The 72089-nt window shown below is 38.7% G+C and overlaps 1 protein-coding gene, 1 long non-coding RNA gene and 1 pseudogene across 2 annotated transcripts; all 3 read right to left on the bottom strand.

Annotated features, from left to right (window-relative positions):
• Positions 1–21354: 21354 nt before the first annotated feature.
• On the bottom strand, positions 21355–53412 carry LOC140598715 (rho GTPase-activating protein 20-like). The gene is made up of 15 exons (XM_072757241.1): positions 53332–53412; positions 52227–52394; positions 45114–45263; positions 43314–43355; positions 42596–42680; positions 38862–38939; positions 36630–36690; positions 33899–34087; positions 32119–32291; positions 30645–30806; positions 28763–28872; positions 28057–28246; positions 26732–26843; positions 24693–24868; positions 21355–23364 (listed from the first exon to the last, which is right to left on the bottom strand). The coding sequence occupies exons 1-15, from the start codon at positions 53394–53396 to the stop codon at positions 23167–23169; spliced, it is 1959 nt and encodes a 652-aa protein (XP_072613342.1). The 5' UTR covers positions 53397–53412; the 3' UTR covers positions 21355–23166.
• A 10808-nt stretch (positions 53413–64220) lies between these two features.
• Positions 64221–64771, bottom strand: LOC140598530 (uncharacterized). Its single transcript, XR_012000967.1, has 2 exons — positions 64487–64771; positions 64221–64406 (listed from the first exon to the last, which is right to left on the bottom strand). It is a non-coding gene; the product is annotated as an uncharacterized lncRNA (long non-coding RNA).
• A 3789-nt stretch (positions 64772–68560) lies between these two features.
• LOC140598527 (mitotic spindle assembly checkpoint protein MAD2A-like) overlaps positions 68561–72089 on the bottom strand; it is a 13628-nt pseudogene continuing 10099 nt past the window's right edge.

The raw sequence follows: 72089 nt of genomic DNA, 5'->3' as shown, positions 1-72089 counted from the left end.
CTTTTTGCTCAGATCCAAAAATGAAGTAATAAAGCAAAAAGTATAAAAAAAGAGTTGAGCTGCTTGTTCAAGGCTGTGGAGTGACCAGAGCAAGGCTCCACTGGTTTGCTTAAATTTCCCACTGCTCTAGCCCTGCTCTTGTACGTGCCATGTAGAACCACCTGAGAACCATTCAGCAGTCACATTTTCTATTTCCTCATATTCTAGGACCCGTGGATTACATATGTGTTATCCATAAAAAGCATTTGATGGGTAAACAGAGAATTGCTGAAAAAGATATAGATATATACACAGACAAGAGAGTAAAATTGAAATTTCAATTTCAGAAAATGTAAAATTACAAAATGAAACGTGCCTTAAAGACTACATGTCACAAAAATCACAGGAAAATGATTATAAGGCTACAGAAATTCACAAGAGAAAATGCCAACATGACTGAACAAATCAAGACAGACTTTGTTGGGAAGCTGACTCTATAGGTCAGACATGGATGGGAAGAGGACAAGAAGGGAACTGTCTAGGGATAGCAAGAGCATGAGCACAAGTGCTAGAGCAGAAATGACAAACTGAGAAATTCGGAAACTTGAGAATTTTCCACATCTTTGAGTCCTGACTTCTTTTTGCTTAATACCTTCTTCAACTCATTTCTCTCTTCTTGCATTTTAGTATAAGCAGTCAGGAAGAAACAAGCTCCTTTAAAACTTTCCTGAGCAATCTACTCAGATAAATCTCTGATTTTATTGCTTCCAAGTTCAAACTTCCACAAAATACTAGAACACTCGTTAAGCCAAGTTTCTGCCATTTCATGACAAGGTTCTCCTTGTTTATGGTTTCCAATAACACGTTCCTTATTTCCATCTGAGATCTCACAGAAAGATCTTCAACATCCATGTTTCGAACAATCTGTTTCTGATTAGTTATGTATTCTCTAAAAGATACAGTCTATCTCTGAAGCTCTTGCTTTTATTTCTGAACTCTTACCGGAATCGCCTTCAACATCTATTATTTCTACCAATAGTTCCTTCACAGCAATGGGGCTTTTCCCAGTGTGGCCCTCCAAACTTCTACAGCCTTCCCCCTTACCCAGTTCTAAAGCTGCTTTGGCATTTTTAGGTATTTGTCACAGTAAGACCTACTTCTTGGTACCAAAATCAGAGGGGAAAATGAATGAAATGAACTTTTTAAAGATTTTCATTTAATTAAGAGAGAGCACATGAGCAAGAGAGAGCAGGGAAGGAGAGAAGAAGAGAAGGTATCTCAAGCAGACTCCCCGCCCAGTGAGGAGCCCCATGTGGGGGCTCCATCTCATGACCTGAGCCAAAATCAAGAATTGTATACTCAACCGACTGAGCTACTCACATGCCCCTGAAATGATCTTTACTGAAAAAATATAAAATTGTATGAATAGGAAAAAGATCTGATTAGTAATCCCAGAAAACATATAGGTGTGGAGAAAAGAAAAAATAGGAAAGTAAAAGAATAAACTCTAGAATGACCAAGGTTAAGGAATTAATAAACTGGAAAAAAGAACTGAGAATTCTACCCAGAATGCAGTACAAAGAGAAAAAGTGAAAAGGTTGTTCGTATCGAGTGTTCTTTGAGAATCATTGTTTCAGAAAATTTTAATGGATTCTTGTAAAAGATAATAGAGGAATATTGGAACAAATTGGTCAAAGACATAATAGCTGAGAAATTCTAATATAAATAAAAATTGACACAGAGGATACAAAAATATGATTTATGAATCTAACAAAACTTAGGAAAGAAGAAAAAAGGAACCAGGAGGAATCTTCAATGAAAAAGAAACACAAAATACGGTTTGTCAGTATAACTCGAAATATACTATAATGACAATAAATGTAATAGATTAAATCGCTTTAATAAACATCAGAAATTATCAGTGTGGGGATCCCTGGGTGGCGAAGTGGCTTGGCGCCTGCCTTTGGCCCAGGGCGCGGTCCTGGAGACCTGGGATCGAATCCCACATCGGATTCCCGGGGCTTCTCTCTCTGCCTGTGTCTCTGCCTCTCTCTCTCTCTCTGTGACTATCATAAATAAAAAAAAATAAATTATCAGTGTGGATATAAAAAAATCAGTTATATGCTGCTTACAGGGGACACTGCTACACACACAACCTAAAACAGAAAATATAAAAAGGGAAAAAAAGAAATAGACTAAGCATATATGAACCAAAAAAAAAAAAAAAACGCTAGTGCAACAATATCTGTCAAAGTCGAATATGAAGTTGAAGCATTAATGTGAATAAACCAAATAAGCTATAATATATAATTCATGAAAAGGCTACAGAAATTATAAATTTGTATGTGCCTAATAATATAGACTTAAACCATAAAACACCAAAAGCCAGCAACTACGAAAACTCAGAATTACAAAATAAAAGTGAAAAGCTCAGAGAAGCATAGTGGCAAAATTTAACACCTCTCTCAGAAACTGCACATTCGGAGAATATATAGAGAATTTGAGTAACACGTATGACATAATTGTGAGTTTACATATCCCTGCACTCAAAAGAGGATACAACAGAGAATAGACATTCTCCTAAAGCATGCATGCAACATTGTAAATATTTATAAAATCAACTGTACACTCTCAGTCACAAAGAGTCATAGTTATTCAAACCATATTATCTGATTACAGTGCAGTTTAATTAGAAATGAACTATTACAACTAGTAATTAAAATCCTACAGGTTAGAAAATCTGAAAAAAAAAAACCCAAATGCTTAAATAATGACTAGGTTAAAAAAGACTTCACAAGGAAAATCATAAACTGTAATGGCTTTATCAACAAACTAAAATATGAAAAATAAATTTGTGAGGTATAGCTAAAGCAATACTTAGAAGTTCTGAATAGTCTTAACTATATTTACTACAATCAGCTAGCATTTAATCCAAGAAGCTAGATGAAGAAATCAAAAGAGTAAGAAAGTTGAAGCAACAGAATTATAAAAACAAAACACAAATTAATAAGCCTAGGAAAAACATTTATGGAGATGATTTAAAAAATCAATTTCTTTGAAAGCTAATAAACTAGGTAAGCCTCTAGAAAGTTTGACTAGATGTGCCCACACATACATATATCATCATATAATGGAATACTACTGTTCAGCCACTTGGACTGAGTGAACCAGATCATCAATACAGAGGAATCACAGATAAAATTGCTGAATGCTAAGAATTTCTGTAGTTTAGGGACCTCTGGGTGACTCAGCGATTGAGCATCTGCCTGCCTTTGGCTCAGGGTGTGATCCTGGTCTGGGGATCGAGTCCCGCATCTGGCTGCCTGTGAGGAGCCTGCTTCTCCCTCTGTCTGTGTCTCTGCCTCTCTATCGGTCTCTTATGAATAAATACAAAATCCTAAAATTTCTGTCGTTTATTTACTTATTCATTGAACAGTGTTTTGTATGTTTACATATACAATTCAATGTGTGCGTTTGTGTGTGCATGGGTATGTGGTAGATATTTATATGATCAAGTTACCTACAACATGTTCTTCATTAGTATGAAGCACATGGTGAAGTGTAAGCATTTTGAAATCTTCCAAGAATTTAAATTGATGTATGTGTGCTTGGAGTTTCTTTCTTTCCCCTTTCTCCTAATCCTGGTCTTTCCTTGCCCAGAGATAATTATTATCCTGAGGATGATGTTGCTTTGTTATGTTTTTTTTTTCCCCCAACTAGTTTTACACTTTTACATTTTGGAAAACCTCCCATTCTTATAAAGCAGTTTCTCTTTATCCACTTTAAGAAATTACAATTTTCCTTTGGCAATTTGGTTTTTCTACTTGTTTCTTTTATTTGACAAAGGAATGACTTCATTCTTTAAAAGAGCAAGCCAACTAAATTAATACTGACATTGAGGCCCAAGACTACGAAGAAACCAATTTGTTCGTAGCACCAGTTATGCTATGGGTAAGTAAAACAAAACAAAACTGGAAAAGACTCACCATCCACTATAAATCTTCAGAGTATTTATTGGCCCATTTGACTAGCATAGAAAGAATTACAGAAAAATAAAAAAGGCATTGTTCAGTGCTCTCTGAAAAAAAAAGCTGGTTTCTTGTACTGATATATATTCCATTCACCAAATTCTTACATGTTCCTCGTATGAATAAAAACTGAGTCTTATTAGAGAGAGAGAGAGAGAGAGAGAGAGAGAGAGATTCATCATGGTAATTGATCCACCAATTATGAGAATTAGCTTTCTTATACTGGTAGCCTGTGAGTAACTTTCTTTCTGGAATAAAGTCAGATAGTCATTCTAAGTACCTTTGTTTTACTTTTAGACATGTTAAACCTTAACTGTATCACTAAGTGCATATTAACTAATGATTACACACACCTTACTCCCAGGTATGGTAAAGGCCAATGGGGAACACCTAATTGCCTGTCATTCATTCTAGATTATGCAATTATCCTTTTACAGTTTATCAGTATTCTCAGGATCTTCTCTTCAAAATTAAGAAATGAATTGCTCAGTCCAAGTTAACTCTGTCCCCAGAATTTAGTTTCTGCTTTAGGATTCTGCATGATTTTATATTGGCTGATTTTTTGAAGATGCCTCTGTGACTGTCATTTAACATATTCTGTTAGGATTCATGGATTCATATTTGGCACAGGATGTGTCTTTAGTCTTAGGTAAGATGTTTTCAGTTGTTAGATTAGGTAGACTCAGTTGAAAGAGACTGGAGACTACTGTGAGTTCAGAAGGCAATGGGAAAATGTGAAGATGATTCATGCACAGAGTCCATTTTGACTGATCTGAACAGGCCTACGTGGGTCTCTGGAAAAAAGTGGAATGGACAAAAAGTTGTCCTGCTGTATTGGCCTCATGACTCTGCAATAGATAAATCAAATGACACTACCAAAGCTTCTCAGCCACAGCCAGGGGCTGTCTATAGATTTCCCCATTTGGGGTAAGTTTGCATGAGAACACTTGGCCTCTCCGAGGTCCCCCTCCTCAGGAAGGCAATAAAAGACCAAACTGAGACCTACCAGAATTGAGAAGGGCAAGTTGTCATTACTACAGATATCCACGAGAGGGAACTCCAAAGCGCTGTCTGGGATCTGCAGAAGGCTCAGGTGTGCACTTGTTGCAGCAAGTAGCACCGTAGCACCAAGAGGCTAAACTTCTGAAAAGACTTCTTTTAATGGTCTTCTGGCCTGAATCTAAGGAAGAAGGGAGGTTAGTGTATTTTCATTCACTTAGCCTTATTTTCACCATTGTCATTCTAGAGCGTGTTCATTGTAGTGGCTAGAGGAGGGAAACGGAGTCATTTGTTGGGTACAACTCTCCACGTTGTGCTGTTGGCTAATACCATCGTTATGGTGTTGAAGAGTTCTTCCTCATATCCTTCAGACTGATGGTTAAACCTAGAGACTCGATCAGATTGAAGGTCAGTATTTCCTGTGCCATCAGTTACTGTCTTTGCAATGCAACAGGAGACACTGAACCTGGAGATGTTTGTTTTCTACTGGAGTGATCAGTGGGTTCAGGTGTCAGATCTGATTTTAAAGGCTAGAAGGATTTGGTACGCAAGTCAAACTGAGTGTGGTGATCCTCTGCTTTCACAGCCAGTCTCCCCTCAGCCTCAAATTTCCTCTTTGGCTTTCTGACTGCTCAAGTTCTACCATCCAAAGGATCTGCCTCTTTGGAAACAACTTGCTGACCCTACTTCTCTGTTCCTCTGCTCTGGGCCACCTTCAAGGACGACTTTCTGCAGTCAGGGTCCTTGGGAAGTAGTCATTCCATGCTGGCTATGTGGTGGCTGTGTTCCCTTGTGATACCACTCCAACCCACCCAGAAATGATGTTTTCAGTTAAATAGGTTTAACATTTACTGAAAAGAGCCTAAACCAGAATGAAGTGTGGAAACACTTCCTCACACACACACTCAAACATACATGTATATATACACCTACACACAAGCACAAGGCTTGAAAGAAAACATAGAAAATGCAAAACAATAAGAGGTTAGGAATGCATTTATAGACCACCAGTTTCCAGAGATGATTTTTAACTACTCAACATTCCCTATTGAAGGAAGAACTTTCCAAAGAAAAGGAGATCAGCAGTGAAAAGCTGAGTTCAAATTTCTACTGCTCAGCAGTGAATGTTTCCCTTTGAAGATACCTTAACATTGCTTAAATAACCGATTGCTTTAAGAGTCAACAGATGAGCCAAGCTGTCAAAGGATAAAAAGATGAGGAACATTTCGCCAAATAACCTTAAACACCGGGCAACTTGGCTTTTCTGGGATGTAGTACGTGCATCAGCACCTCCACTCATGTAGGGCCAGCACTGCACCAGAAGCATCCATGTTCTGCCACTTAGGAAGCTCAGCATTTTAAAGCTTTGGTTTGCTCAACTTTAACGTAAATGATGCTGTCTACACCAAGTTAAACTAAATGTATAAGATACTATTCGGCACAAGGCAATAAATGTTCCCAGGATCATTAATGAATGGGGTCGCTTCAAAAGGGTCGAATAATGTGAAATATATGGGGAAGAAAACTGGGGCATTTGACTTCCAAAAGGAAAGTAAGAATTTCCTAGACCTATTTAACAAGGGAACCGTTCCTGGGAAAGGGAAAACAATGCATGGATCATATATTCTATATGCACTGATAGCAATCTCCGCCTACACGCTGGCATAACTCAGAAATGTACAGTTCTGTAGTTCTAAATAGCTCACTTGATGCCTAGTTTGATTCTCTGTTCTGAGACTGGTAGTGATTTAGGTTTTCTTAATTGCCCCATGAGTGTGTCTATGTTCTGGAGTCTTCTGGTGCAGGACAAGTTGTAAAATGGTGAAGTGCCACTTATCTAATTGCTCTGTGTCATTGATGTATATAAATAGCTGCTGAGGTGTCCAAACTGCTCTCTGGTCCTGGGAAATTGGCCTGTACTCCTATTGCTGAGGCATGTCTTTCACACCCAGTGGCTTTTTATTTCTTCCATACTATTCTGGGACTGATGGAGATACATGTTCCATGTTGAGGTATAAGAAACTTACATGGACATAGAGGGCCCCATAGTTCTTAGACATGTCAGCTCACTATTCTGTGAGGATTTTCTGCTTCCATTTGGTTTCCATGCAGGAAATGGTGCAGATATCCTATGTACCTACCAAAGGTTTTGGGCTTTTTTCCCGTGAGATTGCCACCCAAATCTTCTACTCTATGCCATGAATCATTTCTGTTTCCTAGAAAGCCAACACTGTAAAACTCATAAGCAACATGGAGATCCCTTTTCCTCATATTCTCCTCTTGCTTCTATGCCCGGAGGAGGTGATTTAATTGTCTCTAAAGGCAGCTTAAGGTAGGAAGAATGTTGAGGGAAGGAATATCTCAGGTAAAAAAAAATTAGTATTTCAAAGATTCTACCTACCCTACTTGGAATACCCCTTAGGAAATGCTGGTGTACAGAAATGAGGATGAAAAGCCAGTGAAGGAAAGGATATGTGTGGTAGTGGTGCTGCTGTGAGTTTTATGATGTGTGGTCTCAAGAAATAATGCCTCCTCGTCTTGAAAACCACCACCTTTGGCGTGGTCCTTTGCACAGTCCTCTCCCACATTAACTCTTGAAAAGTCCCTCTTGCCTCTGGGTACTCTTCCTCCACCATATGAAAGGAGGAGAAGCTACCTTATGGAAGACATGGGGACCAATTGAGAGCCAGCGCCAATACACAGACACCTAGGTTAGCTCGACAGGAGCTGCAGGCTAACTGCAAGTGCACATGTGACCTCAGCTGAAACCAGAACTGCTCAAATGAGCTTCCACTGAAGGGTTATGTGAATCATGAACAAAGAAATGGTTGTCTAACCTACTGAGCTATGGAATGATTTTTATTATCCATATAAAAGTATACAACACAACACAGTACAATACAATTCAAAAAGTAGGTAATAGGATATGGTCGGCATTGAAGATAGAGGAGATAATTTGTGGGACGATATCCTCAATATGAATATATGGGACCATGGAAAATCTTTTGAATGCAAATAGCTGGGTCTTGGAAGGGGTTCATTTCTCATTCATTGGAAAAATAAAGAGGAGGTGTCAAGTGTCATTATGGAGATTCCAGTCTTCAGTGACTTCATAAACTGTAGATATGTAGGTGGATGGACGCATGCCAGATGGGAACTTGGTAACATTCTGCAGTTGTGCCTTTTGGGAAATCAGTAGCACTCTCAGTGGCTTGGATTCAACAGTTTGTTTTTCTGTCACTGACGACATGAAAAACAAACACTTGTCTTGCACCAGCACATTCTCTGACATGGCACTAGACTCATCTTAATTCCTGATGACACGGATTATCCAAAAGCTTCCCTCAACACAATGAGGTATATGTCGTAAAACGAAGACATGTCAAAAGTATGGAGGGATTGATGATATGTATCTCCAGGTTCTGAATCTAAACGCCATTTTACAAAAAATGGGGTGTTGCCAGTGAGCTGTGATTTGTTAGGCTCCAATAATACTCACACTAGTCTCAGGGGAACTTTTCCTAGTTCTATTAATTACGTTTTAGAAATGTGTTTTACACCCTTTATCTTATTGAATCTTGACAACATTTCTAAGATTTAGACATTATTTTTATCCACATTTTAGGCATGAATAAAGTGATACGGAGCTAGAGTAATTGGCCAAAGGTCCTATAGCTGATAAATGGGGGCACTGGAATTTGTACCCTGGAGAGGTTGTTTGACATCAAGTCAAGTCCTTTTCTCTCAATGATGCTGGTTCTTTTCAACTTCTTTTAAAGAGCACTGGAATCCTGTGGTGCCTCAAGAGCCACTGATCATAAAGAGGATGGAGCAGGAATAAAAGTCCCGTGCTATGGTTTCAACCAGAGCACATTTATATATTATTACTAGAAATAAATAATTATGCATTATATGCTTACCTACATATATAATACAATATAGATGTGGGATCCATTTAACATTGTGTTTTAAAAAATCCCCAAACACTGTATCATACCATGCTATCTCCTAATACTGCCAAAACGTCTTGAAGTTTCTATGCTTTCGTGGGTCTCCAACAGTGTGAAACCTCCCTTGACCTGCTAGCCAGCCTTCAGAAGAAGGAGCAGCTGGGAATCATTGCCCTGGGGATGCTCTGGGCTCCAGAACAGGGCTAAGTATCTGCCATGACCCCTGGCAACCTTGCTGTCTGTGTCTCCCTAAAGCTTATTAAATTATCCACAGTACCTGCAGCCTTCTCATTGTAATGACAACTCTTTGAATTATCTCCCATGAGAGAAGTGATGTCTTCGCCAAATATCTTCAGACAATTTTCATACAAAAATTGTATAAGAGAAGCCTGTAATGCAAAAAGAACACAATGGGGTGCTCTTTTTCATATGGAAGAGTTATAAGTCACATTTTGTTTATAAACCTTGGATCTAACCAAAACTGTGAAAGACTTCTATGAAAAATTCAGAGTTGATAAAAATATATAGAAACCCAATTTCTCTAATAAAATAACATAGAGTGATACTTTCCATTGTACTTTGAGTACAGATTTTAAAATACTACTAGTCAGTGGGCTAAAGTCCTAATTTGTGGCATAATTTAATAGCTAATATTGTGATACCAATGGTTACACCTTAAAACTAGGATAGCTTTCAAAGTAATCTACCTTCTGAAAGTTTACTTATTCTGTAAATATTTGCTTCCAGAAAATATTGGGATGTAACTTAGTATAATATATGATTAAAAAGTATAAAGCAGAGACAAATTCCTATGAAATCAATTTCTTAAATAGGGCAGAATATTTTTTGGAAAGTGCATATTCCTGTGGATTTTTTTTCTATGTTTTCTTTTGTTTTGTTTTTGAGTAAAACCTCACAGGGATGGGGAGAAAACATGTCTGTCTCTCTAACCGAAGTCCCTTCTCATGTCTCGCTTTGCCTAAAGCTGGCTCTTGGCATGAGCTTGGGGAAAAGCTGTCATCTTATTAGGCATGTGTGGCTTCATTAGGATGTTCTGGAATATCTCTCTAGTTTCTGTCTGATGTAGCGGAGGCAAAACAGTAGCCAAGTATTTTTCTAAATGAGACAAGACTTGCAGAGCAAAGCCAATGTGTTTGGAGCCATGGGTGCTCATAGTGCCCGAGGCACCTAGGACGTGCCAGTAAGGACCACAGAAGCCGGGGGTTGTTATCATTGTGTCATGAAGAAACCATGGCTTTGCCCAAGGTTACAAGCTCCCGCCTCAAGGATAAGGCTGAGAAGGATAAGGCTGAGATCTGACCTTGGCTTGTCAAACTCTGGAGCCCAGGTCTTTTCTACCATATTACATCATTCTTCTCTCTCTTTTGTTTAGTCAGTCTAGTATTGAATCTCCTGGATGGGAAAGAAGCAACTCAACTGCCCTGCGTTTCCCACTTTAACAACACCCCTTCCCAGATTCCACCAGAGAAGGATAACAAACTCTGCAATTCCAAGGAAGCCTATGAAGATGTGCACTTTTCAGAACTGATCCATCCAATTGACTACTACACATTTCAGGTTCAAAGCATGGATTCTAAACCTCAGGGGACACATATGAGAGCTCTCCCTACCTTTTTTATGAAGTTCTCTTCCAATTCCAAGCTGCCACAATTAGGTGGACAAAGAATGCTTGGGGCTATACACACTGATAAATCATAAGCTGATATCTGGTTGGGTGAGGATTCTTGCTCAATGTTGTGTAGCACTCCGAAAAGGTATCGCAAGACAACCACATTCACATTTGGCAGCTGAGCTAGAAGCCTAAAGTCAGAAGGATGTACTTTTGAATAAGGCAAGTCATTGCACTTAGCAGCTGGAAGTATAGAGATGGAGAGCAGAGAACATCTTTCTAGATCTAGTACACAGCCTGCTGTAGCAGAGTTCCAGGCATGAACGTATACAAAAATGTTTTACCGAATTCAATTTCTGAGATAACCCACTCTGTTTAAATCATTGACAAACTGAAGGTTATACCACAGACTGTTGATGCTCTGGCATCTCTTTTAGGCCACTGACTTTTGTTTACCAGTTTCATATATACAGAAGTTGTATAATGGCTAAGGAGTCCACATTAATAAGGTCTGGAGAAGAGCAATAATAGCCATAAGGCATGCCTGTATTCTGAAACTGGCCTCCATGGGTGTGAAGAATTGAAACTATTTGGCATTGAATATTGTTTTAGTGGTCAAAGAGGCAAGAAGGAAGCCAGTATTTTCCTAATAGTATATTGGCTGTATTTCTGAGCCATGACCAGAGTAGAGTACTTATTGCATCATTACCTCCGGGCTGCATTTATTTTCTCCTCCTCGGTCATTTCGTCAAGAACACCAAGCCATTTTTCGTAGAGTTCCGATGAAAGTAAACTTCCTTCGATATTTTCAAGAAAATCCTTATGTGGATAGAAAAATAAATCAATACATGCAAACAGACACATTCACACAGACGCAGACACACACACACACACAAATATATAGGTATATATGATACAAAATATATATTGGAAATATCACAGAGAAAACACTTAGTTCAAAACTTCAGTTCAGTCCCTAATTTCTTCCTAGATACCCGAACTGTGACCCACACGGAGTTCACCTCATACTCTCCATTGACTTGCACGTGCAAAAGCAGGTTGTGGATTTTCTCCAACAAAAATGAAAGCATCAAAGCAGAGCCTACGCTTCAGTGGAAAGGAAGACAAAGCTCCCTTCTATCATATGGCACTTACTCTCTTGTGTGCTTTTTTGCAAACTACTACAAAAGCTACTCTCATAATTGCTTCATTCTTCCTTTCCTTAACTATACAAAAGTAGATGGTCTAATGGCAAACTCATGATGTTCCTGTGGATGTATTCATTTCTAGTGTAGACCAATTCTCCAGATAGTTTGACATGATACTATTCAGGCCAAGGTTGCAGAGTCTGTTCCTCCACAAAGATTAGTCAACTTTAAGTAGGGAAAGCTTCAGAAATGTCTAAGAACTCTATGCACACGTGGTCACCATCCTCCTAGGCTGTGCCTATAACACGGAAATAGAAAAGACCCTACTAAACCTTGCTAGAAACATCAATTGCAGGTGTGCACCTTCAAGAGGGCAACACTTATCATGCTATTCGAGTACCTAATGTATCATCATTCTTTCTCCTGTGTCTTGATGCCTATATATATATATATATATATATTTACTGGTGTGTTTTACTGTAGCCCGGTGTAGTAGTGGTCAGGGAGTATTGCTATTTATCATATAGTTGGACAGTAATGGGGGAAAAGGAAAGACCACTTGTGACAAGGAAGGACCAAATATGACCTTGGTTCTAAGAGTGCCATCATTACTGCCTTCACATACTTTTGTTCAGAGCTGTTAGCAAAGTGCCAAGGTAGATGGATTAAATTCTTTGTTCTAGTTCTCACTTCTTTCTCCATTACCATTTTAGCAATAGAATGGGATATCTGTGATGTAGCTGTATAATTTCCAAATTAATCTAGTTCTTAAGTCATTCTATTGAATTTTCAGAATACCAAAGTACTTTTGTCTCTTGCACCTACTCCAAAAGTTAGATTTATCAAAAGAGGCATGTAGCTAGAGCTGGTTACCGTGTCATTATAACCTTGGATTTTGGGCTAGACATCACAAATATTAACAAAAGGATACCTAAGATCTGGTGAAAGGAGACACAAATGGCGAAATCCTTCCTCCATGACTTAAAAGTAAAAGGCACTAAGAAACAGGAGACAATGATGGTTAAGAATGATTTGGTCGCCTCACTGAGCCTTTTTGTATCCCTCATAAAGTAAACATTTGCTTACTATTGTGAACTTCTAGATCTATTCTCAAATTTTTCATGTGATTTTTCTTTTGGAAACTGCCTTCATTAGGAGTGTGGTGAGGTAATCATCAGGAACAGGATGTTTTCTTTGGTAAACGTTATGAAAGTGTCAATGTATATTTTGAAATTTCTTATTATTATAGTAGTCACATTAGTACTAGTATTTTGCATGGAGTCTTCAGGTGGGAGGTGTGTGGTGAAAACAGAAAGTATCTCTAATGTAAGGGGCTTTTTCCTTCTACAGTATCTTCCTTAAATTTTTATTTCATGAAGTGTTTTCCATCTGACCAGTTCTTAAACAGTTATGCCTATGTTGGTTCTTGGGCAATCATAATGAAAGACACCATCACAGCTTGAGTAACTCACATGTGGATAAAGCTAGAACTTTCCCCACCTTTAAAACAGATGGTACCAGAAGAACAGATTCACTGTCCAAGTTCACTCTGTGCCTAGAATTTAGTTTCTCTTTTAGGATTCTGCATGATTTTATACTGGCTGATTGTCTGAAGATGCCTTCCATGAGTGGTCCTTTTTGATTGATAAAGGAAAGCATATAATGTAGGAAAAAAAGAAGAGTATATGGCATTTCATATCTCAAGCCCAGAGCAAAAGCTTGCTTCCTTTTTGAAAGAGCTAGGCTATCGGATGGTATACAGTTTTAGAGCTGCAGAAGTAAAGTCAATTTAGATTCTTTAGTCAATGTGTCTCTATCGTTTCTACCCAAAATCCACGTTACAGTCATACACTGAAACTTTGTAATCACTTATTTAAATCAGATTTTTTCATTGAATTTACTTTTAAATCAAGCTTCCGTGTTTCAAGGTCTTGTGGAATCCTCGCCGGGTCTCCTACTTTATCAGTCTTTTTTCATTATTCCCTTCCATAGATGCACTTCCCCATATATGGAAATCTTTTGTATACTCATTTCCCATTAGTTGATTCCTCTTTAAGTGATTGTATCCTCCAATCCTACTATCTCTATTTCCCTTCCTCTTTAAAAGAATAGCTCAAATGCTCTCTTATTCTCTGATTACATTCCCTTCATGAGTCTTTCAACCGTCCTTTGCTCTATCTTCATGCCCTCTCCCTGCAGTGTAGAAAGATAATAAGGGCTGGAGTCAGATGGACCAAGGGTTCAGAAACCTACTCTGCTTCTGATATATTGTGTGACCTGGGGCACATGCGAACTGTACTGAAAACTTTCTAATCCATTTATAATGTGTGGAGGATGACAGTTATAGCTACCCCCTAAAATTGCTGTGATGCAAGGACTGGGGTAGTAGCAAGCATGGAACTAACGTGGTTAATTTCTTCACACCTAGGATAACATTCCCAAATCTAGTGCAGGGTTGCAGAGGTCCTGGATACTCCGCAGTTTCCATACTGACAATTCAGTATACCGATTTCAGATAACACAGGCCAAACTCTGTGGCTGTCATTTAACATGCTCTTTTAGAATTAGCAGATTCATATATGCCTCAGGATGAGTCTTTATGCTTAGGTAAGATGTTTTCAGTTGTTAGATTAAGTAGACTCCATTGAAGGAGACCTGAGACTACTGTGAGTTCAGGAAGACAACAGCAGAATGTGAAGATGATTCATGCACACAGAGTCCATTTTGACTGATCTGAACAGGCCTACATGGGTCTCTGTGGAAAGAAGTGGAATGGACAAAACGTCGTTCTGTGTATTGGTCTCATGACTCTGTAGGAGGTAAATCAAATGACACTAGCAAAGGTTCTCAGCCAAAGCCAGGTGCTGTCTAATGATTTCTCCATTTGTGGGTAGGTTTGCATGAGGACACTTGGCCTCTCCGAGGTCCCTCTCCTCAGGAAGGCAATAAAAGACCATACTGAGACCTACCAGTATTGGGAAGGGGAAGTTGTCCTTATGAAAGATATCCGTGAGGGAAACTCCAAAGAGCTGTCCTGGTTTTTCAGACAGTGCAGCTCTGCACTGGTTGTTCTGGCAAGTGCCAGCACAGTGGCAAAATGCCGAGTTCGTGAAAGCACTGCTTTCCTTGGTGTTCTGGTCTGAATCTAAGGAAGAAGGGAGATTAGTGTTTCTTTAATTCACTTAGACATATTTTCACCATTGCCATTATACAGCATGTTCATTGTATAGGCTAGAAGAGGGAAACTGAGTCATTTCTTGTGCAGAGCTCTCCACGTTCTGATATTGGCTAACAGCATCCTCATGGCATTGGTGAGTTCTTGCCAATAACATTCAGACTGATGGGTAAACCTGGGACTTGATCAGACTCAGGGTGATTATTTCCTTGGCCATCAGTTACTGCCATTACACTGATGTGGAGGCACTGAAACTGTAGATGTTTGCTTTCTACTGGTGTGATCAGTGGGTTCAGGTATCAGACCTGATTTTATTTTTTTATTTTTTATTTTTTTCTGATTTTAAAAGCTATAAGTTTTTGGTATGCAAATCAAGCTGAGTTTGGTAATCCTGTGCTTTCACAGCCAGGCTCCCCTCAGCCTCAGATTCTCTCCTTGGCTTTCTGAGTGCTCAAGTTTCTACCAACCAAAGGAATTGCCTCTCAGGACACAATCTGCCTGACCCCTACTTCTCTGGTTCCTCTGCTCTGGGCCATCTTCAAGGACGACTTTCTGCAGTCAGGGTCCTTGGGAAGTAGTCATCACATGCTGGCTATGTGGTGGCTGTGTTCTCTTGTCATACCCCACCAACCCACCCATAGATGATGTTTTTGGTTAAATAGGTTTAACATTTACTGAAAAGAGCCTAAGCCACAATGAAGTGTGGAAACACACTTCCTCACACACACACTCAAACATACATGTATATATACACCTACACACAAGTACAAGGCTTGAAAGAAAACATAGAAAATGCAAAACAATAAGAGGTTAGGAATGCATTTATAGACCACCAGTTTCCAGAGATGATTTTCAACTACTCAACATTCCCTATTGAAGGAAGAACTTTCCAAAGAAAAGGAGATCAGCAGTGAAAAGCTGAGTTCAAATTTCTACTGCTCAGCAGTGAATGCTTCCCTTTGAAGATACCTTAACATTGCTTAAATAACCGATTGCTTTAAGAGTCAACAGATGAGCCAAGCTGTCGAAGGATAAAAAGATGAGGAACATTTCAACAAATAACCTTAAACGCTGGGCAACTTGGCTTTTCTGGGATGTACTACGTGCATCAGCACCTCCACTCATGTGGGGCCAGCACTGCACCAGAAGCATCTTGGTTCTGCGACTTAGCAAGCTCAGCATTTTAAAGCTTTGGTTTGCTCAACTTTAACGTAAATGATGCTGTCTACACCAAGTTAAACTAAATATATAAGATACTATTCAGCACAAGGCAATAAATGTTCCCAGGATCATTAATGAATGGGGTCGCTTCAAAAGGGTCGAATAATGTGAAATATATGTGGAAGAAAACTGGGAAAGTAAGAATTTCCTAGACCTATTTCACAAGGGAACCCTTCCTGGGAAAGGGAAAACAATGCATGGATCATATATTCTATATGCACTGATAGCAATCCCCGTCTACACGCTGGCATCATTCAGAAATGTACAGTTCTGTAGTTCTAAATAGCTCACTTGATGCCTAGTTTGATTCTCTGTTCTGAGACTGGTAGTGATTTAGGTTTTCTTAATTGCCCCCATGAGTGTGTCTATGTTCCGGAGTCTTCTGGTGCAGCACAAGTTGTAAAATGGTGAAGTGCCACTTATCTAATTGCTCTGTGTCATTGATGTATATAAATAGTTGCTGAGGTGTCCAAACTGCTCTCTGGTCCTGGGAAATTGGCCTGTACTCTTATTGCTGAGGCATGTCTTTCACACCCAGTGGCTTTTTATTTCTTCCATACTATTCTGGGACTGATGGAGATACATGTTCCATGTTGAGGTATTAGAAACTCTGCATGGACATAGAGGGCCCCATAGTTCTTAGACATGTCAGCTCACTATTCTGTGAGGATTTTCTGCTTCCATTTGGTTTCCATGCAGGAAATGGTGCAGATATCCCATGTACCTACCAAGGTTTTGGGCTTTTTTCCCGTGAGATTGCCACCGAAATCTTCTACTCTATGCCATGAATCATTTCTGTTTCCTTTAAAGCTAACACTGTAAAACTCATAAGCAACATGGAGATCCCTTTTCCTCATATTCTCCTCTTGCTTCTATGCCCTGAGGAGGTGATTTAATTGTCTCTGATGGCAGCTTAATGTAGGAAGCAGGATGAGGGAAGGAATATCTCAGGTAAAAAAAAAAATTAGTATTTCAAAGATACTTCCTACCCTACTTGGAATACCCCTTAGGAAATGCTGGTGTACAGAACTGAGGATGAAAAGCCAGTGAAGGAAAGGATATGTGTGGTAGTGGTGCTGCTGTGAGTTTTATGATGTGTGGTCTCAAGAAATAATGCCTCCTTGTCTTGAAAACCACCACCTTTGGCGTGGTCCTTTGCACAGTCCTCTCCCACATTAACTCTTGAAAAGTCCCTCTTGCCTCTGGGTAATCTTCCTCCACCATATGAAAGGAGGAGAAGCTATCTTATGGAAGACATGGGGACCAATTGAAAGCCAGCGCCAATACACAGAAACCTAGGTTAGCTCGACAGGAGCTGCAGGCTAACTGTAAGTGCACAGGTGACCTCAGCTGAAACCAGAACTGATCAAATGAGCTTCCACTGAAGGGTTATGTGAATCATGAACAAAGAAATGGTTGTCTAACCTACTGAGCTATGGAATTATTTTTATTATCCATAAAAAGGAAACAACACAACACAGTACAATACAATTCAAAAAGTATGTCATAGGATATGGTCGGCATTGAAGATAGAGGAGATAATTTGTGGGAAGATATCCTCAATATGAATATATGGGACCAAGGAAAATCTTTTGAATGCAAATAGCTGGGTCTTGGAAGGGGTTCATTTCTCATTCATTGGAAAAATAAAGAGGAGGTGTCAAGTGTCATTATGGAGATTCCAGTCTTCAGTGCCTTACTAAACTGTAGACATGTAGGTGGATGGACCACATGGGGACTTGGTAGCATTCTGCAGTTGTGCTCTTCTGGAAATCACTATCACTCTCAGTGGCTTGGATTCAACAGTTTGTTTTTCTGTCACTGACGACATGAAAAACAAACACTTGTCTTGCACCAGCATATTCTCTGACTTGGCACTAGACTCATCTTAATTCCTGATGACATGGATTACCCTAAAGATTTCCTGAACACAATGAGGTATATGTTGTAAAACGAAGACATCAAAAGTATGGAGGGATTGATGATATGTGTCTCCAGGTTCTGAATCTAAACTTTATTTACAAAATGGGGTGTTGCCAGTGAGCTGTGATTAGCTAGGCTCCAATAATACTCACACTAGTCTCAGGGGAACTTCTCCTAGTTTTATTATTTGCATTTTAGAAATGTTTTTACATCCTTTATGTTATTGAATCTTGACAACACTTCTAAGATTTAGGCATTATTTTTATCCACATTTTAGGCATGAATAAAGTGATACCGAGCTAGAGTAATTGGTCAAAGGTCATGTAGATGATCAACGGGGGGCACTGGAGTTTGTACTCTGGAGAAGTTGTTTGACATCAAGTCAAGTCCTTTTCTCTCAATGATGCTGGTTATTTTCAACTCATTTTAAAGAGCACTGGAATCCTGTGGTGCCTCAAGAGCCATTGATCAAAAAGAGAATGGAGCAGGAATTAAAGCCCCGTGCTATGGTTTCAACCAGAGCAGATTTATATATTATAAGTAGAAATAAATAATTATGCATTATATGCTTACCCACATACAAAATATAATATAGATGCGGGATCCATTTAAAATTGTGTTTAAAAATATCCCCAAACACTGTATCATACCATGCTATCTCCTAATACTGCCAAAACGTCTTGAAGTTTCTAAGCTTTCGTGGGTCTCCAACAGTGTGAAACCTCCCTTGACCTGCTAGCCAGCCTTCAGAAGAAGGAGCAGCTGGGAATCATTGCCCTGGGCATGCTCTGGGCTCCAGAACAGGGCTAAGTATCTGCCATGACCCCTGGCAACCTTGCTGCCTGTGTCTCCCTAAAGCCTATTAAATTATCCACAGTACCTGCAGCCTTCTCATTGTAATGACAATTCTTTGAATTCTCTCCCAAGAGAGAAGTGATGTCTTCGCCAAATATCTTCAAGCAATTTTCAATCATAAACTGTATGAGAGAAGCCTGTAATGCAAAAAGAACACAGTGGGGTGCTCGTTTTCATATGGAAGAGTTATAGGTCACATTTTGTTTATAAACCTTGGATCTAACCAAAACTGTGAAAGACTTCTATGAAAAATTTAGAGTTGATAAAAATATATAGAAACCCAAGTTCTCTAATAAGATAACTTAGAGTGATACTTTCCATTGTACTTTGGGTACAGATTTTAAAATACTAGTAGTCAGTGGACTAAACTCCTAATTTGTGGCCTAGTTTAATACCTAACATTGTGATACCAATGGTTTCATCGTTAAAACAAAGACAGCTTTCAAAGTAACCTGCCTTCTTAAACTTTACTTATTGTGTAAAATTTTGCTTCTAGAAAATATTGGGTTGTAACTTAGGATAATATCTCATTAAAATGTGTAAAACATACATGAAATCCTATGAAATCCATTTCTAAAATAGGGAAGAATGTTTTTTGGAAAGTGGATATTCCTGTGGATTTTTCTTTTTTGATGTTTTCTTTTGCTTGGTTTTTGAGTAAAAATCACAAGTCTGGAGAGAAAACATGTCTGTCTGTCTAACCACAGTCCCTACTCATGTCTTGCTTTGCCGAATGCTGGCTCTCAGCATGAGCTTGGGGAAAAGCTGTCATCTTATTAGGTATGTGTGGCTTCATTAGGATGTTTTGTAATATCTCACTAGTTTCTGTCGGATGTAGCAGAGGCAAAACTGTAGCCAAGTATTTTTCTAAAAGAGCCACAACTTGCAGAGCAAGGCCAATGTGTTTGGAGCCATGGGCACTCATAGTGCCCGAGTTACCTAGGATGTGCCAGTAAGAACCACAGGAGCTGGGGGTTTTTACCATGAGGTCATGAGGAAGCCATGGCTTTGACCAAATTTCCAATCTCCCTCCTCAAGGATCAGACTGAGAGTTGAACCTTGGCTTGTCAAACTCCGAAGCCCAGGTCTTTTCTATCATATTATGCCACTCTCTCTCTCTTTTGTTTAGTGAGTCTAGTATTGAATCTCTTGGATGGGAAAGAAGCAACTCAACTGCTCTGCATTTCGCAATTTAACAACACCCCTTCCCATATTCCACCAGAGTAGGATAAAGAAGTCTGCCATTCCAAGGAAGGCAATGAAGATGTGCACTTTTCAGAACTGTTCCTTCGAATTTACTACTACACATTTCAGACTCAAAGCATGGATTCTAAACCACAGGGGACACATATGAGAGATCTCTCTACCTTCTTAATCAAGTTGTCTTCCAATTCAAAGCTGCAGGAAATGGGTGGAAAAAGCAGACTTGGAGCTATACACATTGATAAATCATAAGCTGTCATCTGATTGGATGAGGATTGTTGCTCAATGTTGTAGAGCACGCCGAAAAGGTATCGCAAGAGAACAACATTCGCTTTTGGCAGCTGTGTTAGAAGCCTAAATCAGAAAGATGCACTTTTGAATAAGGCAAGTCATTGCACTTAGCAGCTTGAAGTATAGAGACGGAGAGCAGAGAACATCTCTCTAGATCCAGTATACAACCTGCTGTAGCAGAGTTCCAGGCATTAACGTATAGAAATATGTTTTATCGAATTCAATTTCTGAGCTAACCCTCTCTGGTTAAATGTTTGACAAACTGAAGGTTATACCCGGGCTGTTGATGCTCTGGCATCTCTCTTAGGCCACTGACTTTTGTCTACCAGTTTCATATATAAGAGAAGTTGTACAACGGCTTAGGAGTCTACTTAATAAGGTCAGGAGAAGTACAATAATAGCCATAAGGCATGCCTGTATTCTGAAACTGGCCTCCATGGGTGAGAAGAATTGAAACCATTTGGCATTGTATGTACTCATTGATTTGGGGAATATAAATAATAGTGAAAGGGAATATAAGGGAAGGTAGAAGAAATGTGTGGGAAATATCAGAAAGGGAGATAGAACATAAAGACTCTTAACTCTGGGAAACGAACTAGGGGTGATGGAAGGGGAGGAGGGTGGAGGGTAGGGGTGAATGGGTGACGGGCACTGAGGATGAGGGTGAATGGGATGAGCACTGGGTGTTATTCTGTATGTTGGCAAATTGAACACAAATAAATAACAATTAAATATATTATTAAAAAAAGAAACCATTTGGCATTGAATGTTATTTTAGTGGTCAAAGTGGCAAGAAGGAAGCCAATATTTTCCTAATAGTATATTGGCTGTATTTCTGAGCCATGACCAGAGTAGAGTAATTATTGCATCATTACCTCCGGGCTGCATTTATTTTTTCCTTCTCAGTGACTTCGTCAAGAACACAAAGCCATTTTTCGTAGAGGTCCGATGAAAGTAAACTTCCTTTGATATTTTCAAGAAAATCCTTATGTGGATAAAAAAAAACACACACACACAAATATACACAGAAACACACACACACACATATGTATATTTAATACAAAATATATATTGGAAATATCACAGAGAAAACACTTAGCTGAAAACTTCAGTTGATTCCTACTTCCTTCATAGATACCCAAACTGTGACCCACATGGGGCTAAGCTCTGACTCTCCATTGACTTGCACGTGCAAAAGCAGGTGTGTGGCTTTTCTCTGACAAAAATGAAAGCATCAAAGCAGAGCATAGCCTTCAGTGGAAAGGAAGACAAAGCTCCCTTCTATCATAGGGCACTTGCTCTTTTGTGTGCTTTTCTGCAAACTACTACAAAAGCTACTCTCATAATTGCATCATTCTTCCTTTCCTGAACTATACAAAAGTAGAGAATCTAATGGCAAACTCATGATGTATTCATTTCTAGTGTAGGATGTATTCATTTCTAGTGTAGGTCAATTCTCCAGATAGTTTGACATGATACTATTCAGACCAAGGTTGCAGAGTCTGTTCCTCCACAAAGATTAGTCAACTTTAAGTAGGGAAAGCTTCAGAAATGTCTAAGAACTCTATGCACACGTGGTCACCATCTTCCTAGCCTGTGCCTATAACACGGGAATAGAAAAGACCCTACTAAGTCTTGCTAGAAACATCAATTCCATGTGTGCACCTTCAAGAGGGCAACACTTACCATGGTATTCAAGTACCTAATGGATGATCATTCTTTTCCTTGTGTCTTGATGCCTATATATATATTTGCTGTGTGTTTTACTCTAGCCCAGTGTAGTAGTGGTCAGAGACTATTGGTATCTTTTGTGTAGTTAAACAGTAATGGGGGACAAGGAAAGACCAAATGTGGCAAGGAAGGACCACATATGACCTTGATTCTAAGAGTGTCATCATTACTGCCTTCACATAGTTTTGTTCAGAGCTGTTAGCAAGTGCCAAGCTAGATGGATTAAATTCTTTGTTCTAGTTCTCACTTCTTTCTCCATTCCCATTTTAGCAATAGAATGGGATATCTGTGATGTAGCTGTATAATTTCCAAATTAATCTAGTTCTTGAGTCCTTCTACTGAATTTTCAGAATACAAAAGTACTTTTGTCTCTTGCACCTACTCCAAAAGTTAGATTTATCAAAACAGGCATGTATCTAGAGCTGGTTACCATGTCGTTATAACCTTGGATGGTGGGATAGACATCTCAAACATTAACTAAAGGATGCCTAGGATGTGGTGAAAGGAGACACAAATAGCGAAATCCTTCCTCCATGACTTATAATGTAAAAGGCACTAAGAAACAGGAGACAATGCGACAATGATGGTTAAGAATGATTGGTTGCCTCACTGAGCCTTTTTTAGATTCCTCATAAAATAAACATTTGCTTACTATTGTGAACTTCCATACCTATCTTCAAATGTTTAATATGATTTTTCTTTTGGAAACTGCCTTCATTAGGAGTGTGGTGAAGAAGCCATCAAAAGCAGGATGTTTGCTTTGGTAAACATTATGTATGTATCAGTGTATATTTTGAAATTTCTTATTATTACTAGTAATCATATTAGTATTAGTATTTTGCATGGAGTCTTCAGGGGCGTGGTGTGTGGTGAAAACAGAAAGTATTTCTAATGTATTGGGCTTTTAACTCCTACAGTAGATTCCTTAAATTTTGAATTCCTGAAGTGTTTTCCGAATTGAGAAGTTCTCAATCAGTTCTGCCCATGTCGCTCCTTGGGCAATCATAATGAAAGACACCAATCACAGCTTGACTTACTCATGTGCGGATAAAGTTAGAACTTTCCCCACCTTTAAAACAAATGCTACCACAAGAACAGATTTGCTGTAATGCCTCACTCTGTCTCCAGAATTTAGTTTCTTCCTTAGGATTCTGCATGCCTTTATACTACCTGGTTTTCTGAATATGCCTTCCGTGAGTGGTCCTTTCTCATTGATAAAGGACAGCATATCCTGAGAGAAAAAAAGAAGAGTATATGGCATTTCATATCCCAAGCCCAGAGTAAAAGCTTGCTACCTTTTTGAAAGAGCTAGGCGATGTGATGGTATACGGTGTTAGAGCTGGAAGGACTAAAGTCAATTTAGATTCTTTAATCAATGTCTCCCTATAGTTTCTACCCAACATCCACCTGACAGTCATACGCTGAAACATTGTAATCACTTATTTTAATCAGATTTTTTTCTCATTGAATTTACCCTTTTAAATCGAACTCCCGTGTTTCAAGGCCTTGTGGAATCCTCGCCTGATTCCTTGTGGAATCAGTCTTGATTCCTTATTCCCTTACATAGATGCACTTCCCCAAGTATGGAAATCTTTTTGCCATACTCATTTCCCATTTGTTGATTCTTCTTTAAGTGATGGTATCCTCCATTGCAACTATCTCTATTTCCCTTCTTCCTTAAAAAAAAAAAAAGCTCAAATGCTCTCTTCTTATTAACTGATTACATTTCCTTCATGAGTCTTTCACTGTCCTTTGCTCTATGTTCATGTCCTCTCCCTGCAGTGTAGAAAGATAATAAGGGCTGGAGTCTGATAGACCAAGGGATCGGAAACCTATTATGCTTCTGATCATTTGTGTGACCTGGGGCAAATGTGAACTGTACTGAAAGCTTTCAAATTCATTTTTAAAGTGGGAGGATGATACTTCTAGCTACCCCCTAAAATGGATGTGATGCAAGGACTGGGGAAGCAGCAAGCATGGAACTAACGTGGTCAATTTCTTCACACCTTGGATAACATTCCCAAATCTAGTGCAGGGTTGCAGAGGTCCTGGGTACTCAGGAAATTTCCACAATGACAATTCAGTACACCGATTTGAGATAACAAGGGCAAACTCTGTGGCTGTCATTTAACATCCTCTTTTAGAATTAGCAGATTCTTATATGCCTCAGGATGAGTCTTTATGCTTAGGTAAGATGTTTTCAGTTGTTAGATTAAGTAGACTCCGTTGAAGGAGACCTGAGACTACTGTGAGTTCAGGAAGACAACAGCAGAATGTGAAGATGATTCATGCACACAGAGTCCATTTTGACTGATCTGAACAGGCCTACATGGGTCTCGGTGGAAACAAGTGGAAGGGACAAAACGTTGTTCTGCTGTATTGGCCAAATGACTCTGCAGTAGGTAAATCAAATGACACTAGCAAAGCTTCTCAGCCAAAGCGAGGGAATGTCTAATGATTTATCCATTTGAGGGTTGGTTTGCATGAGAACACTTGGCCCCTCCGCGGTCCTTCTCCTCAGGAAGGTAAAAAAAAAAAAACGACCAAACTGAGACCTACCAGTATGGGTAAGGGCAAGATGTCCTTATCAAAGATATCCGTAAGGGAAACTCCAAAGAGCTCTCCTGGTTTTTCAGACAGCACAGCTGTGCACTGGTTGTTCTGGGACGGTCCAATGCGCTGGCAAAAGGCCGAGTCTCTGAAAGCAGTGCTTTTCATGGTCTTCTGGTCTGAATCTAAGGAAGAAGGGAGATTAGTGTGTTTTAATTCACTTAGCCTTATTTTCACCATTGCCATTATACAGCATGTTCATTGTAGGGGCTAGAAGAGGGAAACTGAGTCATTTATTGTGTAAAACTCTCCATGTTCTAATGTGGCTAAGAGGGTCCTCATGGCATTGATGAGTTCTTGCTCCTATCGTTCAGACTGATGGTTCAACCTTGGGACTTGATCAGATTGAAGGTCAGAATTTCCTGCCATCAGTTACTGTCTTTGCAATGCAACAGGAGACACTGAACCTGTAGACGTTTGTCTTCTACTGGAGTGATCAGTGGGTTCAGCTGTCAGATATGATTTTAAAACCCAGAAGGATTTGTATGCAAATCAGGCTGAGATTAGTAATCCTCTGGTTTCAAATCCAGTCTGAGACCAGAACTGCTCAGATGAGTCTCCACTGAAGTGTTATGTGAATCGTAACCAAAGAAATGGTTGTCTAACCTACTGAGCAATGGAATGATTTTTATTATCCATATAAAAGTATACAACACAACACAGTACAATACAATTCAAAAAGTAGGTCATAGGATATGGTAGGCAGTGAAAAGGGGAGATAATTTGTGGAAGATTCCTCAATATGAATATATGGGACCAAGGAAAAAACTTTAAATGGAAATAGCTGGGTCTTGGAAGGGGTTCATTTCTCATTCATTGGAAAAAACAGAAAAAGAAGTGTCAAGGGTCATTATGGAGATTCCAGTCTTCAGTGCCTTACTAAACTGTAGACATGTAGGTGGATGGACCACATGGGGACTTGGTAGCATTCTGCAGTTGTGCTCTTCTGGAAATCACTATCACTCTCACTGGCTTGGATTCAACAGTTTGATTTTCTGTCACTGACGACATGAAAAACAAACACTTGTCTTGCACCAGCATATTCTCAGACATGGTACTAGACTCATCTTAATTCCTGATGACATGGATTATCCAAAAGCTTCCCTCAACTCAATGAGGTATATGTCGTAAAACGAAGACATGTCAAAAGTATGGAGGGATTGATGATATGTGTCTCCAGGTTTTGAATCTAAACTCCAATTTACAAAAAATGGGGTGTTGCCAGTGAGCTGTGATTTGCTAGGCTCCAATAATACTCACACTAGGCTCAGGGGAACTTCTCCTAGTTCTATTAATTGTGTTTTAGAAACGTTTTTACATCCTTTATGTTATTGAATCTTGACAACACTTCTAAGATTTAGGCATTATTTTTATCCACATTTTAGGCATGAATAAAGTGATACCGAGCTAGAGTAATTGGTCAAAGGTCATGTAGATGATCAACGGGGGGCACTGGAGTTTGTACTCTGGAGAAGTTGTTTGACATCAAGTCAAGTCCTTTTCTCTCAATGATGCTGGTTATTTTCAACTCATTTTAAAGAGCACTGGAATCCTGTGGTGCCTCAAGAGCCATTGATCAAAAAGAGAATGGAGCAGGAATTAAAGCCCCGTGCTATGGTTTCAACCAGAGCAGATTTATATATTATAAGTAGAAATAAATAATTATGCATTATATGCTTACCCACATACAAAATATAATATAGATGCGGGATCCATTTAAAATTGTGTTTAAAAATATCCCCAAACACTGTATCATACCATGCTATCTCCTAATACTGCCAAAACGTCTTGAAGTTTCTAAGCTTTCGTGGGTCTCCAACAGTGTGAAACCTCCCTTGACCTGCTAGCCAGCCTTCAGAAGTAGGAGCAGCTGGGAATCATTGCCCTGGGCATGCTCTGGGCTCCAGAGCAGGGCTAAGTATCTGCCATGACCCCTGGCAACCTTGCTGCCTGTGTCTCCCTAAAGCCTATTAAATTATCCACAGTACCTGCAGCCTTCCCATTGTTATGACAACTCTTTGAATTCTCTCCCAAGAGAGAAGTGATGTCTTCGCCAAATATCTTCAGGCAATTTTCGATCAAAAACTGTATGAGAGAAGCCTGTAATGCAAAAAGAACACAGTGGGGTGCTCTTTTTCATATGGAAGAGTTATAGGTCACATTTTGTTTATAAACCTTGGATCTAACCAAAACTGTGAAAGACTTCTATGAAAAATTCAGAGTTGATAAAAATATATAGAAACCCAAGTTCTCTAATAAATAACATAGAGTGATGCTTTCCATTGTACTTTGAGTACAGATTTTAAAATACTACTAGACAGAGGGCTAAACTCCTACTTTGTGGCCTAATTTAATACCTAACATTGTGATACCAAAGGTTACATCTTTAAAACTAGGATAGTTTTCAAAGTAACCCACTTTCTAAAAGTTTACTTATTTTCTAAAATTTTGCTTCCAGAAAATATTGGGTTGTAACTTAGGAAAATAACTGATTTAGATGTATAAAGCAGTGACAAAATCCTATGATATCCATTTCTTAAATATGGACAAATATTTTTTGGAAAGTGGATATTCCTGTGGATTTTTTTTGAAGTTTTCTTTTGTTTTGTTTTTGAGTAAAAACTCACAGGGCTGGGGAGAAAACATGTTTGTCTAGCCGCAGTCCCTTCTCATGTCTTACTTTGAATAATGCTGGCTCTTGGCATGAGCTTGGGGAAGCTGTCATCTTATTAGGTATGTGTGGCTTCATCAGGATGTTTTGGAATATCTCACTAGTTTCTGTCTGATGTAGCGGAGGCAAAAGAGTAGTCAAGTGTTTTTCTAAATGAGCCACAACTTGCAGAGCAAAGCTATGTGTTTGGAGCCATGGGTGCTCTTAGTGCCCAAGCCACCTAGGATGTGCCAGTAACGACCACAGGAACTGGCGGTTGTTACCATTGTGTCATGAGGAAACCATGTCTTTGCGCAAGGTTACAAGCTCTCCCTCAAGGATCAGGCTGAGATTTGAACCTTGGCTTGTCAAACTCCGGAGCCCAGGTCTTTTCTACCATATTACATCACTCCTCTCTCTTTTGTTTAGTCAGTCTAGTATTGAATCTCCTGGATGGGAAATAAGTGACTCAACTGCTCTGCGTTTCCCACTTTAAGACCCCTTCCCATATTCCACCAGAGAAGGATAACAAACCTGCCATTCCAAGAAAGCCTAGGAAGATGTGCACTTTTCAGAACTGATCCATCCAATTTACTACTACACATTTCAGATTCAAAGCCTGGATTATAAACCCGAGGGGACACATATGAGAGCTCTCCCTACCTTTTTTTTGAAGTTCTCTTCCAATTCCAACCTGCAGGAATTAGGTGGACAAAGAAGACTTGGGGCTATACACACTGATAATTCATAAGCTGTCATCTGATTGGATGAGGATTGTTGCTCAATGTTGTAGAGCACTCCGAAAAGGTATCGCAAGAGAACAACGTTCACTTTTGGCAGCTGGGCTAGAAGCCTGAAGTCAGAAAGATGCACTTTTGAATAAGGCAAGTCACTGCACTTAGCAGCTGGAAGTATAGAGATGGAGAGCAGAGAACATCTTTCTAGATCTAGTATACAGCCTGCTGTAGCAGAGTTCCAGGCATGAACGTATACAAAAATGTTTTACCGAATTCAATTTCTGAGCTAACCCACTCCGTTTAAATGTTTGACAAACTTTAGGTTATGCCACTGGCTGTTGATGCACTGGCATCTCTTTGGCCACTGACTTTTGTCTACCAGTTTCATATATTCAGAAGTTATACAATGACTAATGAGTCAATGTTAATAAGGTCAGGAGAAGTACAATAATAGCCGTAAGGCATGTCTCTATTCTGAAACTGCCCTCCATGGGTGACAAGAATTGAAACTATGTGGCATTGAATGTTATTTTAGTGGTCAAAGTGGCAAGAAGTAAACCAATATATTCCTAATAGTATATTGGCTGTATTTCTGAGCCATGACCAGAGTAGAGTAATTATTGCATCATTACCTCTGGGCTGCATTTATTTTTTTCTTCTCTGTCACTTCGTCAAGAACACGAAGCCATTTTTCATAGAGGTCCGATGAAAGTAAACTGCCTTCAATATTTTCAAGAAAATCCTTATGTGGATAAAAGAAAAATACACACAGACACACTCACATATACAAAATATATATTGGAAATATTACAGAGAAAACACTTAGTTGCAAACTTCAGTTCAGTCTTACTTCCGTCATAGATACCCAAACTGTGACCCACATGGAACTCTGCTCTGATTCTCCATTGACTTGTACGTGCAAAACCAGGTGTGTGGATTTTCTCCAACAAACATGAAAGCATCAAAGCAGAGCCTAGGCTTCAGTGTAAATGAGGACAAAGCTCCCTTGTATCATATAGCACTTACTCTTTTGTGTGCTTTTCTGCAAACTACTACATAAGCTACTCTCATAATTGTATCATTCTTCCTTTCCTGAACTATACAAAAGTAGAGAGTCTAATGGCAAACTCGTGATGGTCCTGAGGATGTATTCATTTCTAGTGTAGGCCAATTCTCCAGATAGTTTGGCATGATACTATTCAGGCCAAGGTTGCAGAGTCTGATTCTCCACAAAGATTAGTCAACTTTAAGTAGGGAAAGCTTCAGGAATGTCTAAGAACTCTATGCACACGTGGTCACCATCTTCCTAGTCTGTGCCTATAACACAGGAATAGAAAAGACCCTATTAAACCTTGCTAGAAACATCAATTCCATGTGTGCACCTTCAGGAGGGCAACACTTATCATGCTATTCGAGTACCTAATGTATCATCATTCTTTCCCCTGTCTCTTGATGCCTATATATATATTTAGTGGTGTGTTTTACTGGACCTCAGTGTAGTAGTGGTCAGGGACTATTGGTATCTTTCATATAGTTGAACAGAAATGAGGGACAAGAAAAGACCAAATGTGACAAGGAAGGACCACATATGACCTTGATTGTAAGAGTGTCATCATTACTGCCTTAACTTAGTTTTGTTGAGAGCTGATAGCAAGTGCCAAGGTAGATGGATTAAATTCTCTATTCTAGTTCTCACTTCTTTCTCCATTCCCATTTTAGCAATAGAATGGGATATCTGTGATGTAGCTGTATAATTTCCAAATTAATATAGTTCTTGAGTTGATCTATTGAATTTTCAGAATTCCAATCTACTTTTGTCTGTTGCACCTACTCCAAAAGTTAGGTTTATCAAAACTGGCATGTAGCAAGAGCTGGCTAACATGTCGTTATAACCTTGGATGGTGGGCTAGACATCACAAATATTAACTAAAGGATGCCTAGGATGTGGTGAAAGGAGACACAAATGGCAAAATCATTCCTCCATGACTTATAAAGTAAAAGGCATCAAGAAACAGGAGACAATGCGACAATGATGGTTAAGAATGATTTGGTCACCTCACTGAGCCTTTTTGGATTCCTCATAAAGTAAACATTTGCTTACTATTGTGAAATTCCCTACCTATTCTCAAATTTTTCGTATGATTTTTCTTTTGGAAACTGCCTTCATTAGGATCGTGGTGAGGATGTCATCCAAAGCAGGATGTTTGCTTTGGTCAATATTATGTATGTGTGAGTGTATATTTTGAAATTTCTTAGTATTAATAGTATCATATTAGTATTAGTATTTTGCATGGAGTCCTCAGGTAGGCTGTTTGTGGTGAAAACAGAAAGTATTTCTAATGTATGGGGCTTTTAACTCCTACAGTAGCTTCCTTAAATTTGATTTCATGAAGTGTTTTCCAGTTTGACAAGTTCTTAATCAGTTATGCCTATGTTGGTTCCTGGGCAATCATAATGAAAGACACCATCACAGCTTCAGTTACCCATGTGTGGTAAAGCTAGACCTTTCCCCACCTTTAAAACACATGCTACCACATGAACAGATTTGCTGTAACAGTTAACTCTGTCCCCAGAATTTAGTTTCTCTTTTAGGATTCTGCAGGATTTTATACAGGCTGATTTTCTGAAGATGCCTTCCAGGAGTGGTCCTTTCCGATTGATCACGGAAAGCATATCCTGTAGGAAAAAAAGAAGAGCATATACATTTTGTATCCCAAGCCCAGAGCAGAAGCTTGTTTCCTTTTAGAAAGAGCTAGGCTATTGGATGGTGTACGGTTTTAGAGCTGGAAGGACTAAAGTCAATTTAGATTCTTTAGTCAATGTCTCTCTATAGTTTCTACCCAAAAATCCACCGTACAGTCATACACTGAAACATTGTAATCACTTATTTTAATCAGCTTTTTCATTGAATTTGCCCTTTTAAATCAAACTTCTGTGTTTCAAGGCCTTTGTGGAATCCTCGCCTGTCTCCTACTTTACCAGTCTTGGCTCCTTATTCTCTTACATAGATGCTCTTCCCCCAGTATGGAAATCTTTTTGCCATACTCATTTCCCATTTGTTGATTCCTCTTTAAGTGATTGTATCCTCCATTCCAACTGTCTCTATTTCCCTTCTTCCTTAAAAAAAAAAAGCTCAAAAGCTCTCTTCTTATTATCTGATTACATTTCCTTCATGAGTCTTTCACTGTCCTTTGCTCTATCTTCATGTCCCCTCCCTGCAGTGTAGAAAGATAATAAGGGCTGGAGTCCAATAGACCAAGGGATCGGAAACCTATTATGCTTCTGATCATTTGTGTGACCTGGGGCAAATGTGAACTATACTGAAAGCTAATTCATTTGTAAAGTATGGAGGATAATACTTCTAGCTACCCCCTAAAATTGATGTGATGCAAGGACGGGGTAGTAGCAAGCATGGAACTAACGTGGTTAATTTCTTCACACCTAGGATAACATTCCCAAATCTAGTGTAGGGTTGCAGAGGTCCTGGGTACTCAGGAAATTTCCACACTGACAATTCAGTACACCGATTTGAGATAACAAGGGCAAACTCTGTGGCTGTCATTTAACATCCTCTTTTAGAATTAGCAGATTCTTATATGCCTCAGGATGAGTCTTTATGCTTAGGTAAGATGTTTTCAGTTGTTAGATTAAGTAGACTCCGTTGAAGGAGACCTGAGACTACTGTGAGTTCAGGAAGACAACAGCAGAATGTGAAGATGATTCATGCACACAGAGTCCATTTTGACTGATCTGAACAGGCCTACATGGGTCTCGGTGGAAACAAGTGGAATGGGCAAAACGTTGTTCTGCTGTATTGGCCAAATGACTCTTCAGTAGGTAAATCAAATGACACTAGCAAAGCTTCTCAGCCAAAGCCAGGGACTGTCTAATGATTTCTCCATTTGAGGGTAGGTTTGCATGAGAACACTTTGCCTCTCCAAGGTCCCTCTCCTCAGGAAGGTAAAAAAAAGACCAAACTGAGACCTACCAGTATTGGGAAGGGCAAGTTGTCCTTATCACATATATTTGTGAGTGAAACCCCAAAGAGCTGTTGTGGTATTGCCGATGGTGCAACTCTGCACTGGTTTTTCTGGCAAGTGCCAGAGCGCCGCCAAAAGGCCCAGTCTCTGAAAGCAGTGCTTTTCATGGTCTGGCCTGAATCTAAGGAAGAAGGGAGATTAGTGTATTTTAATTCACTTAGCATTATTTTCACCATTGCCATTTTGCAGCGTGTTCGTTGTAGTGGCTAGAAGAGTGAAACTGAGTCATTTGTTGTGTAGAACTCTCCACGTCCTGATGTTGGCTAACAGCATCCTCATGGCATTGATAAGTTCTTGGTCATATCCTTCAGACTGATGGTTAAACCTAGAGACTCGATCAGACTCAAGGTGAGTACTCCCTGTGTCATCAGTTACTGCCAGTTACAAGGCATCAGGAGGCACTGAACCTGTAGATGTGTTTTCTACTGGAGTGATCAGTGGGTTCAGGTGTCAGATCTGATTTTAAAAGCTAGAAGGATTTGGTATGCAAATCAGGCTGAGTTTGGTAATCCTCTGCTTTCACAGCCAGTCTCCCCTCAGCCCCAGATTTCCTCTTTGGTTTCTGAGTGCTCAAGTTTCTACCATCCAAAGGATCTGCTTCTCAGGACACAATCTGCCTGAGCCCTACTTCTATGTTCCTCTGCTCTGGGCCATCTTCAAGGATGACTTGCTGCAGTCAGGGTCCTTGGGATGTTGTCATTACATGCTGGCTATGTGGTGGCTGTGTTTTCTTGTCATATCCCACTAACCCACCCAGAGATGATGTTTTTGGTTAAATAGGTTTAACATTTACTGAAAGGAGCCTAAACCACAATGAAGTGTGGAAACCTACTTCCTCACACACACACTCAAACATATATGTAAATATACATCTACACACAAGTCCCAGGCTTGAAAGAAATCATAGAAGCGAAAAAAACAATGAGAGGTTATGAATGCACTTATAGAGGTTATGAATGCATATATATATTATATATATATACGAAGGCACCAGTTTCCAGAGATGATTTTTAATTACTCAACATTCCCTATGAAGGAAGAGCTTTCCAAAGAAAAGGTGACCAGCAGTGAAAAGCTGAGTTCAAAGTTTCTAGTGCTCAGCTGTGAATGTTTTCCTTTGAAGATTCCTTAACATTGCTTAAATAACTGATTTTTGAAGAGTCCAGAGATGAGCCAAGGTTTCGAAGGATAAGCACATGAGGAACATTTCACCAAATAACCTTGAACACCCGGCCACTTGGCTTTTCTGGGATGTAGTGAGTGCATCACCACCTCCACTCATGTGGGTGCCAGCACTGCACCAGAAGCATCCTGGTCCTGCCACTTATGAAGCTCAGCATTTTAAAGCTTCGGTTTGCTCAACTTTAACATAAATGATGCTACCTACAACTCGTTAAACTACATATATGATATACTACTCAGCACAAGGCATGGCTCAGGGCAGCCTTGAAAGTGCTCTGAGGGTATAGAGAAAGACAGGAGTTAAAGGTCTTCCCAAAAGATTTAAAACAAGGAAACAACCTTCATAGAAATGAGTTGGGTCTTGATGTCAGACTTTTGAATTTTTCTAAGCTTGATTTTGGGTAGTTTTTGCATTCTTTCCTATACTGTTCCTCCTCATTGATGACAATAAGCTCACCCAGAAAGAATAAACTGTGTGTCTGAATTGTGTTTAAGCATGGAGACATGAGCCAAGGGAAGGCACTTGAAGAAAAGCAAGCGGCTCACCTCTCCCTTGCTTGTTCTGGGCTGGGTGCCTGGGCTTCAGTATGAAATGGATTTGCATCTCTGTGATCTTCTGCTCCAGAAGGAGGGACTCCTGAGTTGGGGAAGGAGAGATGGAGTCCTCTGCTTCCTTTGGCAGTGCTTTAGTAGATGGAAGATGGCTCATTTTAATTCCATAGGGATGTTCATGTCCTGTATGGAAAGAAACCTGAATATTTAGGATGATGGTGATGGCTGTCATCAAACTACCTGAGTGTAAGCATCACCCTATTTGTATATGTTGGTATTTTTCTGGGACTTCTAGATAAAGAAAGCTGTGCCTCCTCAGTGAGCATCATATGCACCCTTGTGGGAACACCTTACAGAAAGCGTGTGCCCAAGAGAAAGATTTTAAGAAGAGAAAACAATTTAAAGCATGTTACTTTGCTTGAAATACATATATTCATGAGTGCAATAAACAATGCTGACTTTTGCTGGGTAACTATCTGAGAATGTTGAAGGTTTTCTAGTTTGTGCCTTGACACTAACTACATCTATACATCTTAGGCAAATTACTTGACCCCGTCGAGCCTTACACTAATTCTTTGAAATGCTTGTCCACACACAAACTTATCAGAGTGAATATATTAATAAGCATTGGTGGTTAATATTCTTATTTTTTATTTTTATTTTTTGGTTAATAAATTTTTAAATATTTGGAGTATATATATATAGAATTGCTATCTTCACTATTCTCTCCAACAGAATGTCAGTCGAACAGATTTTTTGTTCATTTCCTTTTGTCAATTCTCCAGCCAGAGCTACTCTAGAGTAGTGGGATGGGTTGCCCTTATGCTTTATGGTTCCCTTCCACTGCTGCCCTCCCTCTATGGGGTGTCCTGCCAGGCAATGATCAGAAGGAAGGGTGTGCAGAGTGGGAAACCCAGAAGCAAACTGTAAAACGATGGTTAGAGAATAGAAAACCACACCCAGAGCTATCCAGAATTGCCTGCCAAGTGATTTGTTTTGCTCTTTTATGCTTTAAATTGTTTTTCCTCTCTAGAGAATTCTCAAAGACCCTATGAAATGATATGGATTTCATTTTTTAAGAATAGAATGAAAATTCTCATTCTGTCATTCCAGATTTATTACTGAATGTACCTAAAGGAGCTTTTGCTGTTCTTTTCATCCGTCATGAATGCAATGTTCACAAGAATCACAGGGACTTCGCTCCATTAAGGAAAAAGAAGCTTCTATGACAGCAATACAACCAAACCAAGATAACCAGGAGTTAATCCACAATTGAGAATTGAGAGTATGTTTTAAAAAATGCATTTTTGAATGCTCTAATGGATCATCATGAACGACAGGCTCTTCAGATTCCTTAGAGCTGCGTTCGTGTGTGAAGCTATTCAAATTCTCAAAAGTTACCATCTACATCATTTTATCTAAATTAATGCACTTTATTGAAACATATATAAGTATTTAACTTTTTTCCTTTTTACTGCTAACCAACTATTTTTTTATATTTTATTTATTTATTCATGAGAAACAGAGAGAGAGAAAGAGGCAGAGACACAGGCAGAGGGAGAAGCAGGCTCCATGCAGGGAGCCCAACGTGGGAGTCGATCCCAGCTCTCCAGGATCCCACCCTGGGCTGAAGGCAGCGCTGAACCACTGAGCCGCCAGGGCTGCCCCTGTCCAACTTTTACAAAGATGTCAACATTAATTCAAAACAGGAAGTGGTACTGAGGGGTTTTGTTCTCAGTGATGAGCTTTGTGACTCTATAGTCTAAGACTGGGAATATATATTTTGCAGAAAGAAATTGGTTGTTTTTTAAAAAAAGGAAATTGGTTGTTTAGATTTCCAGATTATTTGAAAAAGAGTTATAGCTTCACAGGTTTATTAAAAGGATAAAAAAATTTCATGTAAGAAGGAATGCTTTAAGATTTCTAGAAGAGATTATTGTCACCATTACCATCCATTACTATACTTCAAGGCCTGCTACCAATCCTGTCTTCTTTTTCTTTTTTTTTAAACCCTTCCATTACTGGAAACATTAAACAATTTTGCTAATCCAAAGATTTTTTTTTTCAGAGAACTTGTGCTAATAACTATTTTAGAAGAGGTGCAATCTGTTTATCAATAACCTTAAGAACAGTGATGGAAAAAACCTGAGAAACAGCAAAGTGCAGGCGATTTCATCAGTGAAGATGAGAGGAGTTTAAATGTGATTATCTCATTTTCCTTATGATGCAGAGAAAACTGGGCACAGGGCAGGGGTGTTAAATACATATCTGTACCTGGATTCAGAGACATAACTGGATTTTAGAGAATTCTCACAAATAGAGGCTTCTTAGCAGTTAGGAACTAGAATTCAAAATTGACATATGAAAAATAAATGTATGGGAAAAATTCCAATCCATTTTGCTTTCATACCTAATGAGTAAATAAGTAAGTAAATAGTAAATAATCACACTTTTTCAAGACAGCTCTGTTTGTCAGGTAAAAAGAAGTAGAAACAAAAATTTACATTTCTCTCCCTCACTAAATCATAGCTGCTGAATGAAGAGATGTTATCAATGCCTGGGCAACAGTACCTGGTAATTCTTTATTAAACATGTGAGTGAATATTGCATGTGATTTTCACTTTTAAGGATTTTGAAGCTTAAGAAAGAACAACCATTACTTTGAAACTTAGAGTTACAATTTTGAACCTAATCAATCCCATCTTAGATTTTCCCTGACACTTACCAATTAGTGGAAGTTTTTCCTTGCCAGAACTCGCCCACAGCTGGAAGTCGTTCTCAGAGCCCTTGGAAACAAAAAGAACTAGGTGTCAAAACATATCTTTCACAGTACTTGAAGAACACATTTCCTTAGCATATCTGTGTTTCCAAAAAGAAAGAATTGGGGCCAGGATAAATGGTATTTGGTCCATGGAGGTAGCTATAGTAGTTGTTAACTAGTTCCCCTCACAGCTTCCAATAGACTGTCCCAGATTCTTGTAATTTTTGATAAAGACCGGGAAACCACAGTACAGCCAGCCCCTCACTTTGTGGGTGGCCCATGGTGTAAGAAATGAGATTTGTGTCCCTTTACTATGGAGTAAAAGTCTCATCTCAGAGTCCTCTCTTCTGCTGTCTCTAGACTCCTTGGATAGCGTTGGCCTTTGTCTCCAAATGTCCCTGCCCAGAGATGCATGTTGTCCAGAGAGCCATATACTCTGCTATGACTAATCCTGAGCAAAGTAACTTGAGAGGCATCAATAGCTCAGCAGCCCTGAGCCAAAGGAGACAAATGCCCAAGAGACATTGAGGAGATAGTGGACGGAAGTCTGCCACTGGCTTTGGGGCAGGCAAACTCCACTTTAGGGAGAGAAAGGATGAGGACTCTAGGCAGCATGTCAGATGCAGAAAATGATTACTCCCAGCACAATTATTGCCCAGTAATACTGAAAATCCCAATTGTTTGAAACAAACAATTCTAAATTATAAAGATTGCTGAACTATTTTAAAGAGTCTTCCTGGAGACTAAAGCAAAAAAACGTTTGAAATGGAATTATTGGTAATAGTTATCATGTGCCCTTGACTCCTGATTAAAAATCATGGCCTTCACCTTATGAAGGAATGTCATAGGTATGGGCACAGACACAGATACACACACACACACACACACACACACACACACACACACACAGCTAAATCTGCTCAAGATTGTGTTGCAAATAAGAAGTAAGAGCTAATAAGGTAGGGTAGGGTTTGGAAATGCCATGCTGGAATCCTTTAAATCAGGTTTACATAAAGCCAAATAAGCCCAGTTCTTCATTAAAATAGAAATTCTTTGCCTAGTGACATTGATCGCTTTAAGTAAAGAAAATCACAAACATGAAATAAAATGAGTTAAATCATTAGTCAATCTCCCCACCTTCATCCCTCAAACCACTCACTCTCTTTTCCAGGATTTAATTCTTACTTAGGGTTTCTATATCATACAGGTTAGAAACGTATGTAAAGATGTGCTTTAGTCAGTACATATAAATTCAATTTTATTTTGGATGTATTATTAAATGTTGTTTGTACAGAAATCATTGATTTCTTCTGCCAAATTCTCGTTGCTCTGAAATTTTAAAGGCCTTTATTATACCATTGGCTCAGATAGAATTTACAAACCATCTTATGATTATGTCACATCACATTTACAGAGGATTTTGGATAAGAAGCTGTGCTTTCCAAGTGCTCCCTTTGGTTCTCTCCATCTATCACTGTCCCTCTTTTTTCCCTTATAAAACCTCATCCTCAAATATATTTCTCTTTCATAAAAAGAGATCAGCCCCAGATCCATGGTCTTATTCAGAACTTGTCTTTGTCTTTACCAGTTGCTAAAGGGTATGAGCTGCTTCATCCTCAGGATCTGCATCAAAAGGAGGTAGCTTGTAGCCATGTAGTCTTTATGTCAAAATGTACAACAGAACATGTAATTTAGGATTCATTAAACGGATTGAGTCCTTCCTTGTGTGATAACTAGGGTCAATAGGGATGGAGACGTATCAGAATTGAAAACACAGAAAGAAGAGTCCAATAGAGGAGGAAATATTTAGAAATTTAGAAACAACAATAAAAAAGAAACTTAGAAACATCTTTATTGTCTGTATTTAAAATATATACAGTAAACTGCATATTGTTATTAGCACTCTAAAATTATAGTCCAATTTTAGGCTATAACTTTGAATTTGCAGAAAATTTCAAATGGGAATATAAGAATAGCACTCATGTATAAGCTAATAATATAGCTTCGCTGCCTTCAATTTCTAAAGTTGGAAGGAAAAATATGAGTATGTTATCCACAATAATCAGCTGTCTTATGATGGGAGGTGCACAACACCTACACACACACACACACACACACACACACACACACACACACTCACAAAACTCAAAAGTCAAAGTTGGTTCGTAAACTAAAAATAGATAGTAGGCAACTTACGGTTATTCCCAGCATTGTTAGTAACATGTTGATAGTGTCATTTGCTGTGTCGGAATTTGTCACTGTTACAGTTACGGACTGTAAAAAATAAATAAGAAAAATTGCTACAATTTTTTTAAAATTTAAAGCATGTGACCAAATAATTGTCAAATTATTATCCATACTCCAAAAGTAAAGCTTGTTTCCAGGTAATGACAAAGTAAAGCACGTGTAGAACACGAACCCTTAATTATAATTTCATTTTTTTATATAACATGAAGCTAGTAGGAAACATGTCAGTAAAACATATATTTCCCTCCAAGAATTTGTGGCATACAAAATACAGCAGCTGAAGCAAGGAAGAGAAAAATTGAGAATTCTAAGAGGGCACATGGGGTGACCCTCAGCTCCATAAGGCTATTTCCAAAATGGTGGGAGGGGGATAGTATTAAAGGAAGGCACTAGATACTTTCCTCTCTTACTGAGTTGTGTTTGTATAGTATGGCTTAGTTCCTTTGTTTGTTTGTTTCTGGGTTTTTTTTTTTTTTTGGCTTAGTTCCTTTGTAATTACATAGTCGGTTTCAGTAAAATCAGGTAAGAACTGGCTATGAAAGACACTTTTTAAAAACTACTATTTAGTCCATATTTTCTTTGTCAGGCATCATGGTTAACTAAGACTTCCATTGTTGCAATCTGTTAAGACTGATGAATCTAGGAAATGAGACTGGAAATGTTAGAAGTTGATGTTCCATTCACAACTCTGCCAGCAAGTAGGTACTTCTAATACCTCTCTATCAGACCATACATTGAGAAACTGCTCCATACAACTAGGAAAAGTTTAAAGAAAATTTTCTGAAAGGGGTTAATAGCAATCTGAGATGGATCTATAAGACTATCTGAATTACAAACTATCTGAATTACAAAAATTACGAAAGTCATATAAGAGAATATGTAACCAGAACATTTACTATGCATACAGTTTTTATAACATGTTTAGGCAATGGGGCCTGTGTCCTTCGGGAAACAGTGCATAAAGAAGAAACAGCACAAGTGGACACCCACAGGCCTTGAAAATATTAAAAGCAAAGTTAAAAGAAACTCTTTCATAAATCACTCCTTGTCCTTTCATTGTATTTTTCTTCTTATGAATTGAATGCAATTGCTTGATATCACAGATGGTCCCAAAGTAATTCAATAATCATTCAAATAGCAATTCAAATAGTAATTTAAGGGATGTATGTATATTTTCCTGCATGTTGTAGGTTCTCCCAACAGACAAATTCCATTAGATAGAACTCTCTCTAAACAAATAACTTCAGAAAAATAAACAATTTTTTGAAATAATTCAAAAGAAAAAGAAAACTTAGGTTATGTTCATGAGTCAAAACTGTTACTTAATATATGAAGAACCAGGAAAATGAGATCAATTTTCAAGAGCTGAAGCCACACCTGAGATGATCTCGATGCTTAGACTATTAGCCAAACACAGCTATTACAATAATGCTCAATGATACAAATGAAAATATGTTCACATTAAACAAAAATAGAGGCATCATAGTATAGAAATAAGAAGTATTAATGACTTTTCCTTATTTGAGAGGAAAAATATTTAACATAGAAATTTTTATCGGAAAAATATTTTTATTTATTTATTTTTTTTGAAAAATATTTTTAAAAAATTTATTGACTAGGCTACATTGCATAATGGAGATGATGAAAAGAAGTCAGTGATTTGAAAATAGATACTAGAAATTATCCAGTGTGAAGAAGAAAAGGGGGGAAAAGATTGAAAAAAAAATTACAGAGCCTGAGGGATCTCTGAACAATGTGAAAGTGTCTGATATGGAAAGAATGGAACTGTCAGGAGGAGAGAAAGAGAAATAATGAGGAAGGAAATATTTGATGAAATAATGATTAAAATTTCCCAAATTTGGTGAAGACATAAATTTACAAATTCAAGAAATTCAGAATATGTCAAATAGGACAGATTCAAAGACAACCATGCTTAGGAACTTCATAGCCACTCTGCTAAAAACCAAAAATAAAGAGAAAACTTGAAAGCGGCTAGAGAAAAAAATGACAAATCACCTACTGAGGATTAATGTTTAATCACAGACTACTCATCAGAAAGCATCAAGACCAAAAGACTGGAACATCTCTAAAGGACTAAAAGGAAAAAAATTTGCAAACAAAATTCTACACCCCCAAAAATATCCTTCAAGAGTCAGTGTGAAATAAAGCCATATTCAGATAAAAGAAATTAAGTAAATCTGTTTGCAGCAGTTCTGCACAGGGAATGCTAAGAATCATCTTTCTAGGATGAAGTGAAACAGTGCAGTGGGAAACTTGGATCTTTAAGAATGGGTGAAGAACATCAGAAATGTTTATTTCACCAAAACTATACCTCAATAAAGTTGATTTTTAAAAATCTCAAGGTAATTTTCCAAGGAAAGTTCTGAATGTAAACCACTGCCACAATTGATATCAAAGGCAGAGACAAGAATGTGCTCTGCTGCTAGAGAATTCTCTCTCCTTCATGCAGTGCATCTAGCTGGCACTTAACAACAGATCAAACTATTTGCATGGCTTTTGCTTTAGCCAGGAATACCTTTTTTGTTCCACCTTCAAATGCTGTTTTGTGTGATCTAGAGCTACTTCGAACTATAACAACAACCACAAAAAATACCATTTAAAGATACCCAAAGTATCTTGTTCATCACTGTAAATGTCTTGGTTACTGTACTACAATTTCAGAAATCAAATTTTACACACAAAACTGGGCCAATTGGTTTGATTTTTTCCTCCCCACAGTATAAAGAAATTGAAATAGAAATATGCTGATCCCTTAAAAGTGTCATCCCTCTTAGTTCAATTCAATCCTGATATTCCTTGGAACAAAAGACTTTTTGAAACTCCTCTGCATTTGACATAACTACTCAATAAAACACCTGATCCTTAAGTGGATCCTGTACTAGAAAGGAGACATTATTGAGGTCAACCGACAAAATGAGAATGGGAATGGCAGAGTAAAGTATTACGCCAAGGTTAAATTCACTAAAGGTGATAACTGTAGAATATCTTTATTCTTAAGAAATACTTAGGTTTAAGGAAAAAGGGCTATAGTATATGTATGACCCTCAAACATATGTATACACATACATGTAATAGACACAGAGAAAGAAAATAAATGATAAAGCAAATGGAATAAAGTGTTACCAATAGATGAATCTGGATAAAGAGTATACGGGGTGTTTTTTGTATTACTTTTATATTTACAACTTTTCTCTGAGTTTATAGTTATACTAAATAAAATATCTGGAGGGGAAAAAGGACTGTGGAGACAATCCAGACCATTCTGTATGTAAGTGGTAGCCCTTGGAAAAAATGATGGTTCCTTCTAAATCACTGTATTACAAGCCACTATAAGCAATTAGAAGGATCCAGAGAAATGTCATAGACACATAACATCCAATACTCTTTCCTTGCTTAAGCACTGTAGTATGTATTCCTCTTGCTTCATGTTACCTAGGACACAGTTTTTAGGTCTATAAAGAAGTACATGGAGAGGGGGAAAATACATTTTTCCTCATGGCACTTTTCTAAATATTCTCTCTCTCTTCCTACCTTTTGCTCTCTCCTTCCTCTCTCCCCAACTCACTGCTTCCTCCCTCTCTGTGTCTCCACCTCTATCCCATTTTTTCATTCAGTCAGAATTAGGAACTCAGAATTTAATTGTTGGTCTTAAAAATACTTACACAGGCACAGTTCTTGATGTTCTCAGTGAAGATTTTGAGGGGAATGCTTTTTGGCTGCTCCTTCTCTTTGGCTAGCATGATGTACCTAATCCAATTCAATAGTAACCCAAAAGAGAGTAGGATAAATTACCTTACTTTCAAATCAATTTATGTTGATCATATTTTCAACATACTTCGTTATTTTTAAATGCATATAAATAAGCTCAGCAAAAAAAAAATTGGGGGTTGGAAGGAAACATGCAAAAATATTTCAGGAAAATAAGCTGTGACTAGGAAAACAATAGATCACTCTTGTCATGTGAGATTTGACCAGCAGATCCAGGCACCAAAGCTTTCCTGCCTAGACCGGAGGTCATACTAGCACCTTCAAATGTAGGAATGAGAAGTTGCTTTGAGCATTACTTGGTAGGGTAAACTGCACTTATGGAAATTTAATATATGTTTTGAGAATAATGTTAGCTATAATCATGAGGTTGGAAAGTGGGGGAAGATGAGAGTAATAACCAGAATTTCATAAAAAAAAAAGCAATATATGGATGTAAAGGACAGCAGGTTATTTGTAGTAATGGGCAGGGTACAATTAAATAAGAAATCATTGGAGGATAGTGTAACAATTCGTACTAAGGGGAGGGAACATAGTTTGGGGGCACTGCTTTGAAGAGATCTACATTTTTTTCATCATGGGTTAAAGACTTATAATATTACACTGACAAAATACCTTTGAAGGTAAGAACGCCATTTTTCCTTTTGTTCTGAAGAGCTGCAATTTAAAAAATGAGAAGAAAAAAATTGAGGAACGTACGATACTCCTACTAACATATTAAGATCACCACTCCAGACTAAAAATATGAGCAGCCAGTTGTTAAGGGATGTGGATGTGTAAATTGTACTCCCCTTAGAGTGGTTTTGATGGACTCCACTCTTCTGTGAGTGGTATTAAAGCAATGGGAAGTAGATCCTAAAGAGGGAGAAAAGTTGATTTCAAATCTGAAAACTTAATTGTGACTATGTGATGCAAGCTATGAGATCACGGGCATGTTGTTAACCACTCTGATATTTAGTTTCCAGAACTGGAAAGGGGTTAAATTATAGCTCAGAGTGTTCCTGCAGCTGCAAGGGCTATTCAGATATAAAGAATATTACCATTCAAATTAAATCACATTTAAGAAATTTAGCAATTTGATGGAACTGTCTTGGCTCAGAAACAAGAATATCTTTTTTGGAAAAAAACACCTGTAATAGTTTTATTTCCTTATGCATATGGCAGATTGTAATATGTTAAATTAGTTCCTAAAAACCTTATTCTTCATCACTGTGATCTTCTGAGAAAGATCAATCCCCTGATGCAAAATTACTAAAGATTAATATTTTCTCTGCTAAAATTTTCACAGCATTTAATATCCAAAGTTGCAAATGTCTTAAGGCTCATTCACACGTGGACTTATCACTTACCAGCATTCTTTTTTATTGTGGTAAATTACACATAAAAGAAAATTGACCATTAGTGACCTTTACTATATTCATCGTTCTGTGCAACGATCGTGACTGAACATGTTTATCACCCCAAAGCAAACATGTGTCTATTAAGCAGTCACTCTCCCTTCCCTCCTGTCCCTAGCTCCTGTACCACATTTTGTATATTGTTGATAAAAACTTGGTTTCTTCTTTCTTTCTTTCTTTCTTTCTTTCTTTCTTTCTTTCTTTCTTTCTTTCTTTTGGGACAACTACAACAGAGTGAGGTTCAAGGTCTCCTCTCCAAGATCCTGCCCTCTGATTCCCAGGAGGTATCTGCATGTTTAAATCACCGGAATAGATTTCTTGAGCAAGTACTATTAAAGGGTCCCATTAAATTTGAGAAATTGCTTTTACACTCCCAAGTTAATTCCCTTAACAACAGTATGTAATTATACAAATAAATTGATCATGCCATTGAATACTAGGTTGCCTGAATTGCTGTGTACAGATTATCTTAGTTGGTAACGATCTGAAACAAAATATGATTCCATTGAGGCACTAAACTCAGATTATTCATTTGATTCCATTGAGTAGAGTTTAGTTGTGTAAGACACATTCTTAGGCTGACATGAGGATGGGAATGTGGCTCTCGACCCTGGATATCCTGAGCAGACACCTCTGAGTTTACAGGGATCATGCCACACTTGCATCTCTGTTTGAAACATCCACACCCCAAGCCTCATTCCTGTTTTACGCAGTTGCACTTAACACACTGCTTTCTTCTCCTCACCCCACTCCACCAAAATCTCGCAGGTCATCATAAAGGTAAGACAACAAAATTTGAAAAACCATTGATCAAAACCGAAGGAAATTACTCCAGTAGTTCCCACTATACATTATCTACTTGTTTCCTTGTGGATATAAGCACCTTCTTACGCAGAGTACAAGGCAAAACAAGTGTCATGGGAGGTCAAGAAGTGAGTCACCAGCTTGGTAGACAATAGATTACAATGTTATCCTTTTCAAGCCATGTAGATACAGGACACCAAGGCATCGGTCTTACCTGAAGGTGGCCACGAAGTTCACCGTGGGCCAGCCCAACACAAAGGACCTCCCAGAACGGATGTTGGCATCTCCCACTGTATCCATGCAGTTGGCAATCCACATGGTGTTCAGTGGTATTTTCTTTTTTATCTTAAAGTTTTTCTTATACCTAGAAAGATCCCAAACAAGACCTCTGTTAGTTCATTTCAAAAATGTTATGGGAGCAGCTGTGCTCTTTAGAGACCAGTTCTCACTGCTCCAGGGCAAATCATGTCTCCCGCATCTCTATTACCCTCTGTGCACACACAGAAAATGGTTAGATGGGCCTTTGCAATGTGTGTGTTGAGCAAACTCTGGCTTGGAAACCTGAAAACACTTCCTCTAAAGGCAGCAAATAGCCATATTTTTGAATGGTGAGTATTGAGTAACCACTGTATATTTTAGAGCTTTGTAGGAAAACCATTCATTCATTTTCTATTGCTGGATTTGTTACTTATTACAGATAATTTTTATGGCTAATATTGCAGTTAATTATTCATTTATGACTTGCATACTTCAAAAAGTGTTTGAGGGGCTGAAGAAAGGTACCTGATACATGACTTATAAAAACAGTTATATGCTTTTTTTTTTTCTTAAGAGAGACAAACCAGGGGCACCTGGGTGGCTCTGTCAGTTAAGCATCCAACTCTTGGTTTTGGCTTGGGCCACGACCTCAGGCTCTTGAGATCATGCCCCTGTGTAGGGCTCCCCATTCAATGAGTCGGATTCCTCGCTCCCTCTGCCCTGCCCCCCACTCATGTTTACTCTCTCTCTAAAATAAATAAATAAATAAATAAATAGATAAATAAATAAATAAATAATCTTTTCAAGAGTGTGAGGAAGACAGATGAAATCGAAACAAAAACATAAGCTTGGATCAGAAAGATTTAAAAGTTACTTTCAACGTTAATTTACAAAATATTTTCTAGCCTTTGAAGCATAGGTTATTTTCAATTTCCCTTCTTAAAATTTTGTCCATACCATTTTCCCTTAGATTCTGGCTAAAACAAAAAAATTGTTAGCCTACAGACTGAGCCCAACTGAAAAATCATCCATCCATCCATCCATCCATCTGTCCATCAATCAATCCAAGATCAGTGGTCCGGAGGTCTTATATGTAAGTCATGGATACTTCCCGTTTCTCTGAGGAGTAAGAAGGGGTGAAATGGGTTTTTGATAATTTCTGCCTAATCCTCTTTGACCTCAAAGATGAAAACCACCATTGTTTTATTTTGGCTGATTAATTGATTAATTTGGTTAATTCATAACTTTGACTCGCAGGTGGGCTTGAGATTTAAATAGTTACAAGTCCTATAAGGAATGCCTGGGGAACTTGGATCCTCCACTCTGGAACTCCTTACTATTCAGAAACACATGTGGAAAACACTGAACTAAACTGAGATGAAAGCCACCTCATGTGCAAAAATCCCTATGGCTCCACTGATTCATGGAACAATTAGAGCTAAACTCTTCAGTGGGATTTATGAAATAAAAAAAATCTTTTAGGAAGCCCACTTGAAGGATAATCTAGATTCAAACTTAGGACACAATGAATATAAATATGATGGATACCAACATCTTTCCACATTTTTTTATTTCAACATTACACCCAAGTGCCTGTATCTCTGTGCTTGAAGATTTTTATGGAACATAGTCAATTAACAGATAAAATCATTTTTCTAGATAGTAATTCCAAAGGCATTGTCACGTCAAAAATATATGGCCAAGGGGAATGATAGACAGGTATCTGCTTGTTCTTACACATTTTTTTCTTTCTAATATAGGTATCTGTGTATATACAGACCCCTAAGATCCTGTGTGGAAACTTCCAAATACATTGACCTGGAAAAATCCATCCAATAACCTTAGTTCAATAAGGCACCAGGATTAGTTGAACCAAGGAATTTTCCTAGAGCCCAGTGTGTGGTTTCTACTCTCCTACAACGTTTTGAACACTTATCATATGCCAAGCTCTGTTCTAAATATTTTATAAATATAAATATAAAAAATTTAATCCTCAAGCAACTACACTAGATGGTCTCTATTAGCTCCATTTTACAAATAAGGAAACTCACAGAAAGTTTAAATAAATTGTCAAATGCAGGAGACAGGGTTTGAACCCAGACAGCCTAACTCCTAAGCCCATGTTTGTAACCACTTGACCGTGAAGTAACCTTTTCATCTTTCCTACCCTCATCCTCATTTCTGTCCCCAGAGCCATCAGGCTTTCTCGTGGGATTTACACTGGGAGTGAGAGGATAAATCTCAAGGCATTATATCAATAAAACCAGTTGCTAGCTTGGAAATATTTACAACGTGTACAACAAAGCTTTATACTTCAATAGATTCTTCTAATGTCTTACTGTGTTTCTTTACTCTCAATCACTGACCCAATTGGATTATCTCAGCAGAAATTAGAAAGTGTTAATCTACTGTAAACTGACTCAAGAAGAAGAGGAGGAGAACTGCAGTTTTTATTTCTAAAAATAGTCATTTATTATAGTTGTATTAACATGATGTCCTTCTTGCTTTCCACTACCTTAATCTTTATGCCAGAAGGTAAGCCCCAGTGAACTGTGGAGTTTTGCAGGATTCTAGGGAGATTTCCTCTGTTCCAAGATAGAGGCATTCTCTTACAAATGTTGGGAGAAGGGGTCATAGTCTATTCTGTAACTATTCGTCATTTCACCGACAGTGAGTTAATAGTCATCTTCATCTTTTGACCAAATTAAATTCATTTTTTATTTCATTTCTACATTCCTTAATAACTAATGATGAGGAATGTGATGTTTAAAAAGGGTGAGATCTAAGTTCAGTCCCTTTTTCTAAATTATTCACGGGTCTCTACTAGTACAAATACCTTAATATTTTATCAAATAGATACTATTCTCTCTTTTTTAAAGATTTCATTTATTTATTCATGAGAGACACACACAGAGAGAGAAGGCAAAGACATAGGCAGAGGGAAAAGCAGGCTCCCTCTGGGGAGCCTGGTGGGGGACTTGATCCCAGGACCCCGGGATCATGACCTAAGCCAAAGGCAGACACTCAACCACTGAGTCACCCAAGGGCCCCAAGTAGATACTGTTCTTAAAAATAAAATAATTTTTATTTCAATTTTTAAAGTACTTTAAAGTACTTTAATTTTTAAAGTAATTTTTATTTGAAAAATAACTTATTTAGCATTCTAATGAATATCAAAAGTGATAAGGAAGGTTCCATTTGACTTCAATTCTTGCGAACACAACTTTCTAGTGTATGAAAGAAGTGACAAAAATCCCCAAACAATTTTCACTATTATTAACATCTTGTACAACTAGAGAAATAGAATTTCTTTGTGAAGAAACAAACATTTAATTCCCCTCATTGTTACACACAAGCCAAAATTCACTAATTCTGACCGAAAAATTGGTAGAAATTAATCAACTATTTATTCAACTTCTGTTAAATTCTGTAGTGTCAACCTAAAGATGAGAGAGTCTCCAGCTGAAGCCTGAGGGTGAGCTGAGGTAAAATGGAACCTGGGTCACCCTACCCCCTTTTTATTGCTAATTGGAAAAATTAGGCACTAAACTCAGATTATTCATTTGAATAGATTGATTGAGGGTATTGATTCCTCCATGTAAGACCAAGGCATGACAGGGATTAAATATGTTGGTTACTTCAGGGGCTATTTCTTTTTAGTTTTTCCTTCTAGAAGAAAAGGTAAATTTTTTCATATTAACAGTGATCATAAATATACCCAAATATTTACTATGGGAATGATCTCATAGTAGTTTTCTAAAGATTGTGGCAGGCATTAAGTGCTGCCTGCTACTGCTATGGATGAAATGGTGTCTCCCTCCCACTGCTTTCCTGCCTTCTTACCATAAAGCCCTCTCTGCCAATATCATCATGTTTGGAGATAGAGCTTTTGAAGGTAATTAAGTTTAAATGGGATCATCAAGGTAAGGTCCTAATCCAGTAAGATGGATGGTCTTGTGAGAAGTGGGAGAGATCTGTATGTGTGTACATACATGCATTGAGGTAATGCCTTGGGGCACACAGTGAGAAGGCAGCCACGTGCAAGCAGAAAAAGAGCTCTCACCAGAACCTGACCATGATGATATCTCGAACTCGGAATTCTAAAATCTGTGTTCTCTCTATATCAAAGACCTTGGCTTAAATATGAAACTCAAATGCCTGTGATCACTTACATTTTCTAATATTACCAATGTATAATATAAAGTATATAAGATAAACTTTTGGGAACTGAGTCCCTTTCAAAGAACATTAACAAATAAATTGATAAAGATTTTGTCATATAAAAACCCTTGAGTAGACATAAGGACATATCTCAAAAGCAATATGTGAAAGATGAAAAATGTTCAACTTGTTTTGTCTTAATGAACTATTCGAAATAAAAATTCAGCCCTTCAATAGAGGCAACTCTCTAGTGGAAAAACAACACTATCTTTATATAAAAATCTTTTTAGCAGAATATCGTAGGCTCTGTAAAACCCGCTGAGAGGTAGGCAGCACCCAGGACAAGAAATAGTTCTGGTAAGAAAAGGAAAGTCTTCTCCTCTCCCTAAAGGCTATAATACTTACAAAGATGAAAAAAAAAAGAAGAACATATTCCCCTTACAAATTGAATATGAGTGGTCTGCAAGGTCCTAACAACCAGGAAATGAGTTTGCTATTTGTTAGCATGTCTCTTGGGCTAAGGATGGAAGGGTACAACATGGTATGTGAGGAAGAACATGGCCTTGTGATGAAGGCAGGCCTGGGTTGGAATCTCTTGCATGATTTCCCTATGTATGACTGGACCATTTCTGAGACTTCCTCTGTCCCCATTTTCATCTCTGCAGCCTGTTGATGATAAAAAATATGGGCCTTGGAGTGCTGTGAGAAAAATTTTCTTTATGCATGAGAGATACACAGAGAAAGGCAGAGACATAGGCAGAGGGTGAAGCAGACTCCCTGTGGGGAACCTGATGTGGGACACGATCCCAGGACCCAGGGATCACGACGTGAGCCAAAGGCAGATGCTCAATCACTGAGAAACCCAGGTGGGTGAGGCATCTGTGATGTTCCTAGTGTGGTTCCCAGCATGCATCCCGCATATTTTGGTCTCCCATACTCACTTTGGTTAAATAAAGAGAATGGTAACTAGTCTGCATTTTTAAAATAATGACATGGGCCTCTATCAAGAGGAAGAGAGTCTTTCATATGGACCTCATGCCAAGGCCTGGACATTCTTTTTCTCTTTGGCCTCCTTATGACATCACCACCTTCGAAGTTACATCTATGGCCAATTTCCCTAGTCTCAAATATATTTTACTACTATCTTTGCCTCTGATTTTTTGATAGCTATATTTCCTTCATTTTTCAATTCGCTAAGCGTTCTGATCTATTTGTTACCAAGCAGACTGGAGTTAGTTGTTCACTCAATGTAAAGGAAGGGTTGCTTTCAATAGTGAAAGAATCTAGGTGTTCATGGAATGTTGTATGAAATTCAGGAAAAAAGAGAGAATAGAAATGGTAGCACCACATAGTGAATAAAAGCCTGTGCTTTGAAATAAATAGACCTGATTTCAAATGTAGACTCTGTCCATTACTAATATGGTAACCTGGGCAGATCCATTAGACCTCTGAGCATCAAGGTTCTCCAATATAAAAATACTCCCATCTCACAGGGTCGTTGTAAGGTTGGACAAAATTAGGTACATAAAGTTTTTTAGCATAGTATCTGACATGTAGTAAGCCCCTGATAAATTACTATTAATGTAACTCAGATGAGTATAGCATTTTGCCAAATTATTACTAGCATGTCTTACCTATGACATGGCATAACTGGGATCTAGGGTGAAAGCAGTAAAAAAAAGAGGGAGTTAGTTTTTTCGCAAGACCATAGCTTCTTGATATTTTGTTTGTGGGAGTGTTCTTTGTCTTCCATGTTTTGTGAATAATGCAAACAGAGATGGAGTAAGTAAACAGGTGACCTTCCATGAACTGCTCCCAGACGTTTATTGAGCAATCATCATGTTCTAGACTGGATATTCGATGCATTTGTGTTCAGGGTTGAGAGGAAAGTGCACACAGTCGATTCTTTCTCCTAGATTCCATCTATCTGCTCCATCTTTTTTTTTTTTAAAGATTTATGTATTTATTCATGAGAAACACAGAGAGTAGAGAGAGAAGTAGAGACACAGGCAGAGAGAGAAGCAGGCTCCCTGCAGAGAGCCTGATGTGGGACTCAATCCTGGGTCTCCAGGATCACGCCCTGAGCTAAAGGCAAAGATAAACCCCTGAGCCACCCGGGTTAACCTGCTCCATCTTTCCTTTTTACTAAACTGCTAAGATAAAGCCCTGATACCATCCATCAGGACTATGGCCTCCCCTAACTACTCTCCCTGCTTCCACTCTTGCTTACCCATCCATCTATTATCTAGCAACAGTCAGAAAAATTTGCTAGAAATATAAATCAGATTTGGTCAGTCCCCTAGTTAAAAATCCTTTGGCAAAATATTTCCACTTTTTTACCATGGCCTGTGAAGACCCTGTGTGACTAGACCCCTGAGCATAGTATCATATCTGATAGCATGGCCTATGCTCTGGGCTCTAGTCAAATCAGGCTTCCCTGAGCCCCTCTCTCTGAGGGGTCAGATTGTACCCACGTAGGCCTGCAAGTCCCTCAGCCTCGACGGCTCAGGCACATTGTCTGGGAATGTGGCTGCTTCTCTTCTCATAGATTTGGTTTTAATGCTCCACCTCAGAGAAGCCCTCCTAGACTATTCCTCTCTAACACGTTCCCACCCTCTCCGCACAGCCCCCTATCCACCTTCTATCAGCAGCACTAATCATTATCATTCCCCCTCTTATTTTGCCATTTGTAAGTCCCAGGCAGGAGAGACATTGGCCTGTCACATTGGCAATTGTATTTGCTGCAGGGACATGACACAAAACAAGACCTCCAGAAGTACTCATGGAATGAAGGATTCAAGCATTGGCAAACACAAAAGGGAAAAAATGTAATGTTTTCGTATAGTAAGGGTTAATGGGAATGCAATTTTTTGGAGAATCACAAGAGCACCAAACATGGTACACCTACTTGGTATTAGACATCAGTAATAAATCGCTGTACAAGAAAAGCTGCCACTTCTTCCTCCTCCAGCCTTTCTTGAGCTCAACGGGACCATGGATGAGCAGGGTACGAGTGGCACCCTCAGATGATGTAGTGCTTTCGCTGTGGGTGTCCACCTCCACAGACGAGCTCTTCCTACAACACATCAAACACAGAGCAGCTAGTTACTGGTCAAATACACAATATAGTTTAATGCCAAGTTTCAAGGTTCACACAACACTAAAATGTAGTCTCAACCCCCAAAGCAGAGCTCCAGAGCTCAGAATCAGGGATTCCTGAGTTACCGAAAGCTATAGAAAGTGGTGAGGTCACTTGGGAAACTGATGCAGAGGGAGGACAGTTTCAAGGACAAAGCCCTTGGGCCTGCCAATACTTAGAGGTGTGGTGGAGAAAGCAGCAAAGCTCATTGTGAGCCATTAGGTAGGCAAAAGCCAAGAAGCCAAAGGTAGAGCACATTACAAGAAGGTGAATGAACAACAACAATAAACAGGACAACTTGTGGCCTAATATAAAATAAAACAACGTGTGAAGAATCAATTACAAATTGCTTTTATGTTAAGATAAAATGAAGATAACTGAAGATCCTGGAAGTTGACCCCCATCTTATCTAATTCAATATTCAAAATTGGGGTAAAAATTCTCAAAGATCAGCAAAAATATTGGAAACCTCAGAAAGTTTCTGAACACAAGAGTTTAGCTATTCCTTGGCTGAGCTCTGACAGGAATTCCTGGTCAAAATAGGTACTAAAACAACACAATTGAACAGAATGTAAAAATTCTTTCATAACTAGGACAGGTATTTTCATAGACCCACTGAAAATTCTGTCTCATGGAGAGAGAGAGTTGGCTCTCTCGTGGAGCCAAGAAAGTGTCTCCGCCTCCCCCAAGGATGTATAAAGCCTGCTCCCTTCTGCTCAGCAGCACTGAATCTTAAGAACAGGAGCAGCTTTTCAGGAAGCTGGTGCTGAAGTGACTACTTAGTTTCTATGTATTAGAGGAAACAAAAGAAAACAACAGTTCCTGTTATTGCCGGTCTGTTTGGATGATCAGAAATAGTGTATCAGAAGACTACCTCATGCGCTGAAGCCTTGAATGACCACCTGTGAGCTCAGCATGCTTTCTGATTGACGGGAACATCCTTTTCTCTTCAATTCGTGGGATGGGAAATCAAGGGAGTCTACAGCACTTGGCAGAGTACTGTCAACTGCTTGAAGCCTCAAGATTCCGCAGCGGTCCGCGGTCACTGCCATTATGATGTCACAGATTCAAAGCTCATGCTGTAACTGCCAAACTGACATACTGGTTTCCTTTTCTTGGCCTCCAAGTTTTGATTTTTTAAAAGTAATCATTTTATTTTGAGATAACTGTAGATTCGTTTGCAGCTATAAGAAATAACACAGGGAGATGACATCAGTTTTTTTTACAGATGGAGTCTTCCAGAGACACTTCCATCACCACAAGGGTCCTTCCTATTCCCCATTTACAACCACACAAATTTCTTTCCCCCTCCACCACCTCCTTAATCCCGGGCAATCACAAAATCTGTTCTCCATGTGTAAAAGGTTGCCATGTCAAGAATGTCATACAGATGGGATCACATAGTTTATGACATTTGGGGATTTGCTTTTTCCCATTTGGTGTAACTGGAGATTCATCTAGATGGCTGCAAGGATTCACAGTTCATTTCTTGGTGTCCCTTAGTAGTACATCATGATATGGATGTATCACAGTTTGCGTAACTACCTGATGGAGTTCGAAGTGTCTGCAGGTTTTGGCTGTCACTAATAAAGCTACTATAAACATCTGTGTACAGGTTTTTGTGTCAGTGTGAAGTCTTCACTTCTCTGGGCTAAATGCCCAGGACGGGAAGAGCCAGGTCATATGCTAGCTATTTTGTTGATGTTGTTGTTGTTGTTGTTGTTGTTGTTGTTGTTGTTGTTGTTTTTATAGTTTTTTCTTAGGAACTGTCCAACTGGTTTCCAGAATGGCTGTGCCATTTCACATTCCCCCCAGTACTGTATGAGTCATTCAGTTTCCCCTCATCCACACGAGCTTTTGGTGTTGGCATTTTTTATTTTAGCTATTCTGATAGCTGTGTAGTGTGATATCTCACTGTGGATTTCACTTGCATTTCCCAAATGGTTAGTGATACTAACCATTGATTTGCCACCTGGACATCTCCTTCAGTGTCCAAGCACCTACAGGAGCCTGTTAAAAACATGTTACATGAAGACAGTGTTCCCTTTCCACTAGGAAACTGATGATTTTACAGATGACGAGGCTCCTGCGCATACAGGTTGGGCTCTGAATCCAAGCAGCCGTGACGTAACATGAAGGATTCAAATCCAGCTGACTCAGGAGTTCACGCAGCTTCCTGTGAGGACCCCCCCACCCCCACTCTTCCCACATGGACAGTGTCTTTCTTTGACAACTGTGGAGGACTGAAATTTGATCCTACAGAAAAAGTTTGTGGTTTCTCTTACAGGCTCCTGTAACAGGCATGTGAAAACCTATCTTTTATGCCCCACTAGACTCTAGGGACCTCAAGGAAGGAGTCTATGTCTGATTTATCATTAAATTCTCACAAACATTGACGCATCAGAGGAATCAAAAAATTCTGTATTGAACAAGTGAATGAAATAGTTTTCTGGCAGGGATGGACAGGGGAAAAGGCATGACATAAAATAGTCTTTGTCTTATTTACTTTATTCATTCAACGGATAGTGTTTGAACCTGTACTAGGAGAAAGGCACTTGATAGGTCTGGGCAACAGGGAGCCAGGCCCAAGTCTCACAAAACCAGGATTTAAGTGAGGAGGGGGGAAGACAGATATTAAACAGAGAATGCCATCAAGAACTGCCTAACACAGCCTCTGGGAAGTACTGCAGAGGAAAATTAAAGAGTGAGATGAGAAATTTAGAGAGGGACTTGACACCTGATTTCAATTATGGAGAGGAAGACTTCTTTGACGAGCTCATTTGAAATGACTTTTAAAGAATGACTTGGGACTACACAGAAGAGAGAAAGAGGAAGAAAAGGGGAAGGGAGGGAAGATACATTTGTCAGTTGAAGGGACAGAATGTGACTAACTGATGTTTCAGAAACATGGAAGACTTTGCTGGATTGGAGACACAGGCAGAAGGTACAGGAGAGTGAAATCGGCCTGTAAATTAGGTAGAGGTGAGAGCACAAGTCCTGGTAGTCCTTTTAGACTTTATTAAGGCTTCTCATCTTAAAACCAAACTAACACAGAAGTGGCATGTAGATAGTGGCCTCCAGGCTTCAAACCACTTTTATTAATTTTTTATTATTTATTTTTTAAAATAAGTTGATTTTTTATTGGTGTTCAATTTACCAACATACAGAATAACTATTTTATGTATTTGAGAGAGAGAGAGAGAGAAAGAGACAGTGCATGGGCACAAGAGGGGGGGCAGAGAAAGAAAGAGAGAGAGAGAGAGAGAGAGAGAGAGAGAGAGAGAGAGAGAAAGAAGCACAAATGGTGCTGAGTATGGAGTCTGACCTGGGGCTCTGTCTCATGATCCTGAGATCATAACCCTGAGCGGAAATCAAGAGTCAGAAACTTAACCAAGTAAGCCACCAGGCGCCCCTTCTCACCACTTTTAAAGGACAAGTGCTAGTCTGGCCATGCTTGACTGTATTCAGAACCATGGAGGCTCATTGGGCAACACTTTCTGGCCTCCCATCAAGCACCTGTCAAAATCTATTTCAGGTAAAAAATAATCTATTTCAGGTAAAAAAATATAGGCAGACTTCTCTCTGCACCTTCCCCAATTCTCAGAATATGTCCCATTCTCTGCGTCTCCCTTCAGAGAGGTTAGAGATTTAGAGGCCAGGAAAACTTCTCTCCTTTTAGAATCTCGTCCTGTTGATCAATTCTGATATGCATCAGACTCACTTGGGAGGCTTTTCAGGCACTCATTCTGAAACTGCCTCCCCCAGAGCTTCTGATTCATCAGATATGGAAAAAGCTCTTTGAGTGATTCTTACACGTAACCAGGATGGTGAGTCACTGGTTTTAAGGAATTAATTGAGAAAGATACAGTTTTTGATAGCATCTTCTCCTTGTAGTAAAGCAAAGGAGAGAAAAGTTTGCCTGAGAAAGCTAAAGGGAGCTTTCTTTTACCATGTCACAGTTACCTTTGCAGTAATAAAGCTTAATTTCTTCCATAATACCATTGTGATTTATTTTAATTTGATGAATGAGCTCTAAAGAGAATAATAATGATGGGGTCTGTTTTCTTTTTTAAAGACTTTATTTATGTATTTATTCATGAGAGACACAGAATGAGAGAGAGAGAGAGAGAGGCAGAGACACAGGCAGAGGGAGAAGCAGGCTCCATGCAGGGAGCCTGACGTGGGACTCCATCCTGGGTCTCCAGGATCATGCCCTGGGCTGAAGGCAGCGCTAAACCACTGAGCCACCTGGGCTGCCCGGGTCTGTTTTCATCTATTTCACCGAACACCTATGTTTTCACCCTAAATATCAAATAGAAGAGATACTGTAAGGTGATCTTTACGCCCATAATACCGTATTATTGATCTATTGTCCATTTTTGTCAATACCATACTGTTTTGATTATTACAGCTTTGTAATATATCTTGTAATCTGGGACTGTGATACCTCCAGTTTTTTTCTTTTTCAAGATTGCTTTGGCTATTTGGGGTCTTTTGTGGTTCCATACATCCTTACGAATTACTTGTTTTAGTTCTGCGAAAAATACTATTAGTACTTTGATAGGGATTCCATCAAATCTGTAGATCATTTTGAGTATGGAACATTTTATTAATACTTGTTCTCTCATCAATAAGCATGGAATATTTTTCCATTTGTGTTGTCTTCAATTTTTTTCACCAATGTTTTATAGTTTTTCAGTGTGTATATATATATATAGGTCTTTCACTTCCTTGTTTAAGCTTATTTCTAGGTATCTTATTATTTTTGGTACAATTGTTAATGGGACTGTTTCTTAATTTCTTTTTTTGCTCTTCATTATTAGTGTATAGAAATGCAGTGGATTTCTGTATATTGGTTTGTATCCTGTGACTTTCCTGAACTCATTTATCAGTTCTAGTCCGTTTCTGGTAGAATCCTGAGGGTTTTCTACATATAGTATCATGGCACCTGCAAATAGTGAAAGTTTTACATCTTCCTTACCCATTTGGATGCCATTTATTGCTTTTTCTTGTCTGATTGCTGGGGCTAGGACTTCCAGTACTATGCTAAATAAAAGTAGTGAGAGTGGAAATCCTTGTTTTGTTCTTGACCTTGGGGAAAAGCTCTCACTTTTTCACCATTGAGTATGACATTAGCTGTAGTTTTTTCACATATGGTCTTCATTCTGTTGAGGTATGTTCCCTCTAAACCTACTTTGTTGAGTTTGTATCATGAATGGATGTTGTACTTTTAAATGCTTTTCTGCACCTATTAAAATGATCATCGTTTTTTACCCTTCTCTTGTTGATGAGATGTATTATGTTAATGGATTTGTGAATATTGAATCACATTTGCATACTAAGAATAAATCCCACTTGATCATGGTAAATGACTTTTTTAATGTATTGGTGGATTTGGTTGGCTAATACTTTGTTGAGGATTTTTGCATGTATGTTAATCAGAGATATTGGCCTGTAGTTCTCTCTCTCTCTCTCTCTCTCTTTCTCTCTCTCTCTCTCTGTAGTGTCTTCATCTGGTTTTGATATCAGGGTAATGCTGCCTTCACAGAATACATAGAAGCTTTCATTCTTTGTTTTTTGAAGTAGTTTGAGAAAAGTAGGTGTTAACTCTTCTTTATATGTTTGGTAAAAAAAAATTTTAAGTATTTTATTTATTTATCCATGACAGAAAAAGACAGAGGCAGAGACAGAGGCAGAAGGAGAAGCAAGCTCTACTCAAGGAGCCCGATGTGGGCCTCAATCCCAGGACTCTAGGATCACAACCTAAAGGCAGATGATCAACTGTTGAACCACCCAGGCGTCCCTACATGTTTGCTGAAATTTACCTATGAAGCCATCTGGTCCTGTACTTTTGTTTTCTTGGGAGTTTTTTTATTACTGATTTGATTTCACTGCTGATAATCAGTCTTTCAAATTTTGTATTTTTTCCCAACTCAGCATTGAGACGTTATATGTTTCTAGGAATTTATCCATTTCTTCTAGGTTGCCCAATGACTTTGCATATAATTTTTTCATAATATTCTCTTAAAATCCTTTATATTTTTGTGGTATTGTTTGTTATTTCTCCTCTTTCATTTCTTTTTTTAAATAAATTTATTTTTATTGGTGTTCAATTTGCCAACATACAGAATAACACACAGTGCTCATCCTGTCAAGTGCCCCCCTCAGTGCCCACCACCGAGTCACCCCCACCCCCCGACCACCTCCCCTTCCACCACCCCTATTCATTTCCCAGGGTTAGGAGTCTTCATGTTCTGCCTCCCTTTCTGATATTTCCTACCCATTTCTACTCCGTTCCATCCTAGTCCCTTTCACTGTTATTTATATTCCCCAAATGAATGAGACCATACAATGTTTGTCCTTCTCCAATTGACTTATTTCACTCAGCATAATACCCTCCAGTTCCATCCACGTCGAAGCAAATGGTGGGTATCTGTCATTTCTAATGGCTGAGTAGTATTCCATTGTATATATAAACCACATCTTCTTTATCCATTCATCTTTCGATGGACACCGAGGCTCCTTCCACAGTTTGGCTATTGTGGACATTGCTGCTAGAAACATCGGGGTGCAGGTGTCCCGGCATTTCATTCCATCTGCATCTTTGAGGTAAATCCCAGCAGCGCAATTGCTGGGTCGTAGGGCAGGTCTATTTTTAACTCTTTGAGGAACCTCCACACAGTTTTCCAGAGTGGCTTCACCATTTCACATTCCCACCAACAGTGTAAGAGGGTTCCCCTTTCTCCTCATCCTCTCCAACATTTGTGGTTTCCTGCCTTGTTAATTTTCCCCATTCTCACTGGTGTGAGGTTGTATCTCATTGTGGTTTTGATTTGTATTTCCCTGATGGCGAGTGATGCAGAGCATTTTCTCATGTGCTTGTTGGCCATGTCTATGTCTTCCTCTGTGAGAATTCTCAGGTTGTACTACAAAGCTGTGGTCATCAAGACAGTGTGGTACTGGCACAAAAACAGACACATAGATCAATGGAACAGAATAGAGAATCTAGAAGTGGACCCTCAACTTTATGGTCAACTAATATTCGATAAAGGAGGAAAGACTATCCACTGGAAGAAAGACAGTCTCTTCAATTAATGGTGCTGGGAAAATTGGACATCCACAAGCAGAAGAATGAAACTAGACCAATCTCTTGTACCATACACAAAGATAAACTCAAAATGAATGAAAGATCTAAATGTGAGACAAGATTCCATCAAAATCCTAGAGAACACAGGCAACACCCTTTTTGAACTCGGCCACAGTGGCTTCTTGCAAGATACATCCACGAAGGCAAAAGAAACAAAAGCAGAAATGAACTGTTGGGACTTCATCAAGATAAGAAGCTTTTGCACAGCAAAGGATACAGTCAACAAAACTAAAAGACAACCTACAGAGTGGGAGAAGATATTTGCAAATGACGTATCAGATAATGACAGGAAATTTGCATCAGCTCTCAATGTGGGTAGGAGACTCCTGATACTTTACAGAACGAGATCTTAGGTTTTAGACAGGCTGGGAGTAAGAGTCAGGACTGTGAAAGTCTAATGATTCCCCTCCTAATGTCCAGTGGTTCACATCTCTTTGATAGATACCAGGCTATGAATTTGTGGCTAAACATTTCCACTGCCTTCTAAGCTTGATACCCATCCTGGATCAGTATTATGAGTAATTTCTATCCTGATTCTGGCACTCTGGATTTTCTACTACCACTAATTGATCTCTATAAAGAGGGAAAAAAGGGAAGCCCAGGCCTTGGCAGTTAAGTGTTCACGCCGCTACCCTTTGCTGCCCTCTACTGACCATATCTGGAAATTACTTTTAACCTTCCAGGTCCTTGTCCCAAAGGAGATAGAGATACTGCAGTGAGTGAAACCAGGCACACAAAATTTGAGATGCATCAAAAAACTAAGTAAAGAAGATATGATATTTTAATGTAATATTTTTAGAAGTCAATTTTCAAAAAATACATGATGAACAAAATACCGAAATGTACCCTAAAACAGTACTACTAGCTTATATGTACAAAGACCCTGCCATCCATTTTTCATTCAAGAAAAAGGTCTAATACCACAGTGGAAAATCATGCTACCAGCGCTGATGAACCTTTTTCATCACTCGCATATTTGGGAAAAAGACCCAGAAAATTTAGAATAAACCAAAAAAAAAAAAAAAAAGGTGCAAGTGGAAGAGATATTAGTAGACTCCTGAGGAAAACAAGAGAACGGAAAAAAAAATTAAGAAAACAAAACCAACAAACATCTTTAGAGTCAAGAAGCCAAAAAAGAGGTGGCTACAAAATAAGAACAAAGGCAGATAAACATTTCTTGTATATTAAAGGTATCATCGACCAAACTGAATAGAAAGTCTTGAAGATTGAGTTCAAGGAATCCTATTTGACCTTGACACTTGGAACATTCATCTTTCAGTTTGCCTGACCTAAGGTTACCCTTTTTTTTCCTCAATAACTAGACCTATTTAGTCCTTCAGTAAGGAGAAAATTAATCATTGGAATAACAGAAAAGCTATTTTAATTGGTAGAATCAACATACAAACAAAGCTTGGAAGACAACAAGTGTAAAAGAGAATCTGACTAATATTAACACTGATAATATGAAATACTGGAAGTCTGAATATTAAAGCAGCAGAGAGATATGGAAGATAATGTCACAGATTTTTCTCACCTATTTATTTATATAGCAAGAAATCAATTATATACTGTGTAAAATTGATGTAACAAAATAGAGTTTAAATATACTCTTTAAAATGATAATCACCAGAAATATCAAAGCAATGTAACTGGAAAAGTGTAGACATGGATGGATCAAAGAAATAAGTTTCTCATCTTTCAATAGATGCTATCTAAGGTTGATAAACAAGATAAAAGGAGAAATCAAGTATTAACACATATTTCAGAGGTACTGTGATAACCACCAGGAGAACAGAAAATACTTAAAAACAGGGAGCTGGAAATGAGTCGGGGAACAAGTTCAGGCTGAGAATTTACTTTTCTCTTGGTATCATTCTCTACTGCTTGATTTTTAAAGCATGTGTATGTATTAATTTTAAGTTTAAAAGTTAGAAGAAACAAAACCAACTCGACTTTTTGCAGCTGCAGCTCTTGGCACCACTTCCTTCCCATCTGCAATCTCTCTCCTTACCCCAGTAGTCCAATCCAATGGAGGCAGGAGGGAATAAGAGACTAGAAAAGTTCCTGTCCTGGGGATCCCTGGGTGGCGCAGCGGTTTAGCACCTGCCATTGGCCCTGGGCATGATCCTGGAGACCTGGGATCGAGTCCCACGTCGGGCTCCCAGTGCACGGAGCCTGCTTCTCCCTCTGCCTGTGTCTGCCTCTCTCTCTCTCTCTCTCTCTCTCTCTCTCTATCATAAATAAATAAAAATTTTTAAAAAGCTTCTAAAAAAAGTTTCTGTCCTGAATTTAAGTTTTTTGGAATATTTTTGTTTTGTGGTTGGGTTCTATCTTTTCAATGTGCAACTCTTTGGAATACTAACTTTTGACTACTTTAATCTGTGATATCTAGATCCTCTTTAAAGTTTTGCTAAACTTTGTTATCTTTCTTTTACTTCTTGACAAAAGACTAATCTTGACTCATTGCCTCTTACTGTGATCACAGTATTTTATTTTCTTAGAATCTTGATTCTGTCCAACTACTGCTTTGCCTGGCCCAACTCAACCTGCCTAGGTAGGAATGAAACGTCTATGGACGAGAGATGACAATTATCATTTTCAGAATAAATAAAACTTCATATACTAGTAAAACATAGCACTAAGGGAGTAGGGTGATGTTCTTTATCCCATTCCTCATGCATTTTAAGAGGAGAGTGTACTTCCCTGTCCTAGAGAGAACAGACTTGGGAGAATGTGGGAGGAGAAATTCTCTCTAGACTTGTGGTCTCACAATCTTGTACCAAAGTAGCCAAAACATGAGACACAAGACACAAGGAAATGAAGAAACCAGAATACCTATCTACATTTTTGAAGAAGGCAATAATGTCTCAAATGTCACTCTCTGAGAGAAAGTAGGTAATATATATGGGAGACCACTGCACACATCACCAAAACAAAACAACAGCAAAAGCAAAGGAATACCTATATTAAACATGGGGAAGCACAACTATTGATGGGCACTTTCTGCTCAGTCATACAGATTCACAGGCCGTCGATTCAGTGCTGGTGCAGCTGGCTCGCTTGCCACCGGACCTAGACCAGGTCCTCGCTGTCTCCAGCATAGGTGCTACTAAGTTATCTGCTGTGCTCCGATAGCAGTATCAGATGACATTACATAGTCACTTAATTGGTGTACCACAGTTTTGTTTGTGACAACTTCTATAGTGGACAGTTTCTTTTGTGACTGCTGACCCCTTGGAGACTAGAACTAATTAGAGATTTGAAGCAACTTTGAAGAGGCTGAAGAAGCTATACTCATTCCTGTGAAATCCCAGGACACAGCTGCAGCTATAGGAACCTCGGCTCTAAGTAAAAGCCTCTGGCTTACACTGAGCCAATTGTATAAAATGGAGAGTGAGAGCATTTGGACTTTAAATAAAAGCTCCATGAGCTTTTCCTTGCAAGGGGATTTAGTTTGTGGGGAAGTTGAGTAACAAAAATGAGTTTCATATTGTTCAAATTTGGGACATTTTCATATTGATATAGTTCTCTGTATTCATTTCATAAAGTCTGGTGAGCTATTTTGGACAACATGACTGGGCATAATTAGTGATAAAAGAAATAGAATTAGAGAGTGAACTTTCAGCTTAGTACTATCTGACTCATGGTGCTAGTCTTTTATGGGCAAAAAGCAAAATGCCCTTCAAGAAGTCCCAGAAGGACTCTGTGTAGGGAGAAGCAGACATGGGGTCTGTGTGAGCACAGCAGCACTGTGAGCATGCACCACTCGGCTGAGAGGGACAGCTGCCTGGTCCCCTTCTGATGCCTGAGTACAAAGGGTTATGACATTGTTTCTCAGCCTTCCATCATGCGTACACCGCCTTCATGACTTTTCTACAAATACATGTTTTTAAGTATTCAGCATGGACTTTACAATCTTTGCTCAGGGTAATATGTGTTAAAACATGTTAGGAAAAAAAAAACAGGTATCTTTCTGACTACAGATGAAAATGCATACATAATTAATAAAACTGAAAAAAAAATGCCTGGGAGTATGCCTACTTAAAACAACTCACATGATGCCAGTGGAATCCACAATGTAATATATTTAAAAAATTAAAAAGCTGGCAAGCATTAGGAGGGATGCGTGTTATTCCCCTCTTCAGGATTCGACTCCAATCCTGATGACACAACATGGTGTTGGAGAAGAGATTTGGGGTCGCTCTCTTCACTTTCTCACACCATCCCAAGCAACGTAGAGCAGACCTTTTTAAGACCTATAGAAGCTGTGTAGAGCTTTTGTACTTAAAGAGTTTCTTGGTCCCCTATTGGAGTGGGCTTGAGTGAGGACAACTGCAGTTGTCTGGCCATCCCATGGCTTGTTTATGGAGATGCAGTAGCAAACCCTGTTTTTGCATGACGTCTAAGCCTCTACCCAGCTTTACTAGGGAACCCTATAATTTGGATGATAACATACATTTCAATTGCCTGCTGTGTCCCCTTTCTCGAACTGGTTCCAACCCATAAAGAAGCCCAAATTCCAACATAGCATGTAGTTACATAAACAAGTGAAAGAATGAGAGAAGAAAACATTGATGGAAGAAAATGCATGCTGCTATTATACAGCAAAAATACTATGTATATATAAACATTTAATGATAGCTTATTTTGAAAAAGTGTTTTTTAAAAAATGAATGCAACTCAATACTCAAATAGTGTTGAGTTCTCCTTCCCCAACTTGCAGGTACAGTCATGTAGTATTCCAGTCTTTCTGGCTGAGTCCCTGCAGCTGGAGCAGGGCACCTTCCGCTGTTGCCGAGTTTCTGAAAAACAATGAGAAAGAATATTGGTTTAGGGTCAGGCCTGGGGCTAGATCCTGGATGTCTGAAGTTCAGCAAATTACCTGGCCTTCCTGAGTCTCAGGTTTTATACGTGTAAAATGGGAATAACCCCTCTAGATTTGCTGTGAGGATTAAGTAATAATGCATGTGAGTCAGTGACACTGCCGTTCAGAAAGAAATTCAGATCCATGTCTAGGTATCCACTGGGTATGTCCATAACTAGATAGTTTTGGAAGAGGTTTGAGATCTTTCCCTTGCATGGATAGTGGAGTATGTGTGGTCGTGCCTATAATCAGAGGCTTTTGTTAGCACAGATAAAATGCCAAAACAATAAAGATTTTGATGTCATGTGTTCCTTTGTGCAAACAAGCTTGCCTAGCAAAATGGTGCAGATATACACAGATGAATGGAATTTATACAAATAAATGAAAATTATGTTTCTCTAGTATAAAAATAGATCAAATGGTAAGAGCACAAAAATAGGTGAAATGGTAACATAAACTGACTTTTGTAATCAGAGGGTCAACTCTTGACATTTTCCTCTCTAAGCTTTTTCTGATAGTTTTGTTGCTAAGGCTACCATGTTTTTTGCCAGATTGGAAGAGGATTGTCAACTCTAATGAAGATTAAGTAGATTTCCCAACGAGATTTTTTAAAAATAAGCATCAGTTAATGCTGCTGGCTTTCAAAGCCATATTCATGAAGAATGGAAAGATCTTTAAAGAGTTGCTCTTAGAGACTCCTAAATCTGGGAAACGAACAAGGGGTAGTGGAAGGGGAGGTGGGTGGGGGGATGGGGTGACAAGGGGACGGGCACTGAGGGGGACACTTGAAGGCATGAGGACTGGGTGTTATGCTCTATGTTGGCAAATTGAACTCCAGTAAAAAATAAATAAAAAATAAATAAAAAACAAAGATCTGCTCTAAGAAGGTGTAACTAATAAAATTTGAAATTTAGCAGCATTTCTATTCCATAGTTATTCCAACACACAAGTTTTTATCATGGTTACATTGTACAAAAATAACTTAAAACAGAACTTTACATATTTAATAAAAAGATGAAGATATTATTACTTACAACTTTAGCCAAAAATTAATTCCCTAAAGAGTAAAAGGTTATTTAATGAACAATTCTTTTGACTGGTTGGGAAAGTGTTGCACAACGGTTCACAAATTCACACTTGATTTATTCTTTGAACGATATAGATAACTTACAGGATTCAGTCATCTGTCTTTTGGTTCCTGCCATTAATTGGTTAAAGTCATCTGAGGACAGTGTAATTACAACGCTCCCAAAGAAACCTGGAGTTTTGTAAATACAGTAAATGGAAAGTAATGTGTTATGGACATTCAATTGCTAAAAGGATGTAAAAGGGTAGGAGCCATTAGGAAAGGTGAATACACACTTCTCTTGATGTGCTTGCTGAGGAGCCAAATGAGCTTCTTGATCATGGACAGAAGAGACCACCTAAAGTTTAAAAAATGTAGACCTGTTTGTGTGTCCATTGATCCTGCAATTCTACTTGTGCACTAAAGCAGGAAAGTTAAATGAAAAATTACCTAGCCAATACAGGTGCTGTGTTTTCTTCCTCTGATGTCTTTATATCTTTGTAGCCAGAAATCCCAATGTTAATTTTGAATAGGAAAGGCTGAATACTAAAGTTAAAAGTTCACCTTAATTTGAATATTGTAGCATTAGTGACATCTGATGAAAAAAGGAGTTACAGGGTAGCATTATTTAGGTATCCTGATCTTTCTATCACTTTCATCAGATTTTCGCACAGCCCTCTCCCCACATCCATGGGAAGAGTGTACTTTCTGGCCCCATTGAAGTTTGGCTTAGCCTTAAGGCTTACCTGCATCAGTGGAATATGGACAAAAATGTCAGTGTGAACGTTCTGAAGATAAGCTTTAGGAGTCCTGGTGAGCCATTGCCCCTTCAATGATAGAAGGAGACACGTGCCCTGCAGATTTGCAGGGGCAAAGAAGAAGACAAGCACTCCAGATAACCCACAGACTACACGGGAAAAAATTGTTATTCTATGGTTGTTTGTGCAAAAGCCAATTAATACATGAGACTATTACACACCTCTGTGTGAATTCCCATGGAGGCTTGACTCCTCTCTCCAATTGATGACACTGGGAGAAGAATCCTGGAGACGTGTGGTTCAGTCCCTTCTGGGGCTCTATTTCAGACCCGGATAGGCCCAGTTGGAACATGTTTCCATTCCTCTACCTATGGTAAGCAAAACTGAGTCAAGAGTCCAGGGCAGGCCCATTAGGCTCTCTTAGAATCTTGGTTTCACTGTATAACATGGTGTGGAAGTCATGTAGGGCTTTTTTTTTCTTCCAAACATTTATTTAAATTTTAATTAACATATAGTGTAATATTGGTTTCAGGAGTATAATTTAGTGATTCATCACTTACATATAATACCCACTGTCCATAGGTCATTTGCAATTCTTACATCAGTTGGTTTAAATATCTTCCTCTTAAGGTGGACTTCAAGGTATAGGAAAAGAGGGCAGGACAAGTTTAGTTGGAGCCATAGGCTAAAGCTTTTCCAGTTGAGCTTTGCCAATAAAGCTTGTAGCGTGGCTCCCACTCAACTCTAATATATGTACTAGTAGGAGTCAGTAGTGGTATAAGCCACGAAGTATAAGTGGTAATATTAGGACTTTTTAATTTGGCGAATAAAAACAACTGACAGAAATTTAAGTATTATCCATGATCTATTAAGAAAGTTGCTACTGGTGAACATTTTTCATGGAATGACCACATTATTTCTGGTTATTTAGCTAGAGGCATTTAGTGTTTCCTAAAGCAGTTACTGCTTTCTAAAAAGAATTTCAAACTTTTGTCCCAAAAGTAGGACCAGATTTTTTTAACTCTTCATATTTTTACTGAACTTCCAGTTCTGTTTTCCTTCTTAACCTAATGTTTCATGTTTAGAGGTTACAAACAGCACAGAATTTAAATGCTTTAATCTTACTAGTGTCCACATTGTAACATACCTCATGTTTGGAAAACCAGACTCTTGACCATACCTTAATTCAACATCATTTTCCTTTCTGCAGAACTGCTTTTCTTATTCAGGAAAAGGACATATGTGGGTGGACCTCAATTAGATAGCTTCAACAATTCTCCAGGCAATGGGCTTTCACAATAGCATTCACTATACCTGTCATCAAATACTGGCACTTCTTTGTCTTGCAATGAGAGAATTGCCTTTTATTCTTAACAAGCAGGCAACTGGATCAAAGAGATTAGATTACTCAGGTGAAAAAACAAATACATAATGAGATAAACCTGTGTAGTAACTGCCTGGAAGCTTGCCATCTATTTTCCTCTCCATATCTCAAGCTTCAGAAAGACCAAGACTTTGTTTCATTCATCCTAATACTTGGCACTTTAACAGGTGCTCACTTTGTCATTTCTGAATGGGTGATACAGGCTATGTGTTTTTACTTTATAGTGAAGGTTAATGAGTTAATTCATATAAAAAGCTTAGAACGGTGTCTGATACTAAGCACTTAATTACAAAACAAGGTAACATTTAGGATAGAGATTAGAAAAGACGTCAGAAGTTTGCCTTAAACTGACCCTTAAAAAATAAGGAAAACTAGGCTGGCAATAAAGCTAAGAGGATAGAAAATTTCTCTAGTCCACTACATGCTAAAATGAATTAATTCCAAATGACATGTATTATTTTATACAGAGAATGATGCTTATTTTAAGTCTAAGGTTATAAGATTAAAGGGATATAATCAAAGCTTGTTCGTTAAATTGAAAGTACCTCCAGATTTATTCAAGTTGGTATCCTTAGGCCTCAGTAGGCACAAGATATTATTTGCTATACTGAATCCATTCTATTATATGTGTTAATACCACACCAATATAAACATATTTAAGACAAATTTTAAACATACATATTTAACTTTATTTCATCAACATTTATTTTTTTTTAATTTTTATTTATTTATGATAGGCACACAGTGAGAGAGAGAGAAGCAGAGACATAGGCAGAGGGAGAAGCAGGCTCCATGCACCGGGAGCCCGACATGGGATTCGATCCCCGGTCTCCAGGATCGCACCCGGGCCAAAGGCAGGCGCCAAACCGCTGCGCCACCCAGGGATCCCTTCATCATCATTTAAAGCTTGATTTTATAAAACATAAAATAATTAAGAGTTCTGTATCACAGGAATTTAAACAGTGGCAATACACATAGCTTTGTAGGTTCGAGTTCTACAACAAATCAAAATCAAATAATTGGAAGTGTTTTCAATATGGAAAATATACAAATGAAATAAATGGCAGAGACCTATTATGAGCAATGTTTAATTACTTGCAGGTTGTCATTAGATAATTTCAGAATCTAAACAAAGACTCTCAATATTCATACTTCTGTTGCTGTATTTTACATTTAATATCTCCCTACCTATAATCCAGAGGCAAAGTCCTTGACCAAAAGGTCTGATTTAAGAAGGCATTTAGTTTTATGGCAAAAGTTATCCATCTACAGTTACCACTTTCAAGGAATTGACAACAATGCTGATGTGATCTGCTAGTTCCCTTTTGAACAATGTGCAATAATTTATGCCAACCCTGTATCAAGTCATACAGGTAACAAAAAATGGGACAATTATGCACAGTTCAATAGATGTATAATGTTAAGTTTCCCCAGTCTAAAAATTAACCAGTGATACAAAATTTATCAACTATAGTTGACTTGGTTTCAGGAAAACCGCATCTGAGAACTACAAGTACATCACTGTCCTAATCTCATCCTCAGTCACTGGTCGGAATTTTATAGGCCACCATGCTATTTACTTTGTGGATAGTAGTAGTAAATGAATGAAGACAGACTTCCTCAGAATTGGTAATAAACTGTGGTCCCGACTCTTCCCATTTTTCAAGGACAACCAAATCTTTGTATAAATCAGTAGGTCAAATGAACCTAAATTGGGGATAAGATCATTAAAGTACAATTAGTTTTTGAAAGGTACAAGTATCCTTCCTCTCTCCCTCACATGTGAGCCACCTATCATGTCAGAAAAGCTAGTTTGGCTTGATCTCTAATCAGTTATATTAGCTAATTGCTTTTCTTCAATGGAAATTTTAGTACAGAAAATACTGTACTCCTTTTTACTTAATGAAAAACTCGATTGTTTTTTTTTCTTCAAAGAGAAAAGCCATTAAAGATATTTGCAGAAAGTATATAATTGATCACGAGACAGCATGAATCTAAGCCAGAGAAAAAGAACATCTTGGTTTTGTGACCGCTGTATCCCAATGCCCAGAACCATGGAAGGCATACAGTAGGCATTTAGGGTATATCTGATGAATGAAGGAGTAACTAAGCCAGAAAAGAAAGACACAGTTATACCTGTCTAAGTCTTAATTATATACAAGGAAATGTGTATAAAATAAAAGTAATGGAAGAAATTACGTCAAAATATTCAGGAGTACTGAATGAAAACTTTCATTCTTTCCCTATTCGGCACTTGTAAATAAAACACAACCAGCATCGCTTTAGATTCATGACGTTTTTCTCACTTATATACCATGACATGGATAATTAAGAAAAAACTCAACAAAACTGTTAATTCTTAAAGTAATAGCTTAATCTTTCCACAACAAATCTGAACCATCATGAAGTCATATAATACTTACAAGAGACTTCCAACAGCGGCAGAAACGTCACGGTAGCTGTGATCTGTCGGATTACGGAGAGGATCTCATCCTGGATGGCCTTCTGAGACTTTCCTCTGGGTGTGCTACTGAAGAAACCAAATGAGTTGATTCATTTTAAGTTTTAACAAGTTATTTAAAACACTGGTAAGATTATTTGTTTGATTAAATGCTTCAAAACTCAAATTAAGGAATGCATTCAAAAGGAGTTTTTAAAAAACAATTATAATTTCACTTATTATTCCAGTGATTAAGGCTGATCTTAGTATCAGGTCATTAAATAACAGATGACCAGAAAACCTGCCAAGTGCTTCAAGTCAGGAAACATTCAGCATATTGTAAAATAAAGATAACAATTAGTATCTAAGATCTTTAATTGGCATAATCATTTTGGCATTTTTAGGAATACATAAATGTCTAATTCTGTAGTGCTTCAAAGAAGATGTTATATCAAGTTGTTTTTATTATTAAACATTTTCCAGGGGAGGGGCAAGATGGCGGAAGAGTAGGGTCCCCAAATCACCTGTCCCCACCAATTACCTAGATAATCTTGAAATCATCCTGAAAATCTATGAATTCGGCCTGAGATTTAAAGAGAGAACAGCTGGAATGCTACAGTGAGAAGAGTTCGCACTTCTATCAAGGTAGGAAGACGGGGAAAAAAGAAATAAAGAAACAAAAGGCATCCAAGGGGGAGGGGCCCCGCAAGGAGCCAGGCGAAGGCCAGGGCGAGTGTCCCCAGGACAGGAGAGCCCAGGCCCAGAGAAGCAGGAGCTTCACCAATCTTCCTGGGCAGAAAGGCCTCGCAGGGAGTTGGAGCAGGACCCCAGAAAGGCGGGGATGCCCGCAGGCTCCGTGGGACACTACCAGAGCAACTGCGCCCCGGGGAGAGTGTGCTGAGCTCCATAAAAGGGCTGCAGCGCAGACACGGCTCGACCCGGGAGCAGCTCACAGGGGCTAGGGCCACAGTTCCGCAGAGAGGCGGCTGTGTGGTGGGAGCACAAATCCAACAGCACAGGCCCAGGAGCACAGGGCGCCAGGGACACAGCCCAGGATCCGGCCTCCTCCCGGGACAGGCAGAGGCCAGGAGGGTCCAGGATGGGAAGGACGCTCCTGCCCCAAGCTGAGCAGATCAGCGGCCCCGACCCCGGAGCATCCAGGCCCCAGCAGATGGAGAGCTCCGTAGTTACTTCAGGAGCTGACTCCAGGGCTCCAGAGCAGGCCGCTGCCACTGCAGGTGTTTCTTCTGGGGCCTCAAGGGGTAAACAAGCCCCTCTGAGCCCTGCACCAGGCAGGGGGTAGAGCAGCTCCCCCAAGCGCTAACACCTGAAAATCAGCACAACAAGCCCGTCCCCCAGAGACCAACTAGACGGACAAGTTCCAGGGGAAGTCAAGGGACTTAAAGTATACAGAATCAGAAGATACTTCCCTGTGTTTTTGTTTGTTTGTTTGTTTGTTTTTGTTTTTTTTTTTGTTTTTGTTTTTGTTTTTGTTTTGCTTTTTGAATTTTATTTGTTTCCCTTGGCCTTTTTTTCCCTTCTTTTTCTTTCTCTTTTTCCTCTTTTTTTCTTCCTTTTTTCGTTTTTCTTTTTCTCTTTTCTTTCCTCGTTTCTCTCTTCTCAATTTCTCCTTTTCCCAATACACCTTGTTTTTGGCCACTCTGCACTGAGCAAAATGACTAGAAGGAAAACCTCACCTCAAAAGAAAGAATCAGAAACAGTCCTCTCTCCCACAGAGTTACAAAATCTGGATTAGAATTCAATGTCAGAAAGCCAATTCAGAAGCACTATTATACAGCTACTGGTGGCTCTAGAAAAAAGCATAAATGACTCAAGAGACTTCATGACTGCAGAATTTAGACCTAATCAGGGAGAAATTAAAAATCAATTGAATGAGATGCAATCCAAACTAGAAGTTCTCACGACGAGGATTCATGAGCTGGAAGAACGAGTGGGTGACATAGAAGACAACA

This window comes from Vulpes vulpes, chromosome 4 (assembly GCF_048418805.1).
Source record: "Vulpes vulpes isolate BD-2025 chromosome 4, VulVul3, whole genome shotgun sequence".
Classification (NCBI taxonomy): Eukaryota; Metazoa; Chordata; class Mammalia; order Carnivora; family Canidae; genus Vulpes; species Vulpes vulpes.
Note: the sequence above shows the minus strand (reverse complement) of the source record. Positions and strands in the feature narration are given on the sequence as shown.

Coding starts and splice junctions, on each gene's coding strand:
- LOC140598715 (XM_072757241.1), bottom strand. CDS start 53,396: ATGTTCCCGTCAATCAGAAAGCATGCTGAGCTCACAGGTGGTCATTCA. Junction 52,395..53,331: donor TCAAGGCTTCAGCGCATGAG/GTAGTCTTCTGA, acceptor GATGTGTTGTAG/GAAGAGCTCGTCTGTGGAGG. Junction 34,088..36,629: donor GGAAAAACTTCCACTAATTG/GTAAGTGTCAGG, acceptor CTTTCCATACAG/GACATGAACATCCCTATGGA.